This window comes from Orcinus orca, chromosome 20, assembly GCF_937001465.1.
Source record: "Orcinus orca chromosome 20, mOrcOrc1.1, whole genome shotgun sequence".
NCBI lineage: Eukaryota > Metazoa > Chordata > Mammalia > Artiodactyla > Delphinidae > Orcinus > Orcinus orca.
The window spans coordinates 35,354,564-35,415,511 of NC_064578.1; the positions used below are offsets into that span (position 1 = coordinate 35,354,564).

The window sequence follows — 60,948 nt, forward strand, 5'->3', positions numbered from 1 at the left end:
ATGATTGCAAGATGAGTCCACAGCTTCAGGCATTGCCTGCACATTCAGGGCAGGTAGAGTGGGGAAGGGCTGGCACCGGCCAGACCTGTCCAGTTTATCAGGGAAGCAGAGCTTTGCAGAAGCTCCCTTTTCATTGCATCTCTTTGGCCAGATCTGGGTCACAGGGCACAGCTACAAGTGAAGGGGGCCTGGGAAATAGGTTGTCAGACAATAGAAACAGAAGCAGTGCTGCATTGGGGCTTACGATGGGCTCACAGGCAACCCCCAATGAAATTGGGGTTCTATGAGGAAGCTAGAAGGTGAGAATAGTTTTAGGGTAGGTAACTGTGTCTAGCACAGACACCAACATCTATACCCGAGGAGCATGCTCTCCTCCTCAGAAGCTCATACACCTTCCCTCATAGCCACTCAAGTAGCCTTGATCAGCTGTCCTCTCTGCTCCCACGGTCCCATGGACACCTCAGTGTTGGCATTAATGACCTGGTTTGGAAACTTGGTCTCTGTCTTCCCTTCAGACTGTGAGTTCCATGCGGGAGGAATTGTGTCGTGGTCATTTGGGGATCCCCAGAGGCTGGCAAAGGGCCTGACCCAGACGAGGTCCTTGGCTGCCCATTGACGGAGGAAGGAAGGGAGAGAAGGAAAGGAGGGAGGAGAAATGGGGGAAAGGGTTGGGGAGGCAAGGCAGCACTTGTTCTCCTTTGGATTATTCTTCTGGCTCCTGATAGCAACATCTGTAGATTTTGGATTCTGGAGTTTCTATGATAGTATGGTCTAAACTGAACTTCATAGAATACTTGTATATGCAAAGAAAATGTGGCTTCCTTAGGTTTCCAGTGTCTGACGTGGCCGTACCCTGCAGAGAGGTGCAAGTGAAAGAGGAGAGCTGTGTCTAGTCTAGTCTGGTCAATAGGAGTCCAGATGAATCATCTCACAGCTCCTTTGAGGCACACCCACTTCTCCCCCAGGATGGTGCCCTGGTAGAGAGGGTCACTGAGTCCTGGAGATGACAGAAAGATCACCCTGACCCAGGCAGTGCCTCAGGGGTGCTCACTGGTCTCTGGAGATGAGTACCTCCTCTACCCTGCCCTCTGGGACTGGTGACTCCTGAAGTGTGACTGTTCCTCTGGTCTCCACTGCTAATGTCCATGGCTCTGACCATGGTGGCCTCTTCATCAGACACAGGTCTCTGATGGGCCACAGGCTCTCCCAGGCTCTCTGCCCCTCCTCCCTGTGACTTGGGTTCCTGGATGCCACACCTTGGAGCGCCAAGGTGTCCTGCCATAGGCTAGCTGTTGTAGCTGCCTTCGGTGCTACATCCTTGCCATCTCTCCCATGCCATGGTAAAATGGTGCCAAACAGGAGGATAGAGTTCCCCTCAGTGCTGGCGCCTCCGGCACTCTGGCTAGGAGAGCCGATCATTGGCCCCCGAGTTCTGAGGATGCCCCACCACCAGCTGGATGAGCCTGATGCCCCCACCTCCTCACTTGAAGGATAGCCCCAAAGGGCAAAGTTAGGACCCCACCTTCTCACCCTGCCTCAAGGTCCCTTCTTTTCAGAATCCCTGGAGGATGAAAGAACAGGCTTTTCATGTCCTCCCCTGTCTGACTGGGGATCCCACCAGGTCACACTCTCCTTTCCAACTCCAGTTTCATAGCTTAAATCCAATTGCACAAGGCATCTTTGCAGGAAGAGAGACCAGCCCACCAGTATGGGAACATAACTATTACTGCAAAATATAATACTGGTACAACATATACCCAAATAAACTTGCAAAGAAGAAGTATCTATTGGAAAGATGCAGGATCTCACATGGACCCAAAGGCAGGGAGTAAAGCAGAAATGGTGGGATATGGCTGCCTCATAATCCTCTAGAGTAACACAGCATTTCTCAGTCTCAACTACAGATTCTCAAGAGAGAAGCTGATTACCCAGCTTGGGTCCTGACCAGGGAGGTGGGATCACAAGGTACAGACATGGCTTCTAGGGGGCCACCTATGTAAGAGAGGACACTGCGGGGGAAGTTTTTAATAGAAGAAGCAAAATTATGGGCTAAACAGACACCTGTCCAATTGTCCACTCTGATGGAGACCCAAATAACTGATGAAAATGAACTTAGAGAGGTTCTCAGAGCAATGTAAACATATCTCATTAAATAACAGAATTGTCTAGGAAAAAATAAATACTGTTTTTAGCCAATATTCAGTGTAAATATGTGGTTTTCCAAATGTTTTCTTTGTAGAAAGATAATCAGTTGACCTGCCACTTCTGCTATGTTAATTCTTTTGTGGGACATTTATATGCCCTACTTCTCTTACATAAGAGTCATGAGGTAGCAATGAATTCTTAGTTATGACACCAAAATCACAAGCAACAAAAGAAAAAATAAATTGGGCTTCATTAAAATTAAAAACCTGTTGTGCATCAAAGGACATTACCAAGAAAGTAAAAATACTACTACAGACTAGGAAAAATATTTGCAAATCATGTATCTGATAAGGGTTTAATATCCAAAATATGTAATGAACTCCTAAAACTCACCAGCAAAGAGACAAACAACACAATTAAAAAAATGAGCAAAGGACTTGAATAGACATTTATCCGAAGACGATATACACATGGCCAATAAGCACATGAAAAGATGCTCAATGTCCTTAGTCATTAGGTAACTTTAAATCGAAACCACAATAAGATAGCACTTCACATCTACTAGGATGGCTACAATTATTTTTAAAAACCTGGAAATAAGTGTTGGTGAGGATATGGAGAAATTGGAACTCTTGTGCATTGCTGGTGGGAATGTAAAATGGTGCAGCTACTATGGAAAACAATTTGATGTTTCCTCAAAAAGTTAAACATAGAGTTACTACATGACTGAGCAATTCTACTCCTAGGTATGTATTCAAAAAAAAAAAATGAAAAGGACTCAAACAGATACTTATATGCCAATGTTCATGATAGCATTATTCACAATAACCAAAATGTAGAAACAGCCCATGTCTACCAACAGATGAATGGATACACAAAATATGGTATATCCATACCATAGAATATTAACTAGCCATAAAAGGAATGTGTCCAAAATTCTGATTCATGCTACAACCTGGAGGAACCTTGGAAACATTATGCTAAGTGAAATAAGCCAGGCACAAAAGGACAAATACTGTTTGATTCCACTCATAGGAAATATTTAGAATAGTCAAATCCTAGAGACAGAAAGTAGACCAGAAGTTACCAAGGGCTGAGGGGAGGAAGAATGGGGGCTTCTCTTAAGGGGTATAGAGTTTCTGTTTGCAGTGATGGAAAAGGTTTTGGAAATAGATAGTAGTAATGGTTGCACAACATTGTGAATGTAATTAATGCCACTGAATTTACTTTAAAATGGTTTAAATGACATATTTTACGTTATATTTTTTTAACTATGAAAAAAGGGGTCATGAGGATGTTGGATGAGAATTCTCAGCTCTGTTGGTGCAGCGAGGCACTGAAACCCCAAACGTGGGAGCCAGGTCTTTTGAAATTACTGCACCACTAGCTCTGTTTGCTTCCTTTGTGAAAAAAACCCCACTACAACAACAACAAGCATGTGAAGAGAAGCCAAAAAAGACATTCTTATCTGTACCTTCTCTAACCTTGTTTGGAAAGGGACATATCACTGTAATCATCATGAAATGTAACTAAAAGTTATGGAAGGTGGACTGAGTGGCAGTGTTCTTCTTTAAGACATATTCATACTATTGAGTGTTGACCTCTGGTTGAAAATGTTTGCTGCACCCATGTAACATGAGTTAAGAGTCTTTTGCTGTGTGTATATCCATATCGAAGGATGTGGTTATTAGGGTTGACTGAGTTCCTTTCATGGAAGGAAATTCACTGTATGACAACTGGGGTCAGTAGACAATGAGATCTTTTTCTGTTGAATGTCTAAATTAATATCATTACTATTATCTTATAAAATGGCTAAGTTTGACCCAGCAGTTCCAATCCTACTTATGTGCCCAAGAGAAGTGAAAATGTACATCTGTACAAAAACTTGTACATATTCACAGCAGGTTTATTCATCATAACCAAAAAGTGGAAACAACCAAATATCCATTAACTTATGAATGGATAAATAAAAAGTAGTGTAGCCATACAATGGAATATTATTTGTCAGTAAAAAGGAATGAAGTACTGACACATACTAAAAGGTTTTATGAACCTTGAAATTATTATGCTAAGTGAAAGAAGCCAGACACAAAAGACCGTATATTATAAGATTCCATTTGTGTGAAATGTCCAGAATAAGCAAATCTATACAGACAGAAAATAGGTTAATGGTTGCCTAGAGCTGGTGGGTGGGGGAGGGAAGGGTGACGGCTAAAAGGTACTAAGTTTCTTTTTAGGATGATGAAAAAGTTTAAGAAATAAGTTACGATGATCATTGCACAATTCTGTGAATATGCTAAAAACCATTGACTTGTACAATCTAAATGGGTGAATTGTACGGTAATGTGAATTATATCTCAATAAAACTGCAATCCAAAAAAAAAAAGTAAACGGAAGAGATTTTGGCTGACTGGCCGTGAGGACTAAAGGAAAGTATGAGGTCCAAGGGTACATATCTCTGAATTTACTACAATGTATAATTCTCTATGGGTTACAGTGTTCTAGTTTTTAAAAAGTGGTTATTAGATTATCAGCCCTAAGATGAAAACATGTGCAATGAATTAAATAAAACCCTAAATTACAAAAATCTGTGTGTATTTTAAAACCAATGATGAGTGGTTTAAATTGCATTTGACAGATAATTTATTTAGAGGGATGCAGAGAGAAAATTACCCTTCTTGAGTTACAATAGTGTAGTCATCTTTTTAAATAGCTTTATTGAGATATAATTCACATGCTACACATTTCACCCTTTTAAAGTGTAAATTCAATAGATTTTAGCATATTCACATTTGTGCAACCATCATCACAGCCAATTTTAGAACATTTTATTCACCCCCAAAAAGAAACTCTGTACCCTTTAGCAATCACCCTTCAACCCCCCTGCCTATTATCCCCTCAGCCTTAGGCAATCATGAATCTTTCTGTCTGCATAGTTTTGCCTGTTCTGGACATTTCACATAAATGGAATCATATAATATGTGGTCTTTTGTGATTGGCTTATTTCCTTAGCATGATGTTTTCAAAGTTCGTCATGTTGTGTATCAGTACTTCATTCCTTTTTCTTGATAAATAACATTCCATTGTACAGATATAGCAATCTTACTTATCCATGTATCAGTTGGTGGACATTTGGGTTGCTTCCACTATTGTGAATAATGCTTCTGTGAATGTTAGTGTATAAGTTTTTGCGTGGACATATGTTTTAGATTTTCCTGTTATATACTTGAAGTGGCATTGCTGGGTCATATGGTACTTCCCTTTTGAGGAACTGTCAGACAGTTTCCCAAAGTGGCTGCACCATTTTGCATCCCCACCGGCAGTGAGTGAGGGTTCCAGTTTCTCCATGTCCTGCCAACACTTGTTATTATCTGTCTTTTTTAATAATCGCCATCCCACTGAGTGGGTGATGGTACCTCGCTGTGGTTTCGACCTCCATTTCCCTGATGGCTGATGATATTGAGCATCTTTATATGCATCCAGTTTATCTTTGAATATCTTTCTCCTCTCAAACTCCCCTGCCCCTGCTTGTTTTGGCCCTAGCCATCTCTTCCCTGACTGGTTTGCATGCCGCCAAACTGGTCTTTCTGTCTTCTATTCCACTCCCTAAAATGCAATCTCAGACCATGTCGCTTTCTGCCTAAAACCTTGAGTGATGCCCAGTTGCCCACAGGACAGAGCCGTGACTGCTGGGTGTGGTATTTAAGACCCTTCACGGTCTATCTCTGACCTGTCTCTGTGTCCCATCCCTCTGTTCCCTCCTGTGCAGCTGTGCTGTTCCCTCTGCTTGTAATCCCTCCCCTGAAGTGTCCAGCTAGTCAGCACTTACTGTCCTTCAAATAGGATGTTTGGAGTGAAGTGAGATGGGACCCTCATGCTGCACAGTCCCAGGGGATGCCATTCGCATTGCAATCTACATGGGGGGTCAGCAAAGTACAGCCCACAGGCCAAATCGTGCCCACCACCTGTTTCTGTATAGTGCACAAATGAGGACTTCTTTACATTTTTAATGGTTGAAAATAATTAAAAATTAGAATACTTCATGGCACAATTCAGGGCCTACAAATAAAGTTTAACTGGAATTCAGGCAAGCTGATTTGTGTACATAATGTCTCTTGCTGCATTTGTGCTACAACAACAGAGCTAAGAAATTGCAATGGAGACAGTATGGCCCACAAGACATAAAATATTTACTATCTGGCCCTCAACAGAAAACATTCGCCAAACCCTGGTCTATGGGAATGGAATCTTAAGAGTGGTGACATGTACAACCTACGTGGATGGGCCCCAGCAGCCCTGCCTCCAGGCTCCCCCGGAACTCTCTTCAAACCTCTACTCTGATTTTTTCACACGTTTTGTGTTCTTCCCCGACAGAGACTAGCCGAGACTAGCTGTGTGAGTCTCATTCATCTGTGTATCCTCAGAGTGTAGCCCAGGGTTTGGCACAGAAAAAGACCTCAGTAAATGCCTGCGTCACTGCATTGAATTAAATATTTCCTGGATACTGAAGATGAACTAATAAAACACTAAATATTTCAGGGTTCATGTAACTCATAAAAATGATGGGAGCACTGCTGGTAAATTTCTAGGTCCATTGTTTAAAAACATTCCACATTCTGGCATAACTTGTGCAATTTGTTATCTCTCTTCTCCCAGAGAAGTACTAATTGGCATATTTCACTGAATCAAATTAAAATCACTGTGGTTGGTGTGGAATGTTGGCGCTATCACAGCACCCCTCCAGCGGCTGGAGACAGCCCAGGCTGCGCAGGGTTGAGAACCCTTCCCCTAAAGCGTGGTTCCAACTGGGGTAAGTTAATGCAGAGAGGTTCATCTGGCAAAATCAGAGGTCTTGGTGAAGAGGAAGGCCTGGCTAGGTTTGCAGAAGGGGATAGAATAAGAACACTGAAGATGTTACAGTCAAGAACTATTTGTGGAAGGCAGCGGAAAGGCACCAGTCAACCCTGAACCCACACTTTTGTGCTGAGTACTCAGAAGGATGCATCTGGCCTCCCTCATCTTATTTAGTCCCTGAAAAAACCTTTCTCAGTTGAGGGCACAGACCCAAAGAGGTAACACTGCTGGTCCATACCTGCCCTGTAGAGCTTGAGTTCAAGTCCAGATCTCAGGGTTCCCAGCCTGTCCTTCTTTGTCTATGGCAGGCACTGGATGGTCTTACCAAGACCTGGCTCTTTCAGCAAGTCACTTGCTTTTGTTTGGCTGCTCGTGGCTTCTCTTTAGCTCCTGAAATTAATTTATTCCCCTGTGGGAGAAAAAACCTAACCTCTTAACCTGAATTCAAAGGACTTCCAAGAACTGTCCCATGTCTTCCTTAATCTCCTCTTCTTCCCCCCATGCCCACTCATCAGGCCAGCCAAACAAAACTTAAATAATAGCTAAGAATTACTCTGCGCTCACCATGTACTGTTCTAAGCCATTTCACCAACACCGTCTCATTTACTGAAGGAGAATGAAACAAAAACTTTTTGTTTTTCTTTTTTCGTATTTCTTTTTTCCTTTTTTTTAAAAAATATACCATCTCATTTATATCCTATGAAGTAGTGCAATTACCAGTCCTGTTCTATAGATGAGGAAACTAAGTACAGAGAGGTTAAATAACTTGCCTAGGGTCACACAGCCAGTAAGTGGTAGAGTTGGAATTTGAATGCAGGCAGTCTAATTTGAGAAAGCATAAGGGCTTACCCAGTGTGTTCTTCATCTCTTGCAAATGCCATTTCTTTTAGTTTTTTCCAATGGGCCATCTTCTATCTGTCTTCTAATCATTGCACTTACAGTTCTCCTTTCCTAATACACTCGCCACCCCTGACTAACTCTACTCATTCTTCAGATTGCAGCTAAAATATCACCTCCTCTGGGAAGCCTTCCCTGATTCCTTGGTCTGTTTGCTACTCAGCTATCACTCCCTTAGCACCCTCTGTTTCCTCTCCACGGCACTAATCATGCTTTACTGACATAGCTGTTTGCAAGCCTGCCCCCCCACCCTAGACTGTAGGCTCTGTGAAGCCAGGAAGTATGCTTCTCAGACTTGTGTGAATGGGGTTCCCCCTCTGACACTCAGCCTGACAGAGACTAGGCTCTTAACACGTATTTGTGGAATGAATGAATTTGGCAGTGAACTTCTTGTCAAAACCTCTACTATGGATCAGCCTGAAGGTAAAAACTCAAATCAGGTTTTCGTGCTACTTGTTGTAAGATCTATAGGGAGGTGGGAGGAGAAGGAGGGAAGAGGGAGAGACAGAGACAGAGAGAACAGGAGTCAGTGTACTGGTGGCGGTGCTCGTAAGTCACCAAGAATTCGTTGTATTAAATTTGTACATTTTTAGCACAGATCTAAACCACTGGCCCCCATGTTCAACAACACACCAGTTCCAAGAGCGTTTCCATCCAGGCTCTTAGTCAACACCACTCTGGGCAGAGCCAGTAAGCAGCCAGGTGCCCACTGACAGTCACGCACTGCACAGTAGATGGAGCGAGGGCCTTTGACTCACCTGCAGGTGAGGAGGGAGGAGGGAAGGACAGCGGAGCCATATGGCTCCACCAGCGTGAAAAGGAGGGGCCGGTCCCTCCACGCAGCTTGGTTCCTGGAAAGGAACAGGACATCTGGTAACAGGGGTTGCCCTGGGAGACTGCAGGACAGGACTGGGAGGGAGAATTCCTTTTTCTTGTAGACTCTTTGAAATGTTGGAATTTTATTTTATTTTTTACTATGGACATGTCTATTTAAAAAAATAATTGAAATGTTGATTTTTAAAAATGAAAGTAATTAGTTAGGATGTTTGCAGACTTCCTGACTCACTCGCTCCCTGAACACATTTCGGGGGTTGGCTAATCAGACAGCACAGGCTTGTGACCTTCCTCTCCTGACGCTGCAGTTCCTACACCTTCCTGGAATTTCAGACCATCTCAGCTTTCCCATAAGTGACTTAGGGAGGGTGTTTCCCAGTGCTCAGCCGTCTGCTGGCAAGCCCGGGCACTGTTAGGGAAGGATGTACCACTTTCAGATCCCAATCTGGCCAGTTAGAACCCCCCTGGTAAGAATAAATATGGGTATAGGGAGTACTAGAAGGGACGCTCGCTCTCTAAGAACTTTTCCTTTTTCTTTTAAACTTTCTGTATTATTTGAATTTCTATAATCTGTATACATTACTTTGCAAACAGAAAAATGTGAAGGTATAAACTCCTGATAAACTCCCAGATGCAACCAGCCTGCGGAGGGCCAATTCCGTATCCTGGGGGAGCAGGGGAGGCCCCCAGCCCTTGAGATAAGTAGGAGGCCACCTGCATCCAGAGGGCTCACATGTGACTCAGAAGCGCAGCCAGGTGAAAGCAGGTGCTTCAGGCAAGAGGGTGTTAAGCCGGGGCGTAGAGTGTCTGGTCCACCATGAGTACTTGTGTTCTAGAACTGTTCTTTTGGCTTGCCCCAGGTGAGGCTTCTTGTAAACCTCCTATAAATGTTCTAAATTTTTGGTTTTTTCTCACTCCATTGTGAGCATACCACCTCCTACCTCCCCAATAAATATATAACCCCACCATCTCAATAATACCATCTCAATAAATATATAACCCCATCTGATGCTCAACCAAAACAATTATCTTTGTTCTTCCTTTTCTTTCTCTCCTAATAGCCAGTCCTGTGGATTTCCTCTCCAGAATATATCTCCAGTTCACTTCTCTCTACACTCGAGCTATGACCAAACCCTGCATCACCCTTCACCTGAGTCACTGCTACAACCTCTCGCTGGTCCCCTGATGTCAGTCTTGCCCCTCCGTCCGCAGTCCCTCTTGGACGTGGCAGCCAGAATGCTCTCGCGCAGACACAAATCAGGTCTAGTTATTCACTTCAAGGCTCTGATGGCTCTCCAGCACACAGTAGATCAAATAGAAACTCTGTAATATGACCTGCAGGATTGTCTCCAGCATCATCCTTGAACTCACCCACTAGAGTTCCCCCACATGCATCCCACTCATGGTTGTTCATTAGGAATTTCATGGTGTTTCAAGCAATTTCATGTCTTTGCCTGTGCTTGTTCTCCTGGCATCTGGACTTCTTCACCAGAATCAGCTCCTTTTCTCTCCCCTGCCTCCTCCCAAAAATGTATCCACTTGGCTGTATCTCCATTTAGTAGAAAAATCAAAATTTCCTCTCCTCATCAAACACTCCCCTACTCGTTGGCCAATTGATCAGGTCCATCTCAACCTGATGAGTCATCTTGCTGATTTTCTTATATCCAATCAACAAATTACAGAACTCACCAATTTGGGGAATATCAGTTGACAACTCTTAAAGGGATCCAGGAAACAGTCCCACTGGAGTGGGGTGCCAGGAGGAAGCGCTGAGGCACAAATCAGGAAGGCAGCTCCGGCCTGACCCCCACTATCTGATGTCAGGGCCAAGCAGCCACTATCGCAAGACCCGTGCTGAGCGGCACGAGAGGTATTCCCCCTGAGTCAGCCACTCACTTGGCCTAGAGCTCTCATGCTTAGAAGTGTGCAGGGCTGGAAAATAGTAATGCTAGTTAACTAACCCTCAGAGCGTCACACCTACCACCACCCCCTCTGACCAGCTAATATCCTTAGCCATAAGTATATCTTTGAGCTGTTTATTCCGTAACCCAACTCTTGCATAAACGGTTTTCAACAAATACATGCATGGCTCCGTTCAAATGAACCCACGTTTGAAGACTGGTGGACAAGACTGGGGTCATAGATGGTTTTTGCGTGCTGTTTGGGATGGGTGATTTTCTAGCTGGGACAAATTGCTCTGGTCACTAAGTAACAAATCGTTCTTAGTGGAAGAATTGCATGAGGTGAGGGTTGTGCAATAGTGTCCTCGCCCTGACTCCCTACCTCTTCAGCAGAAGTGTTTCCATCAGCAGGGTTGCCATGCATCTTGCCGAGGCAGTCGTGTAGAGACACACATCTGTAATTAACATTTAGGAGGTGCAGAGGGACGTCACAAAATTCTCATGTGAGTGCCAAGAAGGGGCAGGACCAGACGGAGGAGACTTCTGGCACACCCTGCGAGCTCAGGGCAGAGCCCACTTCCTGGACACTGCCCATCCTTGATCCCTGTAGGACGCCGGAGAGCCACCTTGTCAGCCTCCACAACACAGGGACACTGAGATGGGGTAGGGCCGAGGGAGGAGAATGCACTCAGCTACTTGGCAGCCCCTTGGTAAGCATTACTCAGGCGTGTGCACTGTGACCCCTGGCCTACTCCAGATTTGTTGCTGCATGTTAGGTAATTAGTAAGCGGAGCGGCCTGGCTGACTCATGGATGTGACTGATAAGCCCTCTCCCTCTGCACTAAGGGGCAGATTTGAGTTCCCTATGGGAAGGATGGTGTGTGAGCTCCATTTAGAGTATTTTAGGCTACCTGGAATGTCTCTCCTGACAAGAGCCTCACACGTTCCACCTAACACACAGGTTTGTTTATTTGTTTTGGTTTAAAAGAAAGAAAAAGGAAACAAGCCCTTATTTTTATTTTCTAGGATGACAAGAATTGTTGCTCAATCCTTTAAGTTAGAGAACGTTGAATATTAAATAAGGGTTTGTGCCAATAACCATAGACGTTTCTCCAGTGCTAACATTTTAAAATTCCACGACCCGGGCTTCCCTGGTGGTGCAGTGGTTAAGAATCGGCCTGCCAATGCAGCGGACATGGGTTTGAGCCCTGGTCCCGGAAGATCCCACATGCCACGGAGCAACTAAGCCCGTGCACCGTAACTACTGAGCCTGCGCTCTAGAGTCCCCGAGCCACAACTACTGAAGCTCACGTGCCTCAAGCCTGTGCTCCACAGCAAGAGAAGCCACCACGATGAGAAGCCTGAGTGCTGCAACGAAGAGTAGCCCCCGCTCGCCGCAACCAGAGAAAGCCCGCGTGCAGCAACGAAGACCTAATGCAGCCAAAAAAAAAATTAAATAATTTAAAAAATAAAATAAAATTCCACAACCCTCAGAGATTTGTGCCACTCGAAAATGTTCAGCAAAGTAGAATGAAGCCTACACACCAAAAGGATGACTTAAGAATTCATTAAAATTAAAAGATTGAAATCTGTAATAGTTGAATTGGTGCTCTGAAATAGGAACCAGGTAAAGACTTGTGTTAATCCCTCCATCTATAAATACATGCACCTCACAACCCCTCTCTGTGACTAGGAAAGAGGGTAACAGGGACTTCCCTGGCGGTCCAGTGGTTAAGACTACGTGCTTCCAATGCAGGGGGCTCAGGTCCAATCCCTGGTCGGAGAACTAAGATCCCGCATGCCGCGTGGCACGGCCAAAAAAAAAAAAGTGTAACAGAGCAGGACCCTAGGGGTCTTCCTAGGACAGACCCCCCCGCCCCCATGTCCTCCACCTGCCTTTTGCCTGTAGAGACACTTTAGCCAAAGAATAAAATTAATCAGAGAAATGAGAAAATCAGAACCAAAGGAAATTAGTCAAACAGGACAAAATAATAATTAAACAAAGTTGAGGACCTTTAGTTCCTCCTCAAGGGCTATAGGTAATATTCTTAGCCATGTGCTTTAAGCTGTTTTGCAGATACTGAAACCCCCATCAGATGGAAGAATTTAACCACATGATGACCAGACTGCAGCCATGCCATAAGCACCTCCATCTTACACAATTAGACAATCTCACGTATCTAAACAATCAAGATGATGTGATCAGACCACCACATGACCAATTTCAAGATGACTGTCAGAGCTGACTGTGCTGCTCTGCACATAGCCCCCTCCCTCTGCCTGTACACCCCCGAAACTCCCCTTTAAGAGCTGTTGTCCCTGATCGTCAGTGAGGAGTTGACCTTTAGACACAAATCTGCCTTCTCCCCCAGTTGCCGATCTTCTGAATAAAGCAAGCTTTCCTTTCCTACCAACACTTGTCTCTCAAATATTGGCTTTCGAGCAGCCAGCAACCGAACCTGAGTTTGGTAACAAGGGGAGCGGAGTCACTTCCTACACACTCTGGCCTCCGGTCGGTCCCATTCCTTTTCTTCTACATTTGCCTTTTCCTTCACCATGATTTTCAGCCCTCCAACATTTCCCTATTCTTCCATGGTCCCCTTTGTATTGCCTTCTTTCTCCATTCAGAAACTTGGTCCCACACACAAACACACAGTAATAATCAATATAGTCCAAGTTTCTTAAATATTCAAACCCAATCTGACTCTACCCGTGCATCCAGAGGTAGCTCCCCTCCTCCCAGCACAGACTCATTTGCCCAGCACCCATGCCTCTGTGCCCCTAGAACGTGCATGGTCCCTCCACGCCCAGCCTTGGGTCCAAGTTAAATGCTGCCTCCTACTTTGAGGTGTGCTCCCTGCATGAAATTCCTAACTCTTGTAGGGCAGAACTCACCTCTGGGGTTATTCAAATTATTCAAATGATTTGTGTCCCAGTCACTTCCCTCATGAGATGGTAAACTCCTTAAGGGTAGGGAATGAGAGCTCGTACATTTTTCTAGTCCCCACTGAGCTGAGTACAGATAGGAAAACAATATATTTTTTTAAATGAGTGAGTGAATTTTCAAAGAACTTCTCTGGGTTTTTTTTTGTTTTTTTTTTTCTGTTCGGTTATTGACACCCTCCCCCACTGATCCCTGAACACACACAAAACAAAGAAAATAATCTCTTTATAAAACAGGGGAAGGAGAGGGACCAATGTCCAAAGTGTTTACCAGACTCTAAAATTTTCTTTCTCTTTATTTGATGGTGGAACTTATTTTTGACGTTATAATGAATTGTATTTTATTTTTTAGTATATAAAATCTTTTTTATTGTAAAGTCATTCAGCTAACAGTAAAAAGTTATAACAATACGCAAGTATGTGATGTGGGAACGGAAGTCTTCCCAGCCCAGGTTGCTCCATCAGGATTATGGGAGAGGAGCCCCATGGTGCTGCCCGGGGACCAGACGGGGCAGTGATACCGGCCAACACAGACGCACAAAAAGATAGCTCAACATGTTTGATAAGCCTCACTCTATTTCTTTTTTTCTGAGGATGATGCAAAATTGGCAACATCTTAGTGCTGCAAAGCTTATAATGTACTGCAATGCTAATGGGATTTCCTTATAGTGTTAGTGTTATGACAGCATCTAAATAACTTCCCTGGCAATTTTATACCCCAGAAATAACAGAGACTTCCGGTCACTGTGACTCTGTGCTGTGTCTGGATGCTGGGAGCATGAGTGAATTGAAGCTGCATCACCTGAAGCAAACTTGGTTGTTGGCGTCGAGAACTGAAAGAATCAGGCCTTTACGTTTCTTGCAAGCTATTTATCCTGCCACAGTTCTACGGATGTTGGCAGAAGACATGAGACTCCTGGGACAGAGGCAAAAGATTTGATCACTCACAGCAATAGCAGCAGCTGAGTTTGAGCAGTTTCTTGTATCTGTTTCCCAAGCCCTAATTCCCACAGGGTGACGTGAAGACGGCAAGGTGTCACATGCACTCACAGTGGGTTGCATTCCAGGAGAGGAACCGTGCATGTATTTGGGAATCCAAATCCTTTATGATGGCCAGTAAACTCATTTGCTCCAGAGCAATCCACTCTCTCTGTCTCGTCAGCAAACTTGCTCTATGCTCCGGAGGGAGGTACCATCTCTCGCTTCAAAAGCTGTTCACTACGCAGACATCCCTAAAACAGCCTGTTTCAGTTAAGAGACCTGTGGACAATTGTCTCCCCAAAGCAGGGTTCTACTTTTGCTGATGCCTTGAGTTAATCAACAAGGATCAAAACCAATAAATGGTAGTAAATTCAAATAAATATTTATTGTGTGCTCCTTGGTTGGGGAGAGCAGGGTGGTCAGCAAATAAATGAATAAACAAACTAAAGGGGCTCTTTGAAGAGGTGACAAACAAACTGAGGCCAGATTTATAGTCATGTGAAGATCAAGGGTAAGAGAGGTAAGCAAGGGCCAGATCATGTAGGGCGGGAGACTGGGTTGTATTCTGGTGTGGTGAGAAGCCATCGGAAGGTTTAAAGCAGGGTCCTGGGTTACAAGACAAATGTGGGAATCCAGCTGCTCAAAGGGCCACCTCCTTGTTCGCATGTCCCAGGCTTCAGATCATCTTTGTGAGTAATGGGAACATTCAGCCAAAGTCAGTTAAAAAACCAAGTTTCCAGTGAGTCCTCATGGAGCGGCAGAAAGCCTGCGAGCAGACGGCGTCCTCTTCCTGGCGGCCTGGGCATTCAGAACGCAACTGTGGAACAGTGGATTTGACACCAGACCCTCAGCTCCTGGAGTGTGGCCTTCTTAATAGCTGACCCTGTCTGGGTAACGGAGCGCGCACATTGTTAGGAGAGCTGACCCATTGCAGGACAGCACTGCAGCCTCACAGGTGAAATGGTCTGGGCTCCTACCCAAACCCAGCTGTGCAGCCTCTGACAGCTACTTAACCTCTCTAGGCCTGTTCTGTCCTCTGTAAAGCAGGGACGACGACAGTGCCTATCTCATAGGGTTGTAATGAGGGTCACGGGAGCCTGTGAAGAGCTCAGCATGGTGTGGGGCCCAGCGTGCTCACAGTCAAGTAAAGAGAGGGAGCGGCCCAGGGAACAAGGGAGCTGGGGACCAAGGACTGTGACACGTGAATACATGGCAGGACTCTGAGGGCCTCAGGGAGGCAGGACGGCTTCACGGGTCCTTCCAGGAGGTTCACCAGGCTCAGTCACCTGTAATGGAAGGTGGTAAAGAAATAGAAGGCGACGGGGAGATAGAGGGGTGTGAAGAAAGGGACTTTGGACTCAGACCTCTGTGTGAAGGCCAGCTGCACGACTGCCTACTTGTAGGGACCTCAGCTGGGCTGGTTCCATTTCCTGAAAAGGGTTTCCTCATTTATAAAGTGGGGAGACCCTCCTGGGGTTGTGAGGATCACGTGAGTTCATGTAAGTGGCTGCCACAGGGTGGGCGTCCAGTAACTTACGTCTCCTAGAGCCTCTACTTACAGAACTAGAGCTGGAAAAGTGTTTCCGGGCTGACCCCCCCCACTTCACGAATGGGGAATCTCAGAGAGAAGGCACTGACTGGTGAGCCCTCAGTGGGCGGGGAGTTGGGGTCTTTTCTAGACCCCTGCCCATTGCTTTGCCCCTTCTCCATGGGCCCCCTGTGACCCAGCTTCGCTGAGATAGAGGACATCTGAGATCCCAGCTTCGGAATGAGCTGGAGAAACCTAACCCTAACTGGGAATTTTGTCAGCTCCCCAGCAGGGCCTGCGTCAATTAGTTTAATGGGCTCCTTTGTGCAGCCCTTGCCAGGGAGCAGGAGGGACCATATTTATTTGCTTTTTCCTTCACCACCTGGGTTTCACAAACGCGCATCCTTATATTGACTTTGAGGCTCTCTCAGTGTCAGGAAATCTACGCTTGCCCGTCCCCGTTGCCATAACAACAAGGTCCTGAAGGGTGTCAAGTGCATAATGTCCTGCCTTGTTCCTTAATACCCAGAGAGCAAAAAATGCAACCACTCAGATCTTACACTCTTTCCAAGAAATAAAAAAACACACACCGTAGTTAGCACAGTTTATAGAATCACACAAAAATTATTTGGAAGCTGCTGAATGACTTACTTAACAAGATGCCCACCTGCCCTGAGGTTTTGCTTCCTGTCTCAGCTCTGGATGCCCTCTCTCATGACCTTCAGGTCTTGTGATACTGATCAAGCTGGAGAAGGATGTCTAGAAATCTGATCACCGCTGTCCACTCAAGCACCAAGTGCCCAGGTTCAGTTGTAAAAACTCAGTTCTTCACTGCATGAATATCTCACTTTCCTGGGCCAAAATTTAATGACCTCCTGGGGACTGCACACCTCAAATCCATTTTCACATAAATACGCTGTGGTTTTCCACGAACGCATATTCTACCAGGTGGGGTTGTGCAGGAGAAGTTTGCATTATTAATTAGAGAAGGAAAGATTTAAACTGAGTAAAGAAGGCCAGTATTTTTTTTCTTTGTGTTCAGGAAATCATTTTGGTTGGCATGTTCAGCCAGCAAGAAAGAGGGGGATCAAGGAATTACCTACAAATTGGAGCCTTTTAAATTCTATTGTTAGAATCTCTTAAGGAGATCCCTAACAACAATGGTCACTGTTTTTCTAATTCTAGTCTCTTTTCATCCTAAAACTTCCCTTCAAGGAGTCTAGAAAGTGTATACTCAAAGGGAGCAAAAAATGGACACATATGCTAAGGGAGTTGCCCAAGACAAATCTAAGATGAAAGAGGTCTTCTTTAAAGATAAGTGTGAAGGTGCTTAAGAGTTAGTTGTCCCAGCTCAGCGCTGGTCACATAGACCACCTCCTCTCAGCCACATTGCAGACTAAACAGAGACATCTTGCACATCACCTAACAGTCTGAAATTACTGTTAGGACTCTGCAGTTGAGTCCTATATCCTTCTATTCTTCAACTTACCTACCTTCCTTCTTTCCTTCCTTCACGGAAAACTTTTCAATCATCTTTGCTCTCTGCTGTTGGGAAAACAAACACAGAGAAGTCACAGTCCTTGTGCAATTTAGTTACGGGGACAAGACATATAGACATTTAACAGAGAACAAAAGGGACGGGCTGCTGGCCAGATTGTGTCCCTGGTGCCTCTCTGTTTCTTTACAACAAAGCTGGGAAGATTTTCTGAAAGGGTGCTCTTTGGATTGGCTCTTGAAAGAAAGGAGGAGGTGTACTGGCAGAGAGGTTGCCTTCCTGGTAGGGAAGGCAGTGAGGTGTCAGGGAAGGGGCAATCAACTGAGAGTTAGGAGAACTTGGGGTGCATCCAAGCTATCTTGAAGTGGGACCTGTATTTAGTGGGGGAGGTGGCCCAGGGCCTTCAAAGACATTTTCCAGTGCTAATTGTCTATGATCAGTCTATGATTCTGTGGTGTCAGGAATACAGAGAAGTCAGGCTTCTGTTTCTAGAGTGTGTTATATCTGTCTGTAGCCCAATGGGATTGTGTCCTTCCCAGGACCTTCGCACGTGCCTTTCCCTCTGCCTGGAACTCCTCTGGATCAGCTCTGGTCAATAGAACTTTCTGGGATGATGGCAATGTTCTATTACCCTACGTAATCCAATACAGTAGCCACTAGCCAAATATGAATATTGCACACTTGAAATGTGGCTAGTGTGACTGAGGAATACATTTTTTATTTTACTTAATTTTAATTAATTCCAATTTAAATAGCCACTGTGGCTGCCATATTGGACTGCGTGGCCCTAGATTTTCTCATGGTTGGCTCCTTTGCGATGTTCAGATCTCACTTCTCAATCACCTTCTCAGAGAAGCTATCCCTTAGGTTTGCCACCTGTGGAAGGCAGAAGAATGCCCCCCACACCAAAGATGTCCATGTCTTAATCCCCAGAATCTGTGACTATATTATGTCACATGGCAAAAGGGAATTAAGGTTGTAGAAAGAATTAAGCTGCTAGTCAGCTGATCTTGAAATGGGAAGGTTATCCTGCACTTTCTGGGTGGGCTCAATTTAATCATATGCGCCTTCAAAAGTAGAAGCAAGTACAGAAACAGTTTGGGCTGGAGAATGAGATGGATGATAAAGGAGGAAGGATTTGAAGTGGTCAAACACTTGCTCAACAGCCTGAATGAGCAAGGATATGGGTTCTCCCTTAGAGCCTCCAGAAAGGAGCATAGCCTTCTGACACCTTGATTTCAGTCCTGTGAGGTCCCACCAGACTTACAACCTACAGAACTAGAAGATAATAAATTGGCATCATTTTAAACCATTAAGTTTGTGGTAATTTGAGCAGCAATAGGAAACATCTATAACAGACTAGCTTTGGCCCTCCTCTGCCCAGGCCCCTCAGGAGTGAAGAGTCTAAGGTTCCAGGGAGAGGGGCCCACCTGGAGCCCCCTTCTGGACCACACTTCAGCTCCCAGGACCATTGAATCCCAGTTCAAGGGTCCTGGGACTGCTCCCAAGGCTGTGTGCCCCTCCGCTTTTAGAGGATGGACAGAACCACAAGAGAACATTGCTTATGCCTATGTTTGGGAGGGGGTGAGGCCAGAGCTGGGACACTGTGCTGCAGTGCCACATGCACCCAGGTGATGTGCGGGACAGAGTGGGGTGAGGGAGCGTGGGAAGAGAAGAAGGTCAGGAGGAGAGCTAAAGGTCAAGCTGGCCTCTGGGCTGCCAGGTTCCAGTGGGAAACTCTAGAAAGCCTACCGATTTTAAATTCAAACGTGTTTTTTTTGTTTTTGTTTTTGTTTTTTTTTGGCCGAGCTGTGAAGCTTGTAAGATTTTAGTTCCCTGACCAGGGATCAAACCCGGCCCTGGCAGTGAGAGCCCTGAGTTCTAACCACGGGACCACCGGACCCCAGACCTGGAATTCTTTATGAGGGTGTATGTGTCCTCATAGGAGAATAGAACATATTTTCATGAATAAATAGCCTGTTACCTGGATCAGCCTTTTTCAGTACTTAAACATGTGTCTGGAGCCTCCATTTGTTCAGTCTGGCTCCCATCCATGATGGTCGGGGCAGGGCTATTGCTTTCTCTCTACCAATAGTCATACACCCCCATCCAGTCAGTCTCCCCATCACCTTGTTTTATTTTCTCCACAACACCTAATTCCGTCTGAAATTATTATGTGATTGCTCACATCATCACTGCCTTTCCCCATTAAAATGTAAACTCCAGAGAGCAGGTCTGTCTTGCTCAATGCTGTTTTGCCAGCACCTAGATGGAGTAGGTGCTTAATTGATATGTGTTGGATGAGTGGATGGGCAAATGCATTGAGGAGGAAGGGCCTTGCAGCTGGGCAGAGAGGTTTCACTTTGCATGCGGAATTTGGAAATACAGGTCTTTGTATAAGCTCTGCCACCATCCCTTCCCCACTCTGGAGAATTGGAATAGGAGTCCTTGAGGTCGCTTTAGGTTTTAAATTTCTAACGTATTCTAGGGAAGGGGGAAATTCTAGTGGTTACTGGTCAGGAGACTCCTATTAGTGACTTTATTAGTTACCTACTGATGTATATCAAATCACTCCACATTTAGCAGTTTAAAGCAACAAACATAGATTATTAAACAGTTTCTGTGGGTCAGGAATTTGGGAGTGGCTTAGTTGGGTGGTTCTAATTCAGTGTCTCATGAGGTTGCAGTCAAGCTGATGGCTGGCTGGGGCTGCCATCATCTGAAGGCTTGACTGGGGCTGGAGGATCATTCCAAGACAGCCCACTCACAAGGCTGTTGGCTGGAGGCCTCAGTTCCTCGCTAGCTGTTGGTGACCAGCCTTGGTTGCTCACCATGTGGACTTCTCCAGAGGGTAACTTGAGTGCTCTCATGACAAAGTGGCTGGGTCTCCTAGAGCAAGTAATGCAAAAGAAAGAGAACAAGAAAGAAGATAAAGTGCCTTTTTTGGACCGCTCTTGAAAGTGACACACCATCACTTTTGTCCTATTTTATTTGTAAGAAATGAGTCACCAAGTCCAGCCCACAATGAGGGGTTGGGGGATTAAGCTCTACTTTTGTTTTTGGCTACACCGTGCAGCTTGAGGGATTAGTTCCCTGACCAAGGATTGAACCTGGGCCTCAGCAGTGAAAGCGTGGAGTCCTAACCACTGGACCACCAGGGAATTCCTTAAGCTCTATTTTTAAAAGAAGGTATGTTTGTGGATATATATATATATATATATATATATATATATTTTTTTTTTTTTTTTTTTTTTTTTTTTTTTGCGGTACGCGGGCCTCTCACTGTTGTGGCCTCTCCCGTTGCGGATCACAGGCTCCGGACACACAGGCCCAGCGGCCATGGCTCACGGGCTCAGCCGCACCACAGCATGTGGGATCTTCCCGGACCGGGGCACAAACCCGTGTCCCCTGCATCGGCAGGTGGACTCCCAACCACTGCGCCACCAGGGAAACCCTGTGGATATATTTTTAAACCATCACAGTGACCAAGCTAGGTCTTTCTTCCTTGCAAAGGCTAATCTCCCTCCTTGCTTTTTTTTTTTTTAACCATTACTTGTTGCTTCTCTTGGGTCTTTGAATCTTTCACCGCTTTCTTCCTACCTTGCCTCTCCTATTTCCTCTGGTCATGGAAGTACACAGACACCACCACCCCTGCCCCCCCTTCCGGCCCCCAGCAATCTTACAAGTCCCTTTTTCTCCTAGTTGTCATCCCTCTGGTTCTGTGCTCTGGCCCCTCACTAGCGCCCCCTCCTCCCATCTGCTCTCTTTATCTCACTCTTCTGCTGGTTTCTCCTCTTCCTTCCTCTCTCTGAACATGGACTTTCTCTAATACCCTTTTGTTTCTCGGTATACTCTTGTCCTTGAAACTCTCATTAACTTCTATGATTTTTTTTTTTTTTTTTTTTTTTTTTTTTTGTGGTACGCGGGCCTCTCACTGCTGTGGCCTCTCCCGTTGCGGAGCACAGGCTCCAGACGCGCAGGCTCAGCGGCCATGGCTCACGGGCCCAGCTGCTCCGCGGCACGTGGGATCCTCCCGGATCGGGGCACAAACCCGTGTCCCCTGCATCGGCAGGCGAACTCTCAACCACTGCGCCACCAGGGAAGCCCAACTTCTATGATTTTAACCAACCCTTCTAGGTAGATGATACCCCAAAGCACACTCTTTTCTCAAATTCCATCCCCAAATTTCCTCCTGTCTGCTGTACTTCTCCAGCTGCATACCCCAGAAGCCGCTCAGCCTGCCAAGTCTACATTTAGACCCCCTCCTCCAATCTGCTCATCAGCCCATAATCACCAAGATTCATAACCTCAGGGACTCTGACCCTTCCCTCTCCCCCATTTCACCACTAAGCCCTTTGGATTTTACCACCAAGACAGTGTCACTAATCTAGTAAGAGAGCCTATGAATTGGTCTCTCTGTCTCCAGGGTACCCGGTCCACTCCTTCCTGCTCAGCATGCCTGAATTGATCCTTATACAGCATGGCTCTGAGTATGTTACTCCCCTGGCTCAAAACCTTTCAAGGGCTCCTCCTAGTTACAGACTTTCAGCTGGGCATCCCAGGTCTCACAGTCTGTGAGATTATGGTGCTTTGATGTTTAACCTCCAATAGGCTTGAACTCCCAAGACCTGAGATGAAATCTTGGATGTGTCACTTACTACTAATGTGACCCTGGGCAAGAAGCCTCACCTCCATGAGCCTGTGGTTTCCTATTTCCAAAAGGGGAATAGCATTACTTCCAATCAGGCGTCTTGAGGATTAAAAGAGATAATGTACATAAAGTTCTTATTCTTGTTCACATTAAACCAGGAGCTACACTGTAGCTGCTATCATTACCATCCCATTTAAAGACACTTAGCAAAAAACACCTGCTGCCAGGTAGGTGCTCAACAAATCACTGCTTTCCCAAGTGTTACTTGAGTGTGTACCTCTGGCATTACTTTTATTTTTAAATTATTTGTTCCAGTTGCTTTTCATTATGACAAGTGACAGGATTTCCAAATGCACATGTTAATACATTTATTATAGATCAGAAGTTGGCAATCTTTTCCTGTAAAGGGCCAGAGAGTGAATATTTTAGGCTAGGAGGGCCATGTACGGTCTATGTCATAACAGTTCAATTCTGCTGTTACAGTGCAAAAGCAGCCGTGGACCACATGTAAATGAATGGTGGTAGGTGTGTCAAACAAAGCCTTTTAATGGACACTAAAATTTGGATTTCATATAATTTTTACACGTCATTAAATATTCTTCTTCTTTTCATGTTTTCCAATCATTTAAAAAAGTAAAACTATTCTTAGCCAGTGGGTCCTACAAGAACAGACGGTGTGCTAGATTTGGTCTGCGGGGCCAGTTGCTGACCCCTGGTACAGAGTGTTTACTACATTTAAACAATAAACAGAAATTGACTTGAGAATAATATGAAGTAGAGTACAGATGATATGTGGATCTGGAGAATATTCTGACAATGGTGCAAGAATAATCTAAGTTGGTGCAACACATCAATAAAACCGCATTGGCCACAGAGCTCTACAGTCTGGTTCAACCTAGCTGTCCAGCTGCATCTCTTCCAGGGCCCAGCCAAGCCAGGCTTTTGTTTCCCACATACCCTGCATGTTCCCGAGTCCTTTGGTCTGGAACACCCTCTCTGAGTTATTTTTACTCCCAATACTTCTGACACCAAAGGTGTGGAACTCTTCCACACCAGCAACCAGTTCAATTCTCCAGACAACCCCGTCCTGACACTGTCTACGTGGAGCCGGTGTCAGCCCTGCAGGTTGAAGGGCACAGTCCCACAAGAATGCCCTTACTTCAGATGACAGTCCCAAGCACTGGGTCCCCTAAGTGCCCACACTTCTATCAACTTGGCTACAAAGTTGGAGGTTCCCACAACCCCTTACTTTGAGGTTTGACAATTTGCTGAAACGGCTCACAGAACTTAGAAAAGTGCTTTACTTACCATTACCAGTTTATTATAAAGGATATTATGAAGGATACAAAAGAACAGCTAGATGGAGACGTACACAGGATGAGAAACAGAAGGGTCTGGAACACAGGAGCCTCTGTCAGGAACAAAAACCAAATACATATTTCTTGTTTTAACATGATATCACCCCTTCTCATTATGCTCATTAAAATCATGTCATGTAAGGGCCACATTAAATACCAAGTCTGTTAAAAGCCCTCCAGTGATTCCTCCCTCTCCCACAAAAGATATTTTCCCTCCTCTGCCCCTTCTCTTCATGCCCTCTTCTCTCAGTAACAACCTGCCGGCACCTTCATTATTGTACTTGTATTAGAGTTATTTGCCTATTTATCTGACTTAAAACCAAGGTTCTTAAGGGTCTGGGACCTTATCTAGCCAGAACTTGGCAGTACCTGGCACAAAGCAGGCACTCAGAAAGCATTTCTTGAACTTTGTTTCCTTGAATTGAAAATGGGATTTGACATTATTCTGGCCACTGTGTAAACTGACATAATGGAGTGGAAGAGATTAGCTGGTAAAATTGTAGTCAATGGAGCGGGTCTGCTGGGAGGCTGCAGAGGGGAGAGGCCACACCCGTGGGGCACGGCTGGCAGAGAGTAGGGTTCGGTCTGCAAGGCTGTGCTCCTGGTCTATATCAGTGAAACCTTCAGGAAGCAGGTCTGAATAGAGAGAAAAGTAGGCTTCCTAGAGCTTCCCACGCACTCGAGAGGCTAAGCAAAGAGCACAGAGCAGTTCAACGGCTGATTGTCCCAGGCCCCTGGAGAACCCAGGCCTGAGAAGGGCGTCCCGATACGCATCGTGCCCCAGTTCTGTGGAGTGAATCAGGCTCTGATGCAACTGGCAATGTGCCTTCATCACGAGCCCAATCTCTCAGGTTCGGTACAGACGAGCTTTGTCATTTCTCTGAGGGAATCACTGCCATTCCTCTTCCAGGCTCAAAGCAGCCCCCCTGCCCCATCTAGCCCTCATGAGATGACAAGTTAAACTGCTCCGATGACCAGTTTTCATTAGGTAAGGAAGACCGATTAAGCAACGGTGACCCAAATAACCTTAGTGGTACAGATGCTTTTTCGAAGCCAGCGGAAGTCTTGTCAAATTAAAGGATGTCAGGATGAGATACTGTGAATATCAGTTTCCTTCTCTGTGGCAGTGGAGAGGATTAATGAAATGCTTGTGAAGTGCTTTGAAAATTTAAGCTGTTAAGAATTATCGTTCTGTGTAATAGGGAAAAAATAGAATTCTTGGCTCATTAAAGCTATAATGTTGTAAGCCTGAGTGCTTTTTCCAGGATATCTTTGAAGGCTACATTTTTATTAAAAGAAAGGAAGAACAAGAAAGAAATGAAATGTGTCTATAATATGCATACACATGTGCTGGAAAGTCAGCTGGGTTAATCATTGTTTCTGTTGATTAAGAAATGAGCTGTGAGAAGCTGGTTCTTATTGCGTACCAAAAGACAGTTACTAGGAATCAAGTGTTCAAACGTGCAGGGACAGTTTCACTAAAATATTAGTAGACACGCACTTGCTTTCTCTCAGTAGGCTCAAGGGATTCAAAGGCTGTGAGGCTGAATGCAGGTAAACATGGAGTTCGATGTGCTCTGATAGCCTTTTCCATCTTAACATAACCACATGAGGTAGACATCCTTCCACCTTCACTCTGTTGGCAGGTTTGCCCAGGGATGCTTTTGCTTTGTTCCAGATGTCCTGTGATATTCAAAAGCGCGTCATCCTCAGTGGACCCTCGCATCTCTTTCTTCTTCTTTTTTTTAAGACCCCAAATAGCCAAACCAATCTTTTCTCTTTTTAAATATTTATTTACTTAATTTATTTATTTCTGCTGTGCCGGGTCTTAGTTGCAACACGCGTGATCTTTTAGTTGCAGCATGCGGACTCTTAGTAGCAGCATGCATGCAGGATCTAGTTCCCTGACCAGGGATTGAACCCAGTCCCCCTGCATTGGGAGCATGGAGTCTTACCCACAGGACCACCCGGGAAGTCCCCTCAGTTCTCTTTCAATCCACATTGACTGAGGACTTAGACTTCCTTTTGTGTCTGCACCCATTTCCTATTGCTGCTGCTATCAATTACCACAAACGTAATGACTTAAAATGACATAAGTGTATTCTCTTATAGTTCTGGATGTCAGCAGTGTGAAATCAGCCTCACCGGGCTAAAGTCAAGGTGTTGGCAGGGCTAGTTCCTTCTGGAGGATCCAGGGGAGAATGCATTTCCTTTGCCTTTCCAGCCTCTGGAGGCCTCCTGCATTTCCTGACTATTAGAGTAGGCTCTTCCTACTCTTTCCTGGCATTGCCCTGACCTCTGCTTCCCTCCTCACGTCTCCTTCTGTCAACTCTCCTGCTTCCCTCTTTCCCTTACAAGACGCTGTGATTACACTGGATGCACCAGGATAGCCCAGGATAATCTCCTCATCTCAAGATCCTTAACTCAATCATACCTGCAAAGTCCCTCTCCCAACATATTCACAGGTTCTTAGGGGGAGGTTGTGGATGCTTTGGGGGGGGGCATTATTCTATCTACCAGACTCCATCTGCCAGCCCCCTTCTGTTGTTTTTTTGTTTTTTGTTTTCTGTCTACTCAAGCCAGGCCCTGTTCTAAATGTTTTACATGGATTAACTCATTTAACTTTCACAATCATCCTAGAAGAGAGGGTCTGTTACAATAGATGAGGAAACTGTGGCAAAAAGGTTAGATTACTTGCTTGGGGTTACTAATTTAGTACTCAAGCCTAGAACTCACAGACTTTGTGTCCTTAAAGACTTTTTATTACCTTTATTGTTTTTAATTATAAAAGTAGTGTCATATATATGATTAAAATAATTCAAATGAAAATTCCTTTCCTTCTCCTCTACCCCATCTTCATCTGGATCACTCCTCCTAATAGCCCTTTGCAACTTCAGCGCTTCCAGCAGTCACCCTTATACCTTAATATTACACAGACACCTTAATTTTTAAATTAATATAGACAGTTTTAGGTAGTTGTCCAGATAAAATAACATGTACTTTTTACTAATTCTTCTAAAATTATTAAAATGAAAATCCTGAATTTAAAAATTCTCATCAAGGACTTGAGAGCTCTGGAGAAGAATTCATGTATAAACTCTTATAGATCAGTGTACCTTAGTTGAAACGCAGGCATAGAACAAAGAGCGAAGGCCTTGGAGCCAGGCAGGCCTGGCTGTCAGCTTTCACTCCAACTCCTATTATTAGGTACCCTTGGAAAAGTTACTTTTCCTCTCTGCATTTCAGTTTCCTCATCCATACGATGCTCCCTTCATATGTGTTGTTAATTTTAAAGTAACTAACCTGTAAATTTTAGCACATGTTAGGAGTTCAATAAATGCTAGTTCTTCCAAGAAAGAAGGAACAAATGTCTTCTAACAAAGAATGAAAACATATAAAACAAAAAACATAAACAGATTCCATAGACAGCCAGAGGTTTTTAGGACATGGTCCTTGTCTAATATTTCCTCATTTGCTCAACAAAAATTTTGAGGGCTCTCTATGGCATTGTGCTAGGCCTGGATGGGGACACAATGGTGAATGTGCTGTGCCCCTCACTGCGAAGGGCTTAGTATACTTCTTAGCACAGAACAGGAGCTCAACATAGAATTTTTTAAAAGGCTAGCTTCTGATGACTATAAACAAAAGATCTGGATCTGTGGAAATGAGTACGTGCGTGTTTGGGGGTCGGGGGGAGGCAGGGATTGTATCAAAAGCACTGGACAGATGGATACTAATTGCATTTCACTGATTTAAGATTGACATTTGGAATGTAATTATTCTTAATACCACCAATCCCCACAGACCACCAGGTACGTAAAAACCTAAATGATTTTCCAGCTTCTTGCAAAATTTAGTGCCTATTACATAACCTGTTTCGTGAAGAAATAGATTCAATTCAAGGAAAAAAACAGTTCTGGATGAATGCATTTCCTGATCATTGAGGAACTTTTGGCAGTTAGTCCCTATCACGTTTTTGGGTGTTCATGCTGTATCTCCAATTTCTTCTCCACCTTGTTTGGCAGAATTTGTCTTGGATGCTATTTAATACAATCACCAACACCAGACAGTGACTGACTGTCAACAGGTGTGTCTGATAAAGAAAACATTGTTTCTGCTCTGCTTCAGGCATGTCTGACATGTTGAGGACCTGCTTTCCTTTGCAAAGCTGATAGGAATCTAGTATTTGGGAGGGAGGAGTGCTTCCCTGTTTCAGGCCAAGAAAGGCTCTCAGTTTGGCTAGCAGCAGAGCTAAGCTTGGAAGAGAATGCTAATATGTCTTCAGAGCTCTCCACCACAGCTGAATGATAAATAGGTATTAATGGTCTAACGTGAGAGAAGATAGCAGTAGTTTCCTGGGCAAGAGATATGTATGATTGCCTGGAAACAAACACAGCTCATCGACGATCCAGGAGAGATGGCTTTGGCCTTGTAAACTGGTCTGTTATAAAACAATTGTATTGACATTAGACACTTGGAAATCATCTGTACTGTCTTAACTGGTTTTGCCAGCTTTGACGGTGTTATCTGGGATTGCATGTAATCCATGCAAATGACAACTTGCTTTGACTGTATAGAGGACAGCCAGTGTGCCTTGAATGGTACTAGCGCATTCATCAAATGAGTCAGTGAACTAATAGAAGCTTGATGGAAGAGAAGTTTGAGAAATGGGCCTTCCAAAAAAACTCAGGGATTTCAGAGACCCATACAGAAAGCTATCAGTTAGAGCAGGAGAAGGACTTAACAAAGGCAGGATTTATGCTTTGGAAAAAGGGCACCGGTGATTGGGAGAAGGGAGGGTGATGCTAAGTGGGGCTAAGGCTTTGAGCTTTGGGGAGCTTTGGAAAGTTACTGTAGCATTGTATTGTTGTATTGGAGGGACAAAATGGAGTTTAGAATTTTGTATACCTGAGGAATTCCCTGGCAGTCCGGTGGTTAGGACTTTGAGCTTCCACTGCTGGGGCCGCAGGTTCGATCCCTGGTCAGGGAACTGAGATCCCACAAGTGTGGCCAAAAAAATAAATAAAAACCAGAACTTTGTATATCTGAGATTTATATTTATATATATATACACATACACATCTGTATCTATATATACACATTATATAAAATTTGAATTCATGTTTCTTAAATTAAGAACACTGGTGGGTACAAAGATCTACATAGGTGTGTCTGAGTGCTCTTAATTTATAGAACAGTTTAAAATGGTCATACAAGAGAATGTGGGAGAGAGGAAGAATGTATGTATATGTGTGTATTTTTAGCAAATTTCCGTGTGAAAGAAACGATATCCAATTTTGAACATGATTCAATTAGTAAAAATCATGGACTAATGCAGTACGTCAAAACACTTTCTACTTATTCCACTCGCTCCTGCTTCATCTTTTGGTACAATCTCTCCAGACATCATGGAAAGACTAGTTGGTTTTGAGAAGATGTCAATGAGTTGGTCTCTAACCAATATTAAATGTCAAGTTACTATGAATTCGAATAAGATCCTAAAATATAGATACTATTATGAGCTCCTGCTTTATTCGTAAGTAGGAAACAGGAAAGTCACGCCGCTTACTATCACTGGAGCCTTTATTATGGGTCACCTACAGGATTAGCACTTTACATTCCATTGGAGTAGATGAAATTGCCATTTGATGTGATTTCAGGCGACCAGGAAGGCTCCCTACCCTGAAATATTTTCCCCATATGGCCTGAAAATATTTGGCACTCATCCTGAAATCCCATCATGTGGAGCACAATTTGGGTTGGCTTTAGAATTTACAAAATGCTTCTTTATAGATTAACTGTCATGGAAGAAGGGTTGCTTCCTTATTCAGAAAAGGATGCCTAGTTACTTCACAGTAGGGCTATTTTCCTTCAAATGTTTAAAACTTATAACAGTGTGTTTGTGTCCCACCCACACCTATCAGCCATTCATACCTTCAGTAGGAATGAACTAAATCAGATTAAGCCCCTCCCAAATCTAGGTAAGATTAGTGGGGATGAAATTATTCTAATGAGCTAGTTTTGCATAAAAGGGAAGCGGGAGAAGGAAGGAGACGTAGTTTCGACTTTTCTACAGGAAAGCAGGCACAAACCAAGCCAAGAAAAGCAAGTGTGAGAATTCCAGAAACAGAAGTTGCTTCTGAGTGGTGACGTGAAATCTCCAACACTTGGTAACTGACGTGTGGCATCTCCAAGGGACACTTTGTCCTGGGCACCCCTGCAGCTACAAAGAATCCACCAATTTATAAGGTACTCTAGCATCAAAGGAGATAGTGTCATTTTCAGATGGACAAAATGCTGTTGATAAATGGGTATTAATGGTCTAACAGGGAGAAGGAACGGGGATATGAGGGGCCAAAATTTGATTTTGGCAAAGCATAGCATTTGTAATTTTGATTGCCACAAAATAATATGCACTGTAATTTATGGGCAATTCAAAGAATTTTCAAGGGTAATTTTTATTACACTTATTTTTTTCTTTATGGGCAGAGATTAGAACCTAACTCTGGTAAGCTGTGTCACCACTATATGTTATGTACTTTTGTATATACCATATGTTTGCTTCGTGTCTACCTTTTTTAAAAAAGGTAGACTGTTCCTTGGACTTTGATGAGACACAGCTCAAATCTCCAAGGGAGAGGGAAGTATAGTTTGAAAACTTAGGGAATCTGGGACTTTCTCTGGTCTGGCTCCTAGGAAAATACCAGGTTTTCCTTGAGACCAATGTACTTGGCCCTCTCTTTATAAAGAGGTAGTTTTCTCAAAGGTAGAGAGATAGTGTCCCACTGGCTTACATTATCCCATCAAACTTCCCTAATTAAAAAAAAAATTGGGCCTTCCCTGGTGGCGCAGTGGTTGAGAGTCCGCCTGCTGATGCAAGGGACACGGGTTCGTGCCCTGGTCCGGGAGGATTCCACATGCCACGGAGCGGCTGGGCCCATGAGCCATGGCCGCTGAGCCTGTGCATCCGGAGCCTGTGAGAGAGAGGCCACGGCGGTGAGAGGCCCGTGTACCACACACACACAAAAAAAAATTATTTTATTGAAGTATAGTTGATTTATAATGTATTAATTTCTGCTGTACAGCAAAGCGATTCAGTTATACATAAAGATATTTTTTTCATGTTCTTTTCCATTATGGCTTATCACAGAATATTGAATATAGTTCCCTGTGCTATACAGTAGGACCTTGTTGTTTAATCCATTCTATATATAATAGTTTGTATCTGCTAGTCCCAAACTCCCAATCCATCCTTCCGCCACCACACCTCCCCCTTGGCAACCACAAGTCTGTTCTCTATGTTTGCGAGTCTGTTTCTGTTTCATAGATAAGTTCATTTGTGTCATATTTTAGATTCCACATATAAGTGATATCATATGGTATTTGTCTTTCTCTTTCTGACTTACTTCACTTAGTATGATAATCTCTATGTCCATCCATGTTGCTGCAAATGGCATTATTTCACTCTTTTATGGCTGAGTAGTATTCCATTCATGTCTACCTTTTTGATTTAGTTTATTGAGTTCTACCTTATATCTTAAAAATATATACCATATACCATCTTGTAATGCCCAGTTTTGCCTTAATTGAATGGAAATTGAAAAACCTCAAAATAACTGCTGAAAAAGAACCTTTCTTGGTTTTCCTCATTACTTCCTTTACTAGGCCCTGTTCTCTAGAGGATGACTCCAGAGAATCTGCCTCAAGCACGGGTGGGGTGGGGTGGGGCAGGGACTGTGGGGAGTGACCTACCACCTCCTTCCTAAATCCTGGGTTAAGTCCTGGTTTTTTACTTTCCCAATCTCAAGAAACACTGTGCTAACGGTCCCAGAGGAAGAGAGCAGCCACAAAAAGCAAAGTACTAGGTTGAGAACAGAAGTATCAACAGAGACACAGTCTACAAGTTTTTTGGGGAAAGCTGGGAACTAGCAGCTTGCGTTAGTACCTAAGAGAACTTTGTGTGCCTCTGGCTTTCAAGCAGAAACTTTTTTTTTTTTTTTTTTGGTGGTACGCGGCCTCTCACTGTTGTGGCCTCTCCCATTGCGGAGCACAGGCTCCGGACGCTCAGGCTCAGTGGCCATGGCTCACGGGCCTAGCCGCTCCGCGGCATGTGGGATCTTCCCGGACCGGGGCACGAACCCGTGTCCCCTGCATCGGCAGGCGAACTCTCAACCACTGCGCCACCAGGGAAACCCAAGCAGAAACTTTTGAGTGTGTTTTCAGTGGAGTGCCTGCATAAAAATTTCCCTTTTTACAAAAAATTTATTATTTTTGTCTGTGCTGGGTTTTTGTTGCTGCACACGGGCCTATCCTAGCTGCGGTAAGCAGGGGCTACTCTTCATTGCGGTGCGCGGGCTTCTCATTGCAGTGGCTTCTCATGTTGCAGAGCACAGGCTCTAGGCGCTCAGGCTTCAGCAGTTGTGGCTCGCGAGCTCTAAAGCGCAGGCTCAGTAGTTGTGGCACGCGGGTTTAGTTGCTCCACAGCATGTGGGATATTCCTGGACCAGGGCTCGAACCTGTGTCCCCTGGGCGGATTCTTAACCACTGCGCCACCAGGGAAGCCCTCCCATCTTTTTTTTTTTTTTTTTTAATTTATTTGTTTATTTACTTTTGGCTGCGTTGGTTCTTCGTTGCTGCACGCGGTCTTTTTCTACTTGCGGCGAGCAGGGTCTACTCTTCGTTGTGGTGCGCGGGCTTCTCATTGCAGTGGCTTGTCTTATTGACGAGCACGGGCTCTAGACACGCGGGCTTCAGTAGTTGTGGCTCCCGGGCTCTAGTGCGCAGGCTCAGTAGTTGTGGCGCATGGGCTTAGTTGTTCCGCGGCATGTGGGATCCCCCTGGACCAGGGCTCGAACCCGTGTCCCCTGCATTGGCAGGCGGACTCTCAACCACTGCACCACAAGGGAAGCCCCCTCCCATCTTTTTTAGATGGAAAATCTGATTTTGTATTGGTAGGGAACTTGGACGTAATGGGAGACTATTCCCTGGTGGTTTCTAAAATCTCATATAAAAAGTACCTTTTTGTTTTCACACAGAATACTACCTTTATGGAGGCTCTTACATGGAAATCCAGAGTTTGTAAAGGTCTGACACTGGCGTTTGCTCTTATATATACCTTGTACCCGTCAAGAACCGTGAATGACATTTTCCTTTTATTTTTTATGTAAAGACTCTTCAACTAAAATAATCTTTTGTAACTCGTTCCGGTTTTGCTGAAGAGCAGTTCAAACCTAAGGAAGCGTCTTGGACCTCTTCCCCTTTAGGCGTGGGGTCCCACGTCGGTGGCCAAGGCAGCCGGTTTCTTCTTCCTTTGGGAAAGAGTAGAGTTGGGAAGGGCCAGAGGAGGCGTTGTGTGAAACCAGCAAACAAAACAGGAGGGGTGGTAGATACCGGGGCCGCGGCGCGGGACGACCCCTTGGGCCGCGGAACAAAGCCCCGCGGGGATCGCTCAACCGAGGTCCCTGACGCGGCAGGCGAGCGCCCGCTCTTCCCCGGGAGAGGACGGTTGCAGGCAAGAGCGCGATATGCCACCGTTTGTGGGCCGCGATGCGTTCAGTCACAGCAACGGTAGCCGAGGAGCCCAAGCTGTAGCCGCCACCTCGGAACCCCGCACCGCAAGGATTGCAAAACTATCAGCCTGCCGCGCAAGAGCCTCTGCGCCTGCGCGCCCGCGGGAAGCCCCGCCCTCTCCGGGCCGCCGGCGCGCGGGGCCGCGCCTCCTCATGGCGGCCGCCGCAGTGTGTGGTATTTAGCGGGAGCGCGCGGCGGGCTCGAGGACGCGCGAAACGGCGGCGGCGGCCAGGGGGGAACCGGGGCGGCCGTTGCGGGGCGCGCTCTCGAGCGGCGGCGGCGGCGGCGGCCCAGGGTGTCCCGTCGGTGTCGGCACGGGGAAGAGGCGGTGGCGCTGCCCGCGGTGGCCGGGGTTGGCGGCGGCGACGGAGCGCGTTTGAGCCAGGACCGGGGTCCGAGGCGCGCTCTCCGCCCACAGGTAAGTGGGGCCCGGCCTGGAGGGAGGAGCCGGTCGCGAGGGGCTCTGCGGGAGGAGAACTCCCAGGCCCGGTAATGGCGGCGGGCGGGAAGGGCGGCCGGGCCGGGTCGCGCCGCCCGGGCGGGGGCGCGGGCAGCCCCCGGCGCCGGACGCCTTTGTCTCGGCCGGAGCCCGGCTGCCCGGCCGCCGGGCCGAGCGCCGCCCCCCGCCCCTCCCCTCCTCTGCCCGGCCCTTCCCCGCGCCGCGAGCCGGCTCGCCCCCGCCCCCGGCGCCCCGAGCCCCGCAGGCCCGCGCCGGGGGTCTGCCCCGAGCGGCCGGGCGAGGGCGGGGAAGGGCCTCCTCGCCGCCCGGCCCGGCCCCCGCGCGCCCGGGAGGCGGGCCCGGCCGGGGGAGGCGCCCGGCGCGCCCTGCTCCCGGGTGCCGGTCTTTGTTGTGAAGAGTCCCGGGGTGTGCGGCCAACATGGCGGAGGTCAGCTGAGTGCGGGCAGTGGCCAGCCCTTCTCTCCGGCCCCTCCCCGCACCGGTCCGGGGGCAGGACCGGGCGACTCGGCCGTCCTTGGCCTTCCCTGCCTGCCCCCGACCCCGGGAGCGGCCGTCCCCGATTGTGCTGCGTTCTTCCTCTCGCTCCGGCCCGAGCCTTCATTGTGCGGTGGGAAGAATGCAGCCTCCTCCCTTGTTTATGTCGTTAGAGAGGAGATCGCGTGAGCGTCTTGCCAGGGAAGCTCCAGCTTTTTATTGTAAACCTTGCTTTTCCTAGGCTTCATTTGTCGGGTAGTTTGGGGGCCTTTCTCGACTCTCCCAGATTTATAATTTAGGAATGTGGATAATCTGGGCCACAGCGTTGCGTAGGTTTTTCTTTTCCTGTGCCTGGAAAGATTAAGAATTTGTTTGCTCTGACATCTAGAGAAGTCCAGTTTGTGTGTTTGGAAAATCAGATGGTGTAGCTGATTTGTCAAAGTCGTAGAAGCCATGAGCACGGATATAGGACAGTGATCGGACTGACGGTTTCTAGCAGTTGAACATTTACCATTTCTTGATAAGGGGCTGTCAAGGGTAAATTTTTAACTCTTTGCATCAGTTGAACGTTGGGAGCACGACTCTGAAGTCAGACTGCCTGCTTTGGTTCCAGCCCTGCCCCACCGGTTTGTGACCTTGGGCAAGATGCTTAACCTCTGTGCCTCATTTTCCTTATCTGCAAAATAGGGGTAATGACAGTACCTACCTCGTAGGACTGTTGGGAGAATTGATGAGATGATAGTAGGCGAAGAGCTTAGGGCTTAGAGCAGTGGCAAGCCCATGGTTAAGTGCTCAATAAATGTTTACTGCTAAGGCTGTTGTTTAATCACTGAATTTGTGAGATTATCTTGGCATGTTGGATATGTTGGAACTGCATAGGCCAGAATATGTGAAATTACATTATAAATCATTAGTGCTTGGGTTTTTCTTTTAGTGCATTTTGTTACTTCTTAAAAATGAAAAGAGGTTTAGGTGGTAAATGTCCAGGCATTTGGAGATGATGGCATTGGGAAATTTCTATAGTAAGACATTTGGGTAGGTCTTGTGTGGTCTGGAATTTAAAAAATGAAATTCATGGGTCAGTTTGCTTTTGAGGACTTAACTAACTTGGAAGAGTGGAACAGTGAGTCTCTTTGAGTGTTAGGTGTCTGTGGTGTCACCATCTATTTTGGACATTACTGAAGAGCAGAGTGTAGTATGGTGATAAATGTAATGGTCTGGTAATTTTATCAGGCAGATATTGGCTCAAATTGGGGAGGAGAGGATGTTAGTTAGCTGTTAGGAGAACTTCGTGACAAGTAGATTTTGACCTAAAAAGGAGTATATAAATTATGTAATTTTTTGTTCTGGAAATTAAAGATACAGATTTTTGTGATCTGGAATAATTAGTTGCAACCCTAAAGTTGGCTTTGCCAAAATATTTTCTTTAGATATATTATAGACTTGCTGTACCTGACCCCTCTTGACACCGTTCCAGCATAATTTAGTAACATTTAATAATATTTTAAGCTGAAGTATAATTGATAGATATGGAACTTTTCAAGATAAGTATTACACAAACTACAAATTCAGAAATTTAATTCAATTCAGTGTAATGTGTTCTCCCGATAAGCTTTGGGAAATTCTTACAAAATTGTTGTAGAGCAATATTCTTTAGTATCTGTAATTAAAAATATTAGGCTACAATTAATTGCAGTTACAAAAGAAATATCTAGCTATGGCAACAATGACATAATATGAAGAATAGGATTTTATTTTCAGCTTATACAGTGTTTTGAAAACAGGTCTTACATAAGGACGGTAACAAAGTAAGTTTAGTAACTTTGCAAAGCAACCACTTAAAATTGTATTTTAAAGCAGTTGATTTACTTGATTTCTAGAGATTGAAGGTTTTTCTTGGCTTAAGAGATCTGTTACACAGTTTCAGTTATAATTATGGAATGTCCATGCATACCTTATAAAAATGTTTAAATTTTGGTTATTTTTGGTCTAGACCTCATTACAAACAAAATCAATATGTGAAAACCGCAGATTTCCTACCCTTCCTTCCCCTGCCCCCAAAAAAAAACCAGCAACTGGGTATAAATTTTTCCTCTCTAAAAAGCATCCTTAATGGTTTCTTTTATTTCTTTTATTTTTTTAATTTATTTTTTTAAAGGTCAAGTCTTTTATTTATTTATGGCTGCTTTGAGTCTTCATTGCTGTGCGTGGGCTTTCTCTAGTTGCGTCGAGTGGGGGCTTCTCTTGTGGAGCACGGGCTCTAGGTGCGTGGGCTTCATAGTTGTGGCATGCAGGCTCAGTAGTTGTGGCTCGCGGCCTCAGTAGTTGTGACCCACGGGCTTAGTTGATCCGCAGCATGTGAGATCTTCGTGGACCAGGGCTTGAACCTTTGTCCACTGCGTTAGCGTGCAGATTCTTAACCACTGCGCCACCAGGGAAGTCCAGTGGTTTCTTTTAAATAGAGATTTTTCTAATGCATTTTGAATCATCTGGTTTTCCATGGCTATAGTTACTAGAGCTTCTGCTGCAAAAGGGCAGGGATTGTGGTTTTTTATTCCTATATCCTCAGTGCCTAACACTCAGTACAGACTTGTTTCCTGACCTACTACTTCTGTATTCGTATGACACTCAGATTTCTTTGCTGTGAAACTTAGACCCATGTATTCTCTTGCTCGCAGGTCATTTTTTTTTATGATTATTTTTTAGAGGAGTTTTAGATTCACAGCAAAATTGAACAGAAGGTTCAGAGATTTCCCGTGTACTCTGCCCCACTCCTGCATAACCTCCTCCATTATCAACATCTTCCATCAGAGTGATACATTTGTTACAACTGATGTACCTACACTGACACATTCTTACCCATAGGTTATGGTTTACATTATGGTTCACTCTTGGTGTTGTGTATTATGAATTTTAACAAATGTATGATATGTACCCACCATTATAGTATCACACAGAATAGTTTTCACTGCCCTAAAAATCCTCTGTGGTCTACCTATTCATCCCTTCCTCTTTCCTAACTTCTGGCAAGCACTAATCTTTTTACTGTCTCCATAGTTTTGTCCTTTCCAGAGTATTATGTAATTGGAATCATACAGTATGTACCCTTTTCACACTGGCTACTTTCAGCTAGTCATATGCATTTAAGTTTCCTCCATGTCTTTTCATAGCTTGATAGCTCAGTTCTTTTTAGCGCTGAGTATTATTCCATTGTTGGGCATGTACCAGTTTGTTTATCTACTCACCTACCAGAGGACATCTTAGTTGCTGCCACGTTTTGGCAGTTATGAATAAAGCTGCTATAAACATCTGTGTGCACGTTTTTGTGTGGACAGAAGTTTTCCGCTCCTTTGGGTAAATACCGAGGAGTATGATTGCTGGATCTTATGGAAAGAATATATTTAATTTTGTAGTAAACTGCCAAAATGCGTTTCAAGTGGTTGTACCATTTTCCATTCCCACCAGCAATGAGTGAGAGTTCCCGTTGCTCCACATGCCCACCAGCGTTTGGTGTTGTCAGTGTTCTGAATTTTGCCATTCTAAAAGGTGTGTGGTGATACCTTATTTTTGTTTTAATTTGTGTTTCCCTGATGACAAATGATGTGGAGCACCTTTTCATGTGCTCTTTTGCCATCTGTGTATCGGATGAGGCGAGGTGTCTGTTAAGGTCTTTTGCTCATTTTTTAATTGGCATGTTCGCTTTCTTGTTGAGTTTTAAGATTTCTGTGCTGCATTTTGGATAATAGTCCTTTATCAGAATTGTCTTTTGCAAACATTTTTTCCCAGTCTGTGGTTTGTCTTCTCATTTTTTTTTTTTTAACATGTCTTCTCATTGTTTTGACTGTGTCTTTCCCTGCACGTCATTTTCCACTTTCACATACCAAGGTACTTCAAATTTATGTGTCTAAAACTAAAACCTTTGTTTCCAACCATACAAGGCTGTCATCCTCTGTATCCAGTGAGTCATAGAGCCCTGAGTTTTCTACTGTCTGGTTATCTCAAATCTGGTGTTGCTTCTGTCTCTCACTCATTTTCACATGTACGTTCAGTCCTTCTCTTTTACTTTCTAAGTGTCTATCTGCTTTCGGTCTCTGCCTCCTCCCTTCAGTTTTTCCCACTGCCATTTAAGGGAGCTTTCTAACATAGGTGACTTAAGGCCTTCAGTGTAAAGTCCCAAGTTCCTTGACATAGAGATAGTAAGTACACAGACCCTTCTGGAGCTGGCTTTTGTTACTTTCCTGTCATTTTCAACTGTGTACTTGCAAGTGCCTGTGTGCACCATATTTTGTCTTCCAACTAAGTAAGCTCTGTAATCTCAGCCTAGACATCACTTAGCTGAGGCACTCTTCCTGGATCTCCCCACCTTGAATTGGATGTCCTCTTTCCGTGTTCCCATAGCACTTTCTGCTTGGCCCTACTACAACCATATCCTCCTGAGCTATGATTTTTCTCTACTACTTTGCTTCCGCAGGTATAGACCGCAGTCTCTATGAGGACTTTGCCTTGATCACCCTTGTTGGTCTAGAGTTTAGCACTGTTGCTGGCGTGTAGTTGGTGCTCAGTAAATATTTATTGAATGACTGATACCGTCTCAGTGTTCAATTATGCTCTTCTAGCCTTATCCTCCAGCATTTCTTCTTTGCCATATCTGGTTAAACTGGATTCTTTTTGTTTCTTGAACATTCACCACACTTAAACACCTCTGTGCCTTTGCTCATGATTGTACTTGATCTCTCGCTACTTTGGGCACATGACTTAACCTCTCCAAGCCTTAGTTTCCACTAGCATGTGAACAGCTATGAAGCATATTGCTGCTCCTTGCTCTATATCCTAAAGCTAGAGTAGCAGTGTAGCTCAGTGGTTAAGAGCCAGATCTGGATGTGTCTCTTGCCTCTATCACTTACTAGTGTGTTTATGATTTTAAGCTCAATGAGAGCAGAGACACTGCCTAAAAGCAGGGACACTTGCATTTAAAAGCACATTACTTAACACAGAGAAAGTGCTTAAATAATTTTAAAAATTAGTTATTTAATTTCTCTATTACCACTTACATTCTAGTAAGTGAGAAAAGAATTACAAATTGTGATATGTACTGTAAAGGAGTAAAGAGTAGTGGTGGGAGGGAGACTTGCTGTGAGAAGTGGTGATATTCAAGCTACCTTAAAAGGATAAGGAGCTAGTCCTTTGAAGGAGAGAAGGGAGAACATCTCAGATTGAAGGAGCAGCGGAGGTGAAGGCCCTGAGGCAGGAGTGAACATGGACTGTTCCAGGAACTGAGAGAAGAGAGTGTTTCTGGAGCAAATGGATGAGGGGGAGAGATAGGCAAGGATCAGATCCTGCAGAGTCAAAGTAAGGAATGTGAATTTAAGTGTACTGAGAAGGCATCAAAAGATTTTAATTAAATTAGTAACATAATCTGCTTTTAACTTTTAAGATTGCTTTAGCTGTTTGGAGAATAATTGGTTAGAAGGCCATTTCTTTGATCAGGAAGTACCGTAGTTGATTATAACCTGGATTAAGGTGGTGGCTGTGAAGATGAAGAGAAGTGGATGGATTTGAGATGTATTTTGGGGACAGAATTAACAGGGCTTGCTGATGGATTAGATATGAGAGGTGAGGGAAGGAAGGAATTAGGTTGTTTCTGGCATGAGTAATTGTGTGGATCATGGTGCTATTTACCAAGAATGGAAAAACTAGAGGGGGTGGGGGGGTGGTGGTACAGATAGCAATAAAACTCAGAAAATGGAAGGATAGCAAATAAACTCAAAAGTTCTGATATGTTGGATTTAAGATATCTATGAGACATCCAGAATGATCCAGTGAGGCAGAAGGAATATCACAGAAGCCAGATGGGAGATAGTAGAGCATGTTCGGGTGTTAGGAAATGGTCCAGTAGAAAAAGAGGGAGACATTGATGTGAGAAAGGGATAATAGAAGGAGTATGAAGTCTGAGAAGGTGACAGGACACTGCCCAAGGGCCTGGGTCACTTCTTCCATTCTAAGGGGAGGAAAAGGAAGTGGTAAGTCAGCATTTGATGGCTTCTGTTGTATTTTCTAAACGAAGTATGGGTGAAGCCATCGGTTGAGTATTTATAGTTAGTGATTACTGTACTATGGTGGGTTAAAGACATAGTAGAGAGACATATATTGAGAAACTGAGCAGAGGGGAGGAGAGAAGAGATTCTGTGATGTGTTACCAGCTATGACACCTGATACTTATTGTTCTCAGGAGATTCTAGAATACCTAGAGCAATAGTGTTACTTCCCCCCCACCAGTGTAAACTTTTTTGATGAAGTGTAGGATAACTACATATAGAAAAGTGCTCAAATATTAAGGATACAGCTTGATGCATTTTCACACACTATCATGACCAGCTCCCATGTATCCTGTTACTTTTATTTTGATTTTTGGGTGTGTGTGTGTGTGTGTGTAAATCTTCAGGAACTCTAGACTGAATGATATATCAATAGATAATACAGTCCATTTGGGGGTCAATTTATTCTCTAGGTTTGAGCCACAGTGACCAAAATGATATTGGCAAAGACCTTTTATTAGGTTTGAGGTTGGCCAGTCATGTTGAACTTACTTGTGGCTTTTGATTTTATTTTGAATAGTAGGGGATTGGGAGCACATGGAACTAGAAAGAGAAGTGGAGGAAAAATCTTTGGAGAACTAATTTATATTTATAAAGCAGATATTGCCAGTGAGAAATAGTCTCTTAGAAAATTAGAAAAATTTAATGCCAGTCTTGAATTTTATAGGAAGTATTATACTGTACTTGTTATAGTTATTATTGTCATGTTGACAGGCTTAGGTAGTAATGGTTGATACAGTGAAATTAAGTACACTGTACACTACATTTTTTACTTCAATTTTTGGTTTAAATGAAGTAATCTAATTGTTAAAAACTTGCTTTTTCCCCCTTTGTATTTTACCTTTTAGCTCCTTTGAACTCAGCTGAAGTTGAGTTGTGGCTTTTTTGTTTGTTTTTGTTTTGTCAGAGTCCCTGATTTAGTTTTGTTAGGGACAGCTTCGGATATCTTGTTAATACAGATAGTTCTGAGTTAATCTCTGTAGACTGTGTTCTTTTGATTTTGCTTGGAGAGGTGAGCAGATAAATTTTGTCTTAGAATTAACTTTTAAAATGCTAAATTTAGGTATTTTTTATAAGTATAAACTAAAATATATACATATTTGAAATATGTGGGTTTTAAAAAATGTGAATAAGCTGTTTTTTAAATAATTTTTTCCCTATAAGTAAGTATTCATCTATTTGAGGCATTTTAAGAAAAAAACTAAGAAAAAAAGAATGCAGTAGGCAAAATCAACTCTTGATCTCTCAGTGTTTAAATTTGTGTATGAAGTCACTAGCAATTCATTAGCAGGAAAGTGTGGGGACACAAAATATGCACTAAAATTTAATTATTATTAATCACCAAAGTAATATAAATGTTTTATGGAACATTTGAGAAATGCATACAGAAATGCAGCCCCCACCTTCCTCATGATTGTTCATAATGTGATAATTGAAAAGTAACCATTGTAGACATTTTGGTGTAGTTTCTAGTCTGTGTGTTCCACATTTTTTTGAGACAGCCATAGACATTTTAAAGTCCGTTTCTTTGATCTGACTTAAATCCTTGTAGATATTTTCCCATTAATGATTACCACTTGTCAGTAACTATACATGTTTGAACTGCATAATTCCAAATGATGAAGTTTGTGCTTATGGTCTATATCCTTCTGTTCTTGATATTTTGTGTACTTGTAGTTAGGTGGTCCCATCTCTGTTCTCTGTGATTTCTGGTTCTAAACTTGACCTCCTTTCCCCCTTCTCTAAACCCTTACCTTAAGTCTTTAAACCACATTCTGCAATTCGGATGTCCTTCTGGTTTCTTTTCTGTCCCATTACATGGTATGTACACACATGAGTACATATATAAAAATAGACAGCTATGTCAATGTCCATATTTACTTAATTCTTTTTTTCTCTTTTAACATAAATGGGATTGTAATATATCCTGTGGGCTTGTTTTTTTCCTCCACCTGTTTAAACAGTTTGATTCTTATATGTTAGTAGTTATGAGTCTATCTTTTTTAAAAGAAAAAAAAGGCAGCATCGTGTTCTGTTGTATGGACCATAATTTAATCACTTTCTTAAGCTAGGGCTGTTTTCAGTTTATTTGCTCTTACAAACAGGACTGCTGTAGGCATCCATATGTATACAGCTTTGCCAATGTGTAAATCGTTGGATAGACTCTTGGAAGAGAAACTACTGGGTCAAAGAGTATTCAAACTTTATATTTTGAAACAAGCTGCCAAATCTTATTAGAAGCCTTCACAGTGGACATTTCCAACAGTGTAGGAAAGTCTGTTTCTGCACATCTTATGTAATACTTGGAGTCAAATCTTTGGAAACAAATTTATAATTTTTTAAGTAATGCATGCAGTTTGTGACAGTTCTCACATCAAGTTTTTGAATTTCTTTTTCTTTTAGTCTAAAGAGTTTTACATGTACAATAATTAAAAATCAAATATTTCACTAGGCTTATTTTTTAAAGAAAAACTCCCTGCCCCTACTCCTCTACATGATCTAGGGGATGTGAATAATGTTTTGAAACCTTGCATCGTTATTCTGCCCTCAATACTTTTAGGATGATTTGGTTGGGCACAGAATTTCTAGAATGTTAATTAATCGTTTTCTTTGTGGATTTTAAAAAGTATTGCTCTGTTGCATCTAGCTTTGGATATTACTGCTCAAAAGTCCAAAGCTCTTTTGCCTTCTAATTTATTTATTCATCTAACAAATATTTATTGAACCTGTACTGTGTGTCAGGCATTGTTTTAAATGTTTGGGACACATCATTGAACCAGACAGATTCCCGTTTTCCAGGTGGTGAGGGGGGCTACAACAACAAACATAATAAGTAAATTGTATAGCCTGATAGAAGATCATCCATTTTACTGACAACAACAGAATAGAAATGGAGGAGGGGAAGGGAAGAGGAAGAGAGGTAGAATGGGCAAGGATTAGGAGGAGGGGTCAGTGGGCACAGTGCTGGGCACTGTTTTAAATAGAGGGAACAGGGTAGGCCTCATTGAGAAGGTAATATGCAAGCAAAGATTAGAAGAAGGTGAAAGAGTTAGTCATATGGGTGTCCAGGAGAAAAGTATTTTAAGGTAGAGGCCCAAAGGAGCAACCTAGCCTTATGGAACAAGGAGGCTAGTACAGTGAGTGAGGGAGAAAGAGGTAGGAGATAAAGTCAAAAGAGTAATGGGACACATCATCATATTGTGTAGGGCCTTACAGGCTGTTGTAGGATTTATCTATTACCTGCACATGGGAGATTTTAATGGATTTTTTTGATTGCTGTGCTTGGAATCCGCGGGTGGGGTGGGAAACAAGGGTGGAAGCAAGGAGACTGGTTAGAAGGATTTTGCAGTAATCCAGTTGAGAGATAATGAGGCATAGACTATATAATAGTAGTAGAGGTAGTGAGGAGTGGTTGGATTCTGGATATAGTTTTCAAGGAGGTACAGTAAGATTTCCTGCTGGTTTTAGATACAGGATGTGTAGAGAAGAATCAAGGATGACATGAAGGCTTGAAGGCTTTTGGACTGAGTATCTGGAAGCATGGAGTTTCCATCAAGTGAGGGGAAGGCTATTGGTTGAGTAGTCTGGGAGAAGGTAAGGAGTTCAGTTTTGGCCACCCCGCTGTAGGAATGTCTAGGAGGGTGTACACATCTGGGGTTTAAGACACATCTGGAGGGTTTTTGGATATAAAAATCTTGAAGTCCGTGGCAGTATCAGTGGAATTTTAAAAATACAAGAGTGAATGAGATCACCAAAGTGAAGAAAAGTGGGCCATGGACAACTCCCAAATTCAAGACTTTGGGGAGAAGAGCAGGAATCACTACCAGGCAGGAGCCAGTGATCTGATCAAATCTGTCAGATGTTGGTGACAGCTCAAAACTTACAAATTAAATACAAACAAAACTACAAAACCAGTAAAATTCAAATTATACTAATTATGAAAGTATTGAATACTGCCTGCTAAATTGAAGTCTTGAAACAACATGAGTTATGGAATTGACTATTATGCTGTAAGTTCTTTTTGAGTTGAGCACACCAAAATTATCCCATATGTTGTGGTCACCAGATGATGCATTTTCTTACCAATGTGTAAGTGCTTCAGTGAAAACCATGATGTCATTTGGGCTTCACTTCACACAAATGCATCATTTATATATTAGGTCCCCCTCTGTATTTCTCTTTAGCCTCCCATAATTAGAGTACTGTAGTACCAACTTGGAGCTAGTGTGACCATAAATGTAAATAGGAACATTCATTTACATGGCTAACAGGTGGATTCAGATGATTCAGAATGTGCTAATGCTGTTTTTTAGATTATTAAACACAGGAAAATAAAACAAATTTTTGTAGAGAAATGTGGCACCCACCCCGAGAACAGAATCTTAGTTTGAGGAAAATTAGAGTCTAAGTTAATTCATGTGTTATATCCTTATTTGAAATAACTAAAATGATTTGGTTAGAATTTCAGATGCGATGCTTATGAAGACACAGATTATAACTCCTTCAAAGGAATATAATTTCTTTTGAATAAGGCTCCATGAATTTTTTAATATGGCATTTCCCCCTATAAATTCCATTATTTTTCTGCAGTAGTAGTAAAGAGCTATCAATATCAGTGTATTGATATTAAGACTCTGGTGTGACTTTTTACCTCATTTCTTTAATTTCTTCGTCTCAAGCAATGTGTTCTTTTCTGTTTAGCTTAGTTATCACCAACTCTTCATAGGTTACTACCAATTTAGATATGCTTAAAATTTTTGTTCTCTGTATTTATGTGTGTATTTACTTACCGTTATTTGTCAGGAAAAATGGGAAGATGAATGTTACAGTGCAGAACTGGGTACAAGATATTTTATGAGGAAGATTTAAAAAGCATAGCTTAACATCAAGATGGAGCAAAAGAGCAAAGATCTACTGGAATGTGTGACAATTTTACATCCTAAGAGAATATAAAACATAATCAGGGTAGTGAACAGTTGTATTCAAACTTGGACATGTAACTAAGTGAATAGTATTTGGCTGCTTTTATCTAGACACTGTGAGCTTTGGTTATATCGCAGTAGTGACTGTGTTGTAATCATGACTGACATGGTTTCAGTAATTTCAAGTGAATTCCCCAAAATTCTATTTAGTGATATGTGGTAGGACATAAAAAAGTTGAGAGCCTATTTTTGACCCTCTTCCTGCTTCTTTTACTCTTTTACTTTTTTTTTTTTTTTTTTTTTGGCCGCACCATGTGGCATGTGGGATCTTAGTTCCCCAACCAGGGATTGAACCCGCACCCTGTGCAGTGGAAGTGTGGAGTCTTAACCACTGGACCGCCAGGGAAGTCCCCTGCTTCTTATATATTTCTCTGCTCTTACCTCTCTTCTCGATTCTTTGCTTTGATTTAATGTCTAATGGTTTAATGGCTGTTAGATTATACCACTTTGATACAGAAAATTTCAAAAAGCAACTTACTTGCTATGACTACAGTTTTAACTTAAAGAATTTAGGGGACTTTTTTTTTTTGGTCAATTTTTATAAACATTGAAGATTAGTTGGATGCTAAGTTGAATATTCTGTGCCAGAGTGAGAAGATTATACATACTTTTTTTTAGAGTTATTTGAAAGAAAATAAGATTCAGGAATGAAGCAGTCTGGCTCTGTTCTTATTACTTCTTAATTTTTCTGATCTTCAATTTCCTCATCTGCAAAATGGAGATACACCCTTCTTTATGAGTCTTAAATAAAGACTGTATATGAAGCTGCTGACATGAAGCCTTACAGGTTGGTAGATGCTCAGTTTGAAGCTTCTTTCATAGCAAACTCTGTTATCTTTATCATGTTTCCGACAGTCCCAAGTTGAGGTTATGAAAATGAACACAGTACGTTGAAACAACAGTTTTCAGTAAAATCCTGTATAATCTGGGTCTTTTTTTTTTTTTTTTTTTTGCGGTACGCGGGCCTCTCACTGCTGTGGCCTCTCCCATTGCGGAGCACAGGCTCCGGACGCGCAGGCTCAGCGGCCATGGCTCACGGGCCCAGCAGCTCCGCGGCATGTGGGATCCTCCCAGACCGGGGCACGAACCTGTGTCCCCTGCATTGGCAGGCGGACTCTCAACCACTGCGCCACCAGGGAAGCCCTAATCTGGGTCTTTTTAATTTAGTGATTCCTTGCAGGGTTCCTAGTATGGCTCTGTAAACATCACTGAGTGTGTTGTTAATAATATACCAAATGTTCCCACATACTTGATCTCAGTTAAAGTCCAAAAATCTTGTTGTTAGTTTTATTGTTTCACAAATGAGCAACTTAGGACCCAGGATATTGTAGTTTTGCCCAATATCAAAGTAATTAATATAGGTATATGCATAGGTATATTCTTAAGGTAGGTTACCAGTGGTGCATTACTAAAAAATGAAACTACTACCTAGGAATGAATGGGTTTATGGAACTGTGATGTCACAAACAAATGTTTTGAAAACTTAGAGAACTGGTATGAAAATATATTCAATTTTTTAGACTGTGTTTATGGTGATAAAATGATTTACTTCACCATATAGTGTTGTTATTATTTTTTAAAACAGACTTTATTTTTTTAGAGCAGTTTTAGATTCACAGCAGAAGTGAACAGAAGATACAGAGATTTCTTGTATTCACCCTGCCCCATCATTATCACCCAAAGTCCATGGTTTACATTAATGGTTCTCTCTTAGTGCTATATATTATATGAGTTCTGACAAATGTATAATGATATGTACCCACAACTGTAGCATACAGGATAGTTTCACTGCCCTAAAAATCCTTTGTGATCCACCTCTTCATCCCCTCCCTGCCCAGTCTCTGGCAAATACTGATCTTTTTACTGTCTCCACAGTTTTGCCTTTTCCAGCATGTCATATAGTTGGAATCATACAGTATGTAGCCTTTTCAGACTGGCTTCTTTCACTTAGCAGTATATATTTGTTTCCTTCATATGTTTTTGTGGCTTGATAGCTCATTTTTTAAAATTTCTGAATTATATTCCATTGTATGAATGTATCACAGTTTACCTCTTCACTATAGGAAGACATCTTAGTTGCTGCTGTGTCTTGGGAATTATGAATAAAGCTGCTGTAAACATCTATGTGCAGGTTTTTGTGTGGACATAAGTTTCCAGCTCCTTTGGGTAAATACCGGGGAGCATGATTGCTGGATCTTATGGTAAGAATACGTTTAGTTTTGAATAAACTGCCTTCCAAGTGGCTGTACCATTTTGCATTTCCACCAGCAATGAATGAGAGTTCCCGTTGCTCCACATGTCCACCAGCATTTGCTGTTGTCAGTGTTCTGGATTTTGCCATTCTAAAAGGTGTGTGGTGATACTTTATTTTTGTTTTAATTTGTATTTCTCTGATGACAAATGATGTGGAGCACCTTTTCATATGCTCCTTTGCCATCTGTATATCTGATGGGGTGAGGTGTCTGTTAAGGTCTTTTGCCCGTTTTTTAATTGGCATGTTCGCTTTCTTGTTGAGTTTTAAGAGTTCTGTGCTGTATTTTGGATAATATAGTCCTTTATCAGATATGTCTTTTACAAACATTTTCTCCCAATCTTTGGTTTGTCTTCGCATTCTCCTGACTGTTGCAGAGCAGACATTTTTACTTTTAATCAAGTCCAGCTTATCAATTGATTCTTTCCTGGTTCATGCCTTTGGTGTTTCTGAAAAGTCATTGCCAAACCCAAGGTCATCTAGATCTTCTCCTGTGTTGTTATCTTCTAGGAGTTTTATAGTTTTGTATTTTACGTTTAGATCTGTGATCCATTTGAGTTAATTTTTGTGAAAGGTGTAAGATTTGTGTCTAGATTCCTTTTTTTTTGCATGTGGATACTCAGCTGTTCCAGCACCAATTGTTGAAGACTCTCTTCATTGTGTTGCCTTTTGCTCCTTTGTCAAAGATAAGCATAGTGTGTTGTAAAATAGTGTTATTTAAAGTGAATTTTAAATCTTAGTTGTGAATTCACTCTCTTTAATGTTATAGCAAGTAACAGATATATTCTACCTTAGGGGTCATCAGGGATGAGTGAGTTGTGGTTGTATACATGCTATTTCTTTTATTTGGAATCTTTCATACTGTTGTACTTGATTTATTCATTCCTTCCAGAAATATTTGAGTACCTGGTCTGGGCTGGGTACTGTCCTAGGTGCTGGAGATAGAAGCGTGAGCAAAATAAACAAGGTCTATGCTGATGAAGTTTATATTGTAGTACAGAGCTCTTGAACCAGAAGTTAGTGGTTCAGGGATCCTGGGAGTTCTCAAGACCCTTTGAGGGTCAAAACTTTTTTTCACAATAATGAGACATGAGAGTAAAGTGAGGTTCCCAGAGGCTACATGACATGTGGTATCTTCACAGATTAATTGCAGAAGCAGATATTAAATATCCAACAGTATTTTTTATTGCATCAGATATTAAAAAGATTTGCAAAAAATGTAAAACATAAACACTCTTCTCCCTATTATGGAAGATAGTTATTTTTCATAAACATTTTATGTAATAGATTTTTAATTGTTTTGTAAAAAATGTGATGGTAATTTTAACATAAATATTTTTAAAGTTCTTGGCTTGAATTTCTAATATTGTAAATATTAATACATATAAACCACATTGACAAAATGCTCTTTTGGGGTCCTCAATAATTTTTTAAAACTTTAAAGCAGTAAAGACATTTTTTTCTTAAATGGCCAGATAGGTTTAGCTTTAGGAGTCATAGGATCAACTTTTTATTTAACTCCATCCTTGAAAGCAGTCACAGATAATATGTAAATGAATGGGCTTAACTATGTTCCAGTAAAACTACTTACAAAAACAGGCAAGTGATCTGTAGCTGTAGTTTGCCAGTTACTGGTGTAAAGGGTTCCTGGTACCAAAAAAGTTTGAGAATTGCTGTTATCAGTGAAAAGCTGGTATTGTGGAGAGAGAGACGGGCAGAAGACAGACAATAAGTAAGTTATTTAGTAAGAGAATTTCATATGGCAAGAGATAATATGAAGACAGTAAGAAGGGTGATCTGGCCTTTAGAAATAAAGTGATCAGGAAAGGCCCCTCTAAGGAGCTGACGTAAGGTAACTCTTATTTTTTCAGGTTTTATCTCCCATCTTTTTTTTTTTTAATCTCTCCTGGCTACATTGGGATCTCTCTTGTGTCAGGAGCGAAAGCAAGACAGTTGAATCTTATTAAACTTAAATTCAGAAAAGGTTAATTTTTCAAGTTGAATTAGAAAATATCCAGAGCATATCTGCTTTGAAAGGATCTAGGAAATTATAACATATTGCCCAGATTAGAACACTGACCTACTTTATACGACATCTAGCAAGTTAACTTCTCTGTATCATTTTTCTCTTCTGAAAATGAGAGAGCTGGTTAAGATCTTTTCCAAGTCTAAAATTTTTCATAATGTCTGTTTGCTTAGGATGCCATTTGTCACCTCTTCTAAGTCCTCCTCGATAGATAGCTCCAACTTCCTTTTTTTTTCTTTTTTCTTAAAGTAGTTCTGTGATCTGAAATATTTATTTTGAAATCTATTTTCCTGTCTGTAATGCAGGGGGTAAATGCTTAACCTGGAAGCTCATTGAGGACAATACCTGGTACATAAGTATGCTTATTAATAAATATTTGGGGCAGCTGTTTTAGTGAGAATGGAGGAAAGTCCCTCCTCTGCCTCAGTATTTAACTTGCTGACCCTGGAACCATTTAGGTTATAGCAGTAAGAATGAAACCAACCAACAATGAAGCTCCAATGAGGGACATGAAAACTTTAATAGAGGGGTTAAGGAAGTACAAGAGCAATGCAGTATGAATTTATGTGGCCATTCCAACTTCAGGGAAAGGAAGGGGAAGTAGCCGTTCCTGCCATCAAACTCTCTGTTCCCTTGTTGGAAATTGAGGATCTACATAATTAAATTCTTTAGCATACCAAGAGATAGGTAACTTTAGCAAAACCAAATTTATGAATTAGAATTTAATGAGTTCTCTTGGAATGCAGTGCAAAACAAAGATTGGAATTATGAGAAAAAAATATATAAGTGACTTGAAGATAGATCCAGGAGAGTCAGTATCAGGATTATGTGAAGAAAAGAACTGAGTAATGGTAAGAGTCGAAGAACAATTAGAAGAAAGGTCCACAAAGGTAAAAGACTTGAGTCTTGGGATTGAAAATACTCACCTTGTGTTTGGCAAGTGCTGATGGCATGTATCTAGATGTTTTGATGAAAATTTCTTCCAAAGATAAGAGTCTTAGAAGCTACCTGTCAGGGTAAAAAAGGTTACCTGCAAATGAATGAAAATAAAAATGACATTAGATTTTTCATCTACATAGTTACATGTCAGAAGACAGCAGAATTTATGTAGTTCTAGGGGTAAAGGGTGTGAACTAGAATTCTAAGCTTGTGCAAGAGCTTGATTGTTAAGACTGAGACTTAATTGCTTACATGCCCTTTCTGAAAACTTTTTTGAGGTACTATGGCCATACCAAAAAATGAATCATAATTAAGGATTCAAGGGGAAGAAAAAGATGGGTATTTGTCTTATGATATAGTTGTGAGAAATGAAATCAGAATGTTTGCAGTTAGGTTTAAATGATTGTTTTGACAAAAGTTTTGAAGTTTAGTACAGTCTTTATCCTGGCAGGTGGGAAAGGGAAAGTTTCACTATTAGCACATTAAATGACCTGCCTTGTTTTGGGAGATGTTAATACTTTTATTCTTGATGTTAATATAGATTCAATGTGAAATAAAAATAATAAGGATAATAGCTAGTAAAATAAAATTAGGATGTAGAATCATGCTTTCCAATAGGACTTTCTTCAGTGACAGGATATGGTGATACTATTTTGCATTCCCACCAGCAGAGTATGAGAGTTCCATCTCTTAGATGTGTCACAGGCATCTCACTTCTACTTTGCATTTCATCCATTATTACAGTTTGGTATCTAGCATAGTGCCTAATGGGTTTTGGTTAAGTATATGTTTTTTTTTTTTACCAGGTGTAGAAGCCTCAAAATACAGTGTTAGGCATTAAAAAGCAAATGTACTTTGCTTTACACATTTAAGTTATGGTTTGCATTTTCCTCTCCGTTTACTGTCATCACCTTTGTTCAGACTTCTGGTTTTACAGGTCTTCTATCAGGTCTTTTGTCCTGGGCTTTCCCCACTTCAGATCATCCCTCTTACTGGACACATAACTCTGATTCTGTGGCTACAACGTCTTCTGAATTATCTTCAGGAAAATAGAGCTTTTAGGAAAATACTTTGTATAATTTTTTAAAATTCCTATTACTTTGGTGCAGTTCTGGAAACTAAAAATAGATTGCTTAATTTTTTTCTTGGCATTATGGTTTTATAACAAAGTTTGATTTTTAACTTTTGGCATTTTAAGCTGTTGAATTTTAAGGAGACTTGCCTTAGTTTTAATTTCGTCTGAGGTAGACAAACCATTAGGATGTGGACATCTTTGAGGGGGGCCATTATTTGCAGGCCGCAGTAACTTTAGTAAAAGGCAAGAAAGTGAAAAGCACAACATTGTTGTGTATTCATTTTAATCAGAGAAATTCTTCATCAGTCATTTATAATTTATAATAGGAAACAAAGTTTCCCCCATGAAATTGAGAATAAAAGTTTAAGACTATTTCTATCATAAGTTTGTGAATGTGGCAAAGCAACGATTAAATACTCTGAAATTACTAAGGCAACATTAAAGGCTGATTCTAAAATGTTTTTATCTAAATTAAAATCTGTTTAAACTTTATACCAAACGGGGCCTGAGATGTAGGCTTTATTTTAGAAAGGGTAGGTAATAGTGCACTCTTGGTAAATTTTGGATTTTTGCTAACTTTGGATTCTGTGGGCTTGTCTTAGTGTAATGTAGTTTTTGTGAAATTTTCCCTCGTAAAACCAGTTTAAATAAATGTTTTACCTAGTGGAGAAATTCTGTATTGTGCTAAAAATTAGTTAAATGGCAGTTGATCTTTGGTATACATTTTTGATAACCTTACAAGCTAAAGGCATCTTCTAGAGTATATATCTGGAACCCACAAGTTCTATGTCTCTAACTAATTGATGACCTCAGGCAAAACAAGTTAACTTTTGGAATTATGTGAGTACGTACATATTTTGGAATATGTACCACCTATGATATATATAACTTACCCGTCTCCCTTAATCCAGACAAAAGCCATGCAAGGCTGGAAATATTGTCCCAGTTTTACAGCTGAGCGGGTGGTGAAGACTGGGTTTGAATCCAAGTGTAGATGGCTCCAGAACACTCACATTTTTACTGTCCTGACTCACTTGTTGCGAGGTTTGTCCATATATTAATGGCTTTCAGATAGTGTTGTAAGGATCTGTATAGGTCCTTTGGAAGTTTGGGAAAAAATTTTTCTTTGGCTTGAGAAATCTGTCATCCCTTTTATTTGTTTTACACATTTAGACTCTGTCTTAATTCTGTTTGGAGTTTTTCCTGCCTAAAACATTTTAAGTCTCCTGCTGTAGAAACCTGAGACTTAACTGTTGAATAGAATGAATATGTATTAGAAAATAAAAACCTAGGTAATAGTAATTTATATTTGTCAGTGAACAGACTATTTTCAATTATATTTCTATTCCTAATATCAAAATGAGGTTGAGGTGACTGAACACACTATATAGGGTGGGTAAGTGATTAGAGTTAAGATTTTATGCTGAAAATGGGCAATCTACAATTTGCAGCATAGGGTTCACTCCCCACTACCAGCTCTTGCTGCCTTTAAAGGCTGCCCTAAGCATGATGTAATGACAGGTTAAACCTCTGAATGCCTGAGCTGACGCAATGCAAATCTGAGGCCCTGGACTTTATTGGGGCAAGGGTAATGCTTGTTTAAAAACAAAACAAGCTACTCTGTTTAATAAGGCCGTTTAAGTTGGCTTTCCTAGAGTGGGAAGAGAATAAAATCTCAATTTGAAGGTTGAAGCAGGAGTTTAATATGGTTATGTGTGTTTACTACTCTCACTGCGAAGTCTTCTCGAAGGGAGAAGGGGGAGTTTAAAACAAGGTGCGGTGAAAATGGGGAAGTGAGTTACAATTGAGGAAATAAGGTAGTTGACGCCCGATAAATAGTTATTGAACGAAGTAGGGAGAATGTTTTTACTGTATAAAAATCTAGCGTTCTCACGGTTAACCGAGAGAGTGTACTGCAGAGAAGAGTGCTTGTCTGGCCACGGATTTCCCATATATTCTGTGCAGATCTTGGGTTGAAACCAGCCGAAACCAACCGAAATTGCCTATATCTGACTGTTTGGGCCTACAGAAGCGGAGTGTTTCTACCTACTTGTAAGCTGGTGGAAATGCTGTGGCGTGTGCAGTGTCGCCAGGTTCGCGGGGATCTCGGGTTTATTCCGGCTGGGTGGCTGGTGGGAGTCGCGCGCTGCTTGCTTTAGAACCGCCCTAGGCTGAGTGGGGTGGAGCCTTAATCCCCGCCCGCCCGCGCCCCCCCCCCCCCGCCGCCCCGCCCTTCGCCCTCAGAGGCAGCCGCCGCCCTGAGCACAGCACAGTCTGAAACTCTGCGTGGAGCGGGCCCTCCCAGCTGTGGGCCGGACCCTGCAGCAGTAGCTCGAGCTGGCACCGAGACCGCAACTCCTCGTCCGGTCGCTTCCACGCACGCTACAGTCTTGTTCTTCACCGAGCTGGCTGGAGCCTAGCCGATGAATTTGGGGAAGATAGACTTCCGAGACAGACAGACGAAGGTTTAGGGCCCAGCAGAGGACAGCTCGGCAATGGCTCCCATTTTTGGAGACGCAGGCGAATTTGAGCTCATGGGGAGGTGTGGTCGGCTCCTCTTGAGACAGGATGGGGGCTTCAGTTCTCTGCCTCTGTAGCCAGTGCTTCTGAGGAGTATTGAATGCAGTGTATGGAGCAGGGCACGTGCCTTCCCTTCTTGAAAACTTGACCCGGGACATGTTTAGGAACAAAAGGTGTCCAGGACGGCCCTCTGTTGCAAGTCGTCTTTACTTCTGGGGGAAAGGCTATGAGCTGCCTGGCTTCTCATGACGGGGAAGCCTCCCTTACCTTTTCTGTACTCCTGGAGGGGCGTCTTGCTTACTTGTTTACCAGCATCTGGGACAAAGAAGAGAAAAGGTACTGCCATTAAGAGACTGGGTTGCTTAAACTGTGAAATGGGAAAGTTGTGTGAGCCAGTGGAATCTAAATGGATCAGGGAATGGCTGCACCATAATTGAGCTGGCAGTGATGTTTCCTTTGGTCAGCTGTGTACTTTTATCAATTTAAATCAAACTTCAGGTTATGTCATGACTCCTGCAGAGTTGTCCAGACACTTGAGTCCTTGGTTCCTACTGCAGGGCTGTGTGTGGGTTGGGGCTCTTTCTCTCTTTGAAGATGGAGCTGGGTTCCACCTTCCGAGCTTTGGGAAGCTTTAGTAGCTGCTATCCTGTAATACTTCCATTCACAAGAAATAGATGCCACATTTTGCTTGTTTTCACACTTTGAATAGGAATTTAAGTTGTGCTTTCTACAATGTTGGAAAAATAATAATGTACACTGTAACATGAGTCTGAACTATTGATGATAAATGTATAACTATTTTGCTCGGTCAAGAAATTAAAACAGTAATACTTTTCTTGCTTAATAGTTACATTATGTTGAATACAAACTGAGTTTACTGCCTCTCAATGTGTGACTAGCTGTTTTGGTTTAGTGATTTGAAAGGCATTGGTGGCTTATTTTGTGTCCAAGGAACCACTTCCCAGTTATTATGTTGCTCTCTTAAATGAGCAGCATAAAATGGACCATGAAATAAACATACAGGATATTTTGGCAATGCTGATAAGCCCATTGTTTTACTAGTGACCTAAAACAAAATGCATGGATCATCATATGCACAAAGAATCTCCTCAGGGGAAACTGGATTACAGCAGAGTTCCTTTATAGTGCTTTTGTTGGGCTGGAATACCGGGGTTATAGAGGGCTTCAGTGATGAGAGTTGATTCCTGTTGTCCTAAATCCATGTGATGAGCCACATTATGATAGAATTCTGTGGTACTTTTGTTTCCCCTTGTACTTTAGAATATACCTTTAGTGACAGTGGAATTGATCTGTTTTGGCATTTTTTTGTTTTTCTTTCACTCTCAGTCCCTATTTAAGGTGTCTATCCTTGAGCAATCTATGAGTAATAGAAGCCAAATTGCATTTATGTGGTCACATTGATAACAGCATTTTTTCGAAGTTAAATTCTTTCCAACAGTAACAATTATAATTGAGAAAACATTAAATTTGAGGAGTTTAATTTTGTAGAAATATGGCTTATGGTTATTGGGAGTATACTCTTAGGACATCAGTAGACTGATTTTTTTGTCACCCCCAAGAAAGCGGCCCACTATATCCTAGCAAAGGTAGATTTCTGGGAAAAGGTGGCTTGTTTTATCTTTCATTTAGCTTAACAAGTTAGTTAATATTGTTGATCATTTCTTCCAGATGGCATTTATTAAATAATGTTTATCACTGTACTGATGAATGCTTCAGCAACACTGGTGAACTCTAGGGTACAAGGAGTTCTTTACCTGTTGGCTCTATCCCTCACCCCCAATGTTGTGTGAGTCTCTCTGATGCTTTTTATCTTTATTCTTTATTTATCTTTTCCTGACTCTCCTGCTTTGTAAATTATACCTGATTTATATTGTAGAATGGAAGTAGAGTAGAATGGTTTACTTTCTTTGAATACCAGACTCAAATCTTTTATTTGAGGATGGCCCTCCATTTCTCCTCCATACTTGCTCACTTTTGAAGGGGGCACAGATCAGTAGGAAACAAGGTTAATACCTAGCTGGTGTTAACATTCCATGGAGACGGATGATGGAATGGCAGTAGACCCTTCCCCTTGTAACCCCTTCCCTTTCCCAAATACACCTCTAGAGCAGATAACTGTTCACCATTAGGAGGAGTTAATCAGAGTGCCCTGGTGGTCCTTTGGATCACGTATATAACTCACTGGAGCTATCAACAGCTGCCTTAAGAATGAGGAAGAAATAGAATGAGTAGGGCAGGTGAACACAGAGAGGGAGGAGGAATTCCAGTCAAAACTGATTGCATTGAACTTAAACTACTTGTACAGTGTTCCTTAGTTGTTATGGTCCAGTTTCTATTTTAGCATTTATTCCATCCAAGGATGATTTTTTTAACATTATTTTTAGAGAAAAGGAATTCTAAATGTGCTCTGGAACATTTTGAAAAGAGATTTTATCCAGTGTACAATGCACATACTTCAAGTAATTTATGTTTTTTTAAACCGTTTTCCTTTTTGCTTACAGTAAATTCTGCATGAAACTTAAGTATTTCTGGCATGTAAACATTATTTATATAAAACAAGTTATCGTTGTAATTATTTTTCTCCTGCCTCCTTTTATTTTTATTTATGTTTTTTATTACAGAAATGAGCCGTCAGACTGCAACAGCATTACCTACTGGAACCTCAAAGTGTACACCATCCCAGAGGGTACCTGCCCTGACCGGCACAACTGCGTCCAACAATGACTTGGCGAGTCTTTTTGAGTGTCCGGTCTGCTTTGACTATGTGTTACCACCCATTCTTCAGTGTCAGAGTGGCCATCTTGTTTGTAGCAACTGTCGCCCAAAGCTCACGTGTTGTCCAACATGCCGGGGCCCGTTGGGATCCATTCGCAACTTGGCTATGGAGAAGGTGGCCAATTCAGTACTTTTTCCTTGTAAATATGCCTCTTCTGGATGTGAAATAACTCTGCCACACACAGAAAAAGCAGACCACGAAGAGCTCTGTGAGTTTAGGCCTTATTCCTGTCCGTGCCCTGGTGCTTCCTGTAAATGGCAAGGCTCTTTGGATGCTGTAATGCCGCATCTGATGCATCAGCATAAGTCTATTACAACCCTACAGGGAGAGGATATAGTTTTCCTTGCTACAGACATTAATCTTCCTGGTGCTGTTGACTGGGTGATGATGCAGTCCTGTTTTGGCTTTCACTTCATGTTAGTCTTGGAGAAACAGGAAAAATACGATGGTCACCAGCAATTCTTTGCAATTGTACAGCTGATAGGAACACGCAAGCAAGCTGAAAATTTTGCTTATCGACTTGAGCTAAATGGTCATAGGCGGCGATTGACTTGGGAAGCCACTCCTCGATCTATTCATGAGGGAATTGCAACAGCCATTATGAATAGTGACTGCCTAGTCTTTGACACCAGCATTGCACAGCTTTTTGCAGAAAATGGCAATTTAGGCATCAATGTAACTATTTCCATGTGTTGAAATGGCAATCAAACATTTTCTGGCCAGTGTTTAAAACCGTTGCATTCAATTTCACAGAGAATAAGGCACCTGTCTGCCTACCAACCAGAAGCTTTTGGTAGGTGGAAGCTAGAAACAGGAAGGTAAATGAAAGGCTGTTAAATACAGGAAACAGTTGCATGTAGTAACACTAATATATTTAAAAATAAGTCAACAGTAAACCACTGAAAATAAAATATATATATATGTGTGTGTGTGTATATATATATATATGTATATATATATATATATATATATATACACACCCAAGATGGGCATCTTTTGTATTAAGAAAGGAAGCATTGTAAAATAATTCTGAATTTGTGTTTGTTGTAGATTGAGTGTACTGTTAAAAAATATTGGGTTCTTGTTTTTTTTGTTTTGTTTTTTTGTGTGCGTGCGTGAGTGTGTGTGTGTGTTTGGTTTTTTTTTTTCCTTTAACTGACAAGCCATGTTGAGTGGTCTTGGACCACTGCTTTTCCCCTATGTGAGTCAATACATAGTGCTGCTGTGTGTGTATATTTTTTTGTGTGTATTTGCTAATTTTTATTAATTCTAGTTTTTCATTAAATAAATTTGACTTTCTTTTCTGTAATTCAGGTTTTTCCTCACTTTTTTTGGTACCTTTTTAAAGTTAGTGTCTTTTTGATATGCATAATTGTTTATGGTAAAATTTATACATGTGTTCAATACATATTTTCTTTTTCCCCATTAATCAGTTCATTAGAAATATTTTAAATTCAACTATTTTGTGAAGATATGAGTTTCAGAAAGGAAAGGTAACATCGGAAGAATTATCAGAAGCTATTTAAAGCAGCTATAAAGTGATCTCTCTCTTTCTCTCTCTTCTCCAGTTGAGTCATACCTTCAAACTTATTCTTTGTAAGGTTAGGGAGTACTGATTTTTTTTTTTTTAATACTGGAAAAAAAAAAATCAGGCTCTCCCCCTCCCCCAGATACCTTGGACAAATCACACATGTTTAAAATTTGTTCTTGTATTTATTGGTTTTGCAAAAGAAGGCATCGTCTCACACAGTATTTGTAATTAAAAGCAAGTCATTTGTTTAAAAAAAAAGGCAGTTTGCAAAAAAAATGTTTTTGGTCTTTTATAATTCTCATTAAAAGAATATCTGGCAAATTAAAAACTCTTAGTGTCTGCTTTAGCTCCAAGTTTGATTAAAATCCAAAGTTATTTTCCTGTTAAATTCTGTATTTTATAGCCAAAAGCAATGTACTATGTATTGTGAATTTTGGTAGATAGAGATCTGTTCTAAAGTACAGTAAAAGAATGGGTATATGGTCTCTGGCCTACACAGAATCTTGTTTTTTCCTTCCTTTTGCTTAGATTTTGATTCTCACAACTCTGTTAGGAGGCGAATTAGTTAAAATGCTGATCACTTTTCCCCCCTTTTTAACAACAAAAAAATGAGTTAGTATTTTATAGCCTTGTGGTTAAGAGCCTGGCTTCTACAGCCAGACTTCAGGGGCTACATGCCTATGCTAGCTGTAACTCTCACTAATCAGCTGTGTGATCTTGGGTTCCAGTTTACTAGTGTAAACTGAAATGAGGTTAATTATGGTAGCTACATCCAAGGGTTAAATGGGATGGATACAAGTTACCTAGGACCGTGCTCTGTACATAATAAGCTAACCCAACATGTTAGCTGCTATTAGTATACCTGTAACTAGCACCATATAGTTAACTGATGTGAGTTAGCCTGAAGCACCTAGCAAGATTCTGAAATTGCCTTCTGATTGGCCATAGATCATTTTATTTTGTGTGGTTTTTATGGGTACCCTAAACATAGGAAGTCAGTTAAAAATAATTTGGACTTCCCCTTAACCCCCCCCACCACCACTGCCCCAATTCTGGATAACAAAATTTACTTCTGTTAACCATTTTCAGGAAAGAAGGTTGTGTAGGGGCCCTGGTGGTGCAGTGGTTGAGAGTCTGCCTGCTAATGCAGGGGACACGGGTTCGTGCCCCGGTCTGGGAAGATCCCACATGCCGCGGAGCGGCTGGGCCCATGAGCCATGGCCGCTGAGCCTGCACTTCTGGAGCCTGTGCTCCACAACGGGAGAGGCCACAACTGAGAGGCCCGCGTACGGCAAAAAAAAAAAAAAAAAAAAGGTGGTTGTGTAGTTTCTTTCCTACATAGGCATTATTTTTTGAATTGGTTATAACTTGTGCTTGTGTGTAGCCATTTTTGTGGCGAAAGGGAACAGGGCAACCACCAGTGTATATCCAGGTCTATTCCTATTAGCATGTGTGTTTAGAAAAGCAGTTTTTCTTCCTCATTTAGTATATTGAATATTTTTGTGGAGTTATATCATTTGTATTTAAAATATTTTAAAATGTTCCTTTGATTATAAAACATTTCTTTGATATATGTGTTCAATATATAGACTTTGGCACACACAGTAGAGTCTGTAGTCTTATCCGTTCAGACGACTACAAACATTTTTGTTTTTCTAGTTCTTTGTGTATTTACATGTGTTTACACACATTTATTTTGAAATCATGTAATTTGGGATTGTGTAACTATGTAACTCCCTCGCACCCCTACACATAACATGATCATCTAAGCATTTAATAATCTTGGAAAAACATCATTTGGGGTAATTTTTGTGAAGATTGACTGTAGTTTTAGCCAGGTCCCCAGTGTTGGATATTTGCTTTGCCCAGTTTTTCCAGGTAAATTTTTTCGGCTAATTATAAATAGCCTGTGAACATTTCTATGTTATCTGGTTATATTCTTGGGGTTTTTTATTTTCTTTAAAGGTCTTGATACTTTTTTCATTGCTTTCTGGAGAGGTTTCAGTGAAAACTCATGGTAGCAGTGTGAAGGATTTTGCCTTTCATTGTAACCTCATGTTTTGCCAATTTATGCTTAAGATAGTAAATTTTGTGTGTTTGATAGGTAATAAGGTTGATATTTTAATATTTGTTAACTATATTTATTTGTCTTCATATTTTTGGCCTATAGGGATGATGTGACCTAGAGCCGTATTTCTTGGTCCATTTGAGATTTATGAGATCTAACTCTTGTTCTTAAATCATCTATATTTATAATCAATATTCTACTTTTTCCTATTGATGCCCCCACCCCTTCTGGTGTCTTGGTGTTTTCTTTCAGGGGATTATATAGGGTAGGGGTAGGGGATATTTTTTGTTCTTTTACATTCTTAAACTTGAATTCATCCTGTTGAACTGAATCATGAACCAGTTTAATATGCTAACGATTGTTGGGGAATTTTTTCTTTTGCTTTGAGTGATTTTTATTATAATATGTATAACTTTCTAATTTAAAAGGCCCACAATTTTACAAACTTTAAACTTAAGCGAAGCAAATGGCTATAGATGTTTTTGGCTCACCAAAAAATCTTAGTCATGTTCCCTGCCCGCCCCCCCAAGCTCAAGAGCTCTATATGCAGGAACATCTGCAATGATTCTACTA

At 42.2% G+C, this 60,948-nt stretch overlaps 1 protein-coding gene and 2 long non-coding RNA genes across 8 annotated transcripts; 1 reads left to right on the plus strand and 2 right to left on the minus strand.

The window, feature by feature from the left end:
* Nucleotides 1–29,666: 29,666 nt before the first annotated feature.
* SIAH1 (siah E3 ubiquitin protein ligase 1) lies at nucleotides 29,667–58,635 on the plus strand. Of its 5 annotated transcripts, none has more exons than XM_049703692.1 (3): nucleotides 33,456–33,575; nucleotides 55,669–55,786; nucleotides 56,622–58,635. In XM_049703692.1, exon 3 carries the CDS (start codon nucleotides 56,624–56,626, stop codon nucleotides 57,470–57,472), a length of 849 nt encoding a protein of 282 aa, XP_049559649.1. In that variant the 5' UTR covers nucleotides 33,456–33,575; nucleotides 55,669–55,786; nucleotides 56,622–56,623; the 3' UTR covers nucleotides 57,473–58,635. The 5 variants fall into 5 exon arrangements, with proteins under 5 accessions (XP_033274778.1, XP_004264925.1, XP_049559649.1 ...); XM_033418886.2 differs by lacking the exon at nucleotides 33,456–33,575 and adding an exon at nucleotides 53,713–54,315; XM_033418887.2 differs by lacking the exons at nucleotides 33,456–33,575; nucleotides 55,669–55,786 and adding an exon at nucleotides 29,667–29,836.
* Nucleotides 32,718–33,340, minus strand: LOC125962740 (uncharacterized). Its single transcript, XR_007474406.1, has 2 exons — nucleotides 32,978–33,340; nucleotides 32,718–32,895 (listed from the first exon to the last, which is right to left on the minus strand). It is a non-coding gene; the product is annotated as an uncharacterized LOC125962740 (long non-coding RNA).
* Nucleotides 46,096–53,632, minus strand: LOC125962738 (uncharacterized). 2 transcript variants are annotated; one of them, XR_007474403.1, is made up of 2 exons: nucleotides 50,372–53,632; nucleotides 46,096–48,094 (listed from the first exon to the last, which is right to left on the minus strand). It is a non-coding gene; the product is annotated as an uncharacterized LOC125962738 (long non-coding RNA). The 2 variants fall into 2 exon arrangements; XR_007474402.1 differs by having other exon boundaries at nucleotides 49,011–53,632.
* Nucleotides 58,636–60,948: the final 2,313 nt, after the last annotated feature.

Excerpts from the sequence above, each read along its gene's own strand:
- SIAH1 (XM_004264876.4), top strand. The coding sequence starts at position 54,225 with ATGACGGGGAAGCCTCCCTTACCTTTTCTGTACTCCTGGAGGGGCGTC. Across the intron at positions 54,316-56,621 it reads TGGGACAAAGAAGAGAAAAG|AAATGAGCCGTCAGACTGCA; the intron begins GTACTGCCATTA and ends TTTTTATTACAG.